The 62170-nt window shown below is 52.0% G+C and overlaps 2 protein-coding genes, 1 long non-coding RNA gene and 1 other non-coding gene across 30 annotated transcripts; 2 read left to right on the top strand and 2 right to left on the bottom strand.

The window, feature by feature from the left end:
• Nucleotides 1–2191: 2191 nt before the first annotated feature.
• Nucleotides 2192–28736, bottom strand: CAPG (capping actin protein, gelsolin like). Of its 9 annotated transcripts, none has more exons than XM_077958278.1 (12): nt 22050–22140; nt 10862–10940; nt 10679–10750; nt 9535–9570; nt 9197–9369; nt 8941–9095; nt 8577–8741; nt 6558–6707; nt 6121–6213; nt 5451–5583; nt 2976–3064; nt 2192–2397 (listed from the first exon to the last, which is right to left on the bottom strand). In XM_077958278.1, exons 4-12 carry the CDS (start codon nt 9555–9557, stop codon nt 2332–2334), a joined length of 1047 nt encoding a protein of 348 aa, XP_077814404.1. In that variant the 5' UTR covers nt 9558–9570; nt 10679–10750; nt 10862–10940; nt 22050–22140; the 3' UTR covers nt 2192–2331.
• LOC106993036 (uncharacterized) lies at nt 21915–25072 on the top strand. Its single transcript, XR_013402672.1, has 4 exons — nt 21915–22133; nt 22317–22442; nt 22882–23053; nt 24205–25072. It is a non-coding gene; the product is annotated as an uncharacterized LOC106993036 (long non-coding RNA).
• On the top strand, nt 27955–45106 carry SH2D6 (SH2 domain containing 6). Of its 19 annotated transcripts, none has more exons than XM_077959143.1 (18): nt 27955–28131; nt 28842–28944; nt 37523–37713; nt 38238–38351; nt 39026–39122; nt 39253–39278; nt 39647–39681; nt 40091–40107; nt 40212–40326; nt 40883–40941; nt 41587–41656; nt 42432–42478; nt 42908–42968; nt 43180–43238; nt 43530–43613; nt 43782–43940; nt 44585–44713; nt 44949–45106. In XM_077959143.1, exons 5-17 carry the CDS (start codon nt 39120–39122, stop codon nt 44699–44701), a joined length of 852 nt encoding a protein of 283 aa, XP_077815269.1. In that variant the 5' UTR covers nt 27955–28131; nt 28842–28944; nt 37523–37713; nt 38238–38351; nt 39026–39119; the 3' UTR covers nt 44702–44713; nt 44949–45106. The 19 variants fall into 19 exon arrangements, 17 of the variants coding, with proteins under 17 accessions (XP_077815269.1, XP_077815266.1, XP_077815265.1 ...); XM_077959140.1 differs by having other exon boundaries at nt 40037–40107; nt 42456–42478; nt 43183–43238; XM_077959139.1 differs by having other exon boundaries at nt 40037–40107; nt 42456–42478; nt 43183–43238; nt 44930–45106.
• A 5204-nt stretch (nt 45107–50310) lies between these two features.
• LOC114672001 (U7 small nuclear RNA) lies at nt 50311–50372 on the bottom strand. The gene has a single exon (XR_003722204.1). It is a non-coding gene; the product is annotated as a U7 small nuclear RNA (small nuclear RNA).
• Between the last annotated feature and the right edge of the window lie 11798 nt (nt 50373–62170).

The raw sequence follows: 62170 nt of genomic DNA, 5'->3' as shown, positions 1-62170 counted from the left end.
GGGGGGAACCATCACAGAGGTGGGGAAGAGAGGTGGCCACCCAGGCCTGGAGGGGAACTCCTGACTGCTGTCAGCAGAATGCCTCAAGGGTGGGGCTGGTAACAAACCAACCCCATAGTTTGCCTTGTGTTGTCTGCCGGACCTGAACTAACCCTTTCATTCACAATACTTCCAGTCTGGTCCTCAGCTAACCAGCAAAGATGGCAGGGAGATTGCTGGGCATGACATGGCAGGAGCTGGAATGCAGGGGAGAAAAGCTGCAGCTCGGCTTCCACTTTGGAGCATCAGGTTGGGTGATTCTTCCCTCTGCAGGGTCCTTTCTTCCCACCTCCCACCTGTTTAGTGCCCCCCAGATGACAGAGTACTCACAGCTTCAGACTCTGGAACATTAGCAATGATGTAGTCTGATAATATTAAATTTACAGTTCTGTTAATGAACTGGTGGTGAGAGGTACCTGAACCCTCTGAAAGTAGATGCAAAAATCTTTTTTTTTTTTTTTTAAACAGGATCTCACTCTGTCACCCAGGCTGGAGTGCAGTGGCATGATCTCGGCTCACTGCAACCTCCACCTCCCAGGCTCAAACCATCCTCCCACTTCAGCCTCCTGAGTAGCTGGGACTACAGGTGTGTGCCACCATGCCCAGCTAATTTTTGTATTTTTGGTAGAGATGGGGTTTCACCATGTTCCCCACGCTGGTCTCAAACCCCAGAGCTCAGGCATTGTGCCTGCCTCTGCCTCCCAAAATGCTGAGATTACAGGTATGAGCCACCGTGTCCAGCCACAAAAATCCTAATCTGTGTATATTTATAGGGAAAGGGCCTAGCCTTTCATAGGAGGATTAAAATACTCCCTACCGCTACAAAGGTTGTCGGAACCACTAATGTAGTGCAACCTTTATTCTCTCCCCTTTAAAAAACCATCCCTGGCACCTGCTCTTTATGTAGACTGTCAAGTAGGGCTGAGAAGTCTGCGGAGAAGATAGGGAGGCAGATGCACAGAGGAGCTCATTTCTTTTTTACTTTTATTTTTTGAGTCAGAGTCTCTGTCACCCAGGCTGGAGTGCACTTGTACAATCTCGGCTCACTGCAACCTCCACCTCCCGGGTTCAAGCGATTCTCCTGCCTCAGCCTCCCAAGTAGCTGAGATTACAGGCATGCACAACCATGCCCGGCTAATTTTTTTGTATTTTTAGTAGAGACGGGGTTTCCATGTTGGCCAGACTGGTCTCAAACTCCTGATCACAAATGATCCGCCCGTCTCGCCCTCCCAAACTGCTGGTGTTATAGGCATGAGCCACCGCACCCGGCCGGGGTATCTATGGTTCTTGGCACAAAATCAGCAAGTTCAACTTGCCGATGGATCAGAATTTTTGTTTCGGGATGAAAGAATCCAATTTCTAGAGCTTGGAAGCCACATTGCCCAGAGGACCTGGGGGTGAGGGTGAGTCAGGGTGGTTGCAGCCTTGCCAAGCCTCATGGCCTCTGGTCCGAGCTGACACAGGCTCACTCACACCCTGCTCTTGGACCCCGCACATGCTTTCTCAAATGGGACCTCTTTTTGGCTACTGCATTCTCCCTGCTATTCAGCTCTCTAGCCTCTGACATCCAACCACCACTTCATTACACAAGAGAATGAACCAAGGTCTAGCAAAGGAAAGTAACTTGCCTAGGATCACAGAGGCAGGATAAGAACCAGACTGAAGACTGTCCATGCTAGCCTGGTGCTTTTCGCACAGCCCTGCAGTGGCCCTGGGCTCACCAGCCAAACATGCAGTGCAATGTGCCTACGAAGTAATAAGCCAGGCTTGGTACAGTTGTGAAAAGCTGTCCTCTCTTGCTCAGCGAGCATATGTCACTTGAAGCTGCCTGGCAGTGCTTTATTAGGGCATCTGAGGAAATACTGGCTTAAATGGAGCTGCATCCCAAGCCCATCACCACAACCTTCTCCCTGTTGGGAATGTGAGACTGAACTGAAACCCCGGATGAAAGTGATCCTGAGGCCTGGCACTGTACCACCTCCTTATTGGGTTCACAGCAGTCCCTGCAGGCCTGGCTGGGACTCCTCAGTCATGCAAAGCAGCTCTGGTGCCTCCAAGGCTGTGCAATTGTCATCTGTGTGCTACTCCACCCCCAGCATGGGGATGAACCCAGGTGAACAGGTGGGTGACAGAATGAGCCCAGGTCAGGCGGTGCAGGAAAAGAGCTGGGAAAGCACTTGTCTCCTTTATTGAACACCTGCAGGGGGCACCTCTGCACTGACCAGGCAGCCAGAGAAGCAAGTAGGCAGGCGGTGGGGGGCAGAGAAGCATGGGGCAGGAAGACGCCCACCCTCATTTCCAGTCCTTGAAAAATTGCTTGAAGATGGGACTCTCACGGCCCTGGGGCAGAATCTCCACCTGCAGGGACAGCGGGGGAGAAGTCTGGTTCACAAAGTTGCACGTCTGCCTCAGCCCGGGAGGACAGGAAGGGGCCAGAGCCAGGGAGGAGGGTGTGGGCGCCCAGCCTGAGTCCATGTGCAGTCCAGGCCAGGAAAGCTCCCCTGGATGAGCCACGAGATGAGAACCAAGGTTTCAGGGACGCAGACTGAAGCAACAGACTGCTTCAAGGACGTGGATGCACAGTTCAATAAACGCCACCAACTGTAGGTGAACCCTGTCAGCTCCCCGCGGGATGACTGGTGGACACTGTGCTGCGGCTGGAGGGGTGGCACCAGCCAGGGGCAATCGCCCAGAGGAGGAGCACCCAGTTCTCTGTGTGCCCAGGGGAGTGCTGCCCAACATCCTCTTTGAAAATAATAAGTATTTTGACCTTTTGAAGGATTGAGATGGGCTTTCCCACTGGATGGGTCTAAGAGGGAGGCCTGGTTGTTCCTGACAGTGCCCGAGGCACTCTTGCCCTTCCTGGCCAATTTGAGGGGTCAGGGGCCACAGGAAGAGCCCTAGGAGGAGGGCTGGGGGCATGGGCATCTCCTCACCTGGGTGTTCAGGGCGTACTGCATGCGCGAGATGAAGCCCTCGGCCACTTGCAGGGCGGCCTGCCGCTCCTTCTCATTCGCTTTTCGCCCTGGATCATGGGAAGGAGATTTTAAAAAAGAGCAGGGACCCTCTTTAGCCCCCATCCCATTTTTCTTGAGGAAATTTAAGGGAGTCCACAGAAGAGCCAGCAATTTTTACAATAAATAGACCAGGGGTCTCAAGAATGCTGAGGGGCTCTTTGGAGATGTGGAGTCAGTCCCTTAAGAATTTTCCTACACTGGTAGCACCAAGGTAGATGAAAAGCCCTCTTCTGCCCGGGTCTGATCATGCAAACCTGTTCTGACCTGGGCCCCTTGAATATTTCAGGGAGAGGAACAGCTGTTCACCCTAGCATCAGACTGTGAGGTTACAGGTCTCCTTTTCCCCCAGGACCCCTCACCTCTTGAGTTCATCAAGCCTTTTCTGAAAAACTAAATAAGACAAAGGGTACAATTTATTATAGAGGTGAACTTACTCCCATAATGCCGGCAGGGCTACACTGGCCTAACGGTTATGCTAACTAAGTGCTTACAAAAATGAAGACCCCACATAATCCAGTCATTTCTGCTGGCAGTCCTGAGAACTCAAACTGCTCATTCCAGGCTTTTTTATTTTTATTTTTTCTGAGACACAGTCTCGTTCTGTCGCCCAGGCTGGAGTGCAGCGGCACCATCACAGCTCACTACAGTCTCAACCTCCCAGGCTCAAGCAATCCGCCCACCACAGCCTCCCGTGTAGCTGGGACCACAGGTGCACGCCACCACACTCAGCTAATTTTTGTTTTTTTGTAGAGAAGTGATATTTTGCCACGTTGCCCAGGCTGCCACACATTTTTCCAAGGAAATGATGCCGAAACGATGCCATGATGTGGTTGTCTCTCTAGGCAGGCTATAAAATGCCATGAACTACAATGTATCTGAAATTAATGTGCTGGATTCCTTCCTCTGTCAACTGACCAGCTGCCCCCCTACCCATGAGATCCTTCTCTTCCTGGCCTCCCAAGTCTCCTGTTTCTCCTCTGGTTTCTCTTTCCATAGTGGTTGGGTTCCTTGCTCCGGTTTATACATGCTTCTGTGGGCCTCTGGGAACCCCCCTCTGCTTATTGGTTCTATGGGATATGTGCCCTCTGGCAGTAGAGAAAAGGCAGCCCTGCAGCGCACGCACGCCTCTCTCTTCCCACTTTTGCTGCTCCCAGCTCCTTCCTTTCACCTCTATCTCTGCTGAGTTTCAGAAGCAATACTATGAAATGCCTGGTAGCAGCTATCTGTAGATACCCACCTACTTGTCTGCCTTCCTGACCAGGCTAGGGTCTCGCATTTTCTCTGCCTTGGTTGACCCCACAACTGGGTGTTGAGCAAATGCTATTGCTGAAAATTCTCAGACCCTAGACAGAGACTCAGAACAAGTTTGTTTCATTTTCAGTCAAACCAAGTAGAACAGGCTCTGCCCAACAGTGTTTCTATTTCCAGAAGATAGAATCTCTTGGGAAAACAAGTTCTACAGGTTCACCACTCACTGCATAAAATGATGTTTAATTTGTCTAAAATTCATTTCTGTCAAACCTTGAGGCAGAATCCCAGGATCAGGGATCCCAGAAGCCCCGAAAGTCTAGAGCTTGGCTAGGGCAGTGGTTCTCAAAGTGTGGTCCCTGGCGCCAGCGGCACAGACATAACCCGGAAACTTGTTAGAGATGCCCGTTCTGCCCCACTCCAGACCTAATGAGTCAGAATCCCTGGGGATGGAGCCCAGCCATCTAAACAGGCCCTGAGGTGATTCTGAGGCTTGCTGAAGTTTCAGAGTCATCGTCTAGAATTTAGGAGGTGGGAACAGCAAAGAGAAAATGGCGAGGCAGTGGCTCATGTCTGTAATCCCAGCACTTTGGGAGGCCGAGGCAGGCGGATTACTTGAGGTCAGAAGTTTGAGACCAGCCTGGTGGTGAAACCCCACCTCTACTAAAAATACAAAAATTAGCCGGGCGTGATGGCGGGCACCTGTAGTCCCAGCTACTCGGGAGGCTAAGGCAGGAGAATCGCTTGAACCCAGGAGGCGAAGATTGCAGTGAGCTGAGATCGCGCCACTGCACTCCAGCCTGGGTGACAGAGCGAGACTCCATCTCAAAAAAAAAAAAAAAAAAAAAGAAAGAAAACAGTGATGCCTGTGCCATGGCTCACGCCTGTAATCCCAGCACTTTGGGAGGCCAAGGTGAAGATCACTGGAGCCCGAGAGTTTGATACCATCCTGGGCAACACAGAGAGACCCCATCTCTATCTTTAAAAAACATTTTTTAAAGAGAGAGAAAATGGCCAGCCAGAAGCAGGCAGGCTCCCTGAGGCTGTCTTTTACAAGCAGCTGGACAGGCTGAGCCCCGCAAAGGGAAGCCTGCCCAGGTCAGAGAAGCTACAGGCATCTCAGGCTGTTACAGAGGAGCCACGTACCCTTCCAGATATAGATCTTGCCACAAAGCCCGTTGTCCAGCACAAAGCAGTCATCAGATATCAGCAGTTCAAGGGCAAAGGGGCTGGAGTCGGCCACCTTGGTCAGGTTCATCTGTCCAGTGGCATCAGAGACCTGGGGAAGACGGACAGTGCCTGATCTCACCCCCCACACACCAGCCCTCACCTCAGCCTGAGGAGGGAGAGGCTGGCCCTCCCTTGCTCCCTCCCACTCTGCCCCGCTGCCCACCGCCCAGGTCCCAGGAGCAGACAGGAGAGTGAAGACCTGAAAAGCAAATTCCAGGCAGCCACACTCCCTTCCATCACCCCAATCCCTGCAGCACAGGGGCCCCGAACCCATTTGGAAATTAGGTGGATTCCAAATTACAAAGAAATGCACAGAATTCAAGAAAGAAAAGCTCAGCATTGGCTTCAAGCCTTCACCAAGCATGGGCTGGAAGTGAGGTGCACTCATCTCCTCAGCAGGGCCTGCCTTCCGCCCACTCCCCATCCTCCTCTCACTCCCAGTCCTGTATAACTCCCCACCTCCCACCCCGGTTCCAGCCCCACCTTCCCCCTGCCTTCTCCCCTCCACCCTGCTTGCATGCAGCTGTGCTGTGCAGGCTCCCACCCTCCCTGCTGCCAGGTCCCAGGGCAGGCTTGTGGGGCCCACCTTATACAGAGCTGCGGCCTGGGCGTTTGCCTTGTCAGCTGTGAGGTCTTCCTCGGGGTTGCCCTCCTTCAGAGCAGGTTTGGGGCCCAGGACCTGCAGGGGCCGGAGCAGGCCAGGTTTATAGGGACCCCTGCCCTGGAACTTCCCAGCCCATCATGCCCAGGGCCACAGCTTCTGGTGGGGCAAACTGCGCCCTGCACTAGGGCACCCAGCAGAGGTGAGGTGAGTGTCCAGCCCACCCCACCAGCGAGGCTGCTCAGCCTCGAGGATGAGCATCTACTCAGAGGGGCACCCTGTGAGCTGGCCACAGCCCAAGGCAGTACCCCAGATGCCCCCTGCCACCCTCCACCGGCCACCCTCAGGCCTCAGCTCATCACCACCTCTCTTGGCCACTTTCAAGCAGAGGCTCCTGGCTGCCCACTCCAGTGTCCCCCAACCTGGATCATCTCAGCAGGCTCCTCCCCATCAGTGACAATCTCCACCTGGGCCTTGCCCTGTCGCTCACTGTCCCGGATGGCCAGGGCCAGGTCCCTCGCCTTGTTGCGTTCCAGGATGTTGGACTTTCCACCACACCAGGCGAAGATGTTCTGCAGGGAAGCAGGAAAGCCCGGGTCAGAGCCAGGTGCCTGTATCCTGCTCCCCGGTTCAGAGAAGGACCCACAGCTCTCCCTCTCTCCTCTCTGAACTGTCCCTGAGGCAGGACAATCAGGAAGGCAGAGCAAAGCACAGAGGGCTCTCTGAGAAGGCCCACGACCACCCTCTGCAACTGTTTCTCTGCCCACCTGCCATCTGTCTTCCTTTCTTTTTTTTTCAAGACAGGGTCTCACTCTGTCATCTAGGCTGGAGTGCAAAGACATGATCATGGCTCACTGCAGCCTGGACATCACAGGCTCAAGCAATCCTTGCATGTTAGCTTCTAAGCAGCTGGGACTATAGGCACGTGCCACCATGCCTGGCTAATTTCTTAATTTTTTGTAGAAATGGGGTCCCACTATATTGCCCAGGCTGGTTACAAACTGCTGGGCTCAAGCCTCTTTCTTTTTCTTTTTTTTTTTTGAGATGGAGTTTCACTCTTGTTGCCCAGGCTGGAGTGCAATGGTACAATAGCTCACCGCAACCTCCGCCTCCTGGGTTCAAGAGATTCTCCTGTCTCAGCCTGCCGAGTAGCTGGGATTACAAGCATGTGCCACCATGCCCGGCTAATTTTGTATTTTTGGTAGAGATGCGGTTTCTCCATGTTGGTCAGGCTGGTCTCGAACTCCCGACCTCAGGTGATCTGCCCACCTCAGCCTCCCAAAGTGCTGGGATTACAGGCGTGAGCCATTGCGCCCGGCGCCTCTTTTTCTTCCCATCACATATCTCCTATGTTTAAACGTCTCTTACCACCTATCTCCACCTACTAGAAAGTGAGCTTCATTAGGACATGAAGGTTTTGTTTGGCTTTGCTCACTGCTGTGGGTCCACTGCTAAAACAGAGCCTGGCATGGATTTAGGTGCAAAATAAATATTGACTGACTGAGTGAAGGACTGGATGGGTGAGTGGCTGAATGTCTCCTTGAGCGCAGCATCTCACACTCCTACCCGCTGCCCTGCCTGGCAGAGCCCCTGCCACCTCTCCTCTTCTGGTAATGGCAAAGTCTGTTCACCCATCCCCTTCCTTGTCTCAGCACATGTAGGCCTCCTCACCAAGAGCTCCTGGATTGATTTCTCTGCCCCAAATCTTCACCGCCACAAGATGCAGCCCATACTCCTCAGCCAGTCAATCTCCTCATGACCTGGGGCTCACCTTCCACCTTCCTTAGCAATTTCCCTCTCGCTGCTCCTGTCCCCCAGCCCGGGTCCCAGTCTCATTAGACCCCTGGTGTGTGCATGTCTGCACCTTTCCCCACCTTGGTGGCTCAGCTCACCTTCTCCCTTTGCCTGGAGTGGCATCTCCCCTCCTATAGGTCTAGTCCAATGTCACCTTCCTGGGACAACTGGCTTCGGCTCAGGCTAGAGGGCCCCTCCCTGCCTCAAGCCCCCCCAGCACATGGCAGCTGTCCCCCTTAAAGTCCTCATCACATCCTGCCTCAGGTTATGGCAAGTGACCGGACCATCTTGGCTGCCTCCCCAGAGAGAGCTTTTATGGTCCCTGTGCTGGCTCAGAGAGGGCATCATAGATTCACTGAATGAAGAGATCAGTGACTGAATTAATGAATGGTCTGGCAGGCAGTGAACTCAGAGGCTTCCAAGAGGAGGGAGAAAGCTCCAGAGCATCAGAGGCAATGTCTAGATGGCAGAAGGAGGCTGGCATCAGTCCTTACAAATATAGGGATGTTCTCCAATGGTCAGAGGGCTCTGACTTGGAATGGGCGTACAGCTTCTCAGCTTCTCTCCCTCTTTCCTGGCCTCCTGCCCCTCTGTCCTTGTAAAGGATGGTGCCAATACGGAGTGCTCAGTCTGGCCAGCCTACCCACCTGGCCCAGGTCCAGGATGAAGCAGTCCCCAGTGTTGAAGCTGTCCCAGTTCAGTGCCCGCTCGGTGGCACGGATGTTCTTCTTCCCCTTCACCTGGTAGAGTTTCTTGATGGCAGCTGGGGCTCCTGTGGAGGTCTTGTGAAATGCTGACTCCACACCACCTTCCTGCAGCCCAGACAGCCCATCTGAGTGGACTGACAGGAGACCCAGAGCCCTTTGCACCCCATCCCACTGGGAGACGGGCAGAAAGGTGGGGATCCAGCCCCAAAGGCACCCGGGTCTTCTGCAGGTTAAGAACCAGCCAGAAGCGGGGCTGGCTCTGAGAGAAGCTGCAGGGTGGGGGTGCCTGGAGGTGGGCTCTGACCTGGTACTTGAGGCCTTGTGGGAAGTAGCTCATGAAGAGGTCGGACTCATTGCCCTGCACCTCACGGTGCTGCACAGGCCGCTCTCCCAGCAGCGTGTTGAGGTGCACAGCCAGCACGGCACAGGCCCCCTGCTCATCCCGGGATGACTGCTGACCTGGGACAAGTGGGAGAGGGCAGGGCAAGGCCCTTGTGATCCATGCCAGACCCCTCCCTCCCCTGCCTGGGCCCAACCTTCCCCCATCCAGATCCCCTTACCTATCCACAGGTGCAGATGGGAAACCTCTTCTGGGCCATTGTGCAGCACTAGGTAGGAGTCCCCCGAGAAGAAGACGCCCTGGTTCTCTCGTGCCACGGGCACTGGCTTCAGCTTCTCCACCCGCCACACATGCAGGCCTGGATCCTGCACTGAGCCTGGGAATGGAGAGCCACTGCGAGAAGAGAGAGGGTTGACAGCAGCCAGGACCCACTGGCCCAAGCACAGCCCTGGGCAGGCCTGGTGACTGCAGTCTGGGGATGAGGAGAGCGGTGGGGAGGGGCAGCCCTTGGAGGTGAAGAATGGGAAGTTGTGAAAGGAGATGGGGCATGCAGCTTACCTCTGGGGAATGGCTGTGTACATGCTGTCTTCAGATCTGGAAAGAAAGAAGCAGCCATTATTATTACAAATGCCGCAAAAAGGACCTCTCACGTGGGGCTGGAGAGGTCCTTCCCAGTGGCCAAGTACTTTCATATTCATCAACTACTTCATCTCTAAGAGCCCTAGTTCCATTATGCAGACAAAGAAAATGAGTCTCAGAAATTCTAAGTCTAAGGCCACACACACACAGTTAGTGAGTGGTTCATGGAAATAAGGTCTCTGACCCCTGGGCCAGGGTCTTCCCTCTTCTGAGATCTCACAGAAATTAAAATAAGAGCAGAAATTAACAGAAAACAGAAACAAGAGAGAAGAGTAATGAATCTTTTTTTGTTTGTTTGTTTTGAGACTGAGTTTCACTCTGTTGCCCAGGCTGGAGTGCAGTGGTGCAATCTCACCTCACTGCAACCTCCGCCTCCCGGGTTCAAGTAATCCGCCGGTCTCAGCCTCCCAAGTAGCTGGGGTTACAGGCACCACTATCACACCTGGCTAATTTTCGTATTTTTAGTAGAGACAGGGTTTTGCCATGTTGCCCAGGCTGGTGTTGAACTCCTGACCTCAAGTGATTTGCCCACCTCAGCCTCCCAAAGTGCTGAGATTATAGGCATGAGGCACCATGCCTGGCCTCAAGTTGGCTTTTTTTTTTGAAGACAGAGTCTCACTCTGTCACTCAGGCTGGAGTGCAGTGGTGTGATCTCGGCTCACTGCAACCTCTGCCTCCTGAGTTTGACTGATTCTTGTGCCTCAGCTTCCCAAGTAGCTGGGATTACACGCCCACACCACCACGCCTGGCTAATTTTTGTATTTTTAGTAGAGTCAGTGTTTCACCATGTTGGCCAGGCTGGTCTTAAACTACTGACCTCAGATGATTCACCCGCCTCGGCCTCCCAAAGTGCTGGGATTACAGGCGTGAGCCACTGCGCCTGGCAAGTTTTTTTTTTAAACCAATAAAATTGATAAATCTTTAGACAAACTGATTAGCAGAAAGAGAAAACACAAGTCTCAATACAGAAATGAGAGATATGAGATCACCACAGATTTTACAGATATTAAAAGGATAAAGAGAATGTTATAAAAACTTTATACCAATATATTCAACCACTTACATAAAATGGGCAAATTCCTTCAAAGATACAAATTATGAAAGTTCACTCAAGAAGACACAGATTATCTGAACAGTGCCCATATCTATTAAGGAAAATAAATCTGTAGTAAAAAACTCATTTCCCCCAAAACCCAAGCCCAGATGGCTTCATTGGTAATTTCTACCAAAAATTTAAAAAGGATATAATATCAATTATACACAAAATCTTCAAAAAAATAGATGACAGAACACTTCTCAATTCATCCTATGCTGCCACCATTCTCCTGATAACAAAACCAGATAAATAAATTACACAAAAAGAAAATTACAGATCAATATTGCTCATGAACATACACATAAAAAAATTTACAAAATTTGGCTGGGCACGGTGGCTCACGCCTGTAATCCCAGCACTTTGGGAGGCCAAGGTGGGTAGATCACGAGGTCAGGAGTTTGAGACCAGCCTGGCCAACATGGTGAAACCCTATCTCTACTAAAAATGCAAAAATTTGCTGGGTGTGGTGACACGTGCCTATAGTCCTAGCTACTCAGGAGACTGAGGCGTGAGAATCGCTTGAACCTGGGAGGCAGAGGCTGCAGTGAACTTAGACCATGCCATTGCACTCCAGCCTGGGTGACAGAGTGAGACTCCATCTCAAAAAAAAAAAAAAAAAAAAGAAAATTAACAAAATTTTAGCAAATGAAATCAAATAATATATAAAAAATAAACCATGATGACCAAATGAGGTTTACCCCTGGAATGCAAGGTTGGTTTAATATCTGAAAATCAGGGTGACAATAGCTAATAATAATGCAGTGTATATTTCAAGATAGCCAAAAGAGAGGATTTGAATGTTATCATCACAAAGAAATGATACATGTTTAAAGTGATGGATACGCTAATTACCTTGATTTGATCATTATACAATGAAACATCACACTGCACCTGCTAAGTATGTACAACTATTATCTGTCAATTATAAATTTAAAATAAATAAATAAAGCAGCTCACAATGCAAAAAGAAAAAAAAAACCACCAAAATTTGAGAATCAATGCTATCTACCCTATTAACAAACATCTATGTGTAATCATCTCAATAGATGCAGAAACAGCATTTAGCAAAATTTCTACATTCATTCCTAGTTTTAAATTTTTTCAAGCCTGGGCAATATAGGGAGACCCCAACCCTACAAAAATTTTAAAAATCAGCCAAGGCCAGGTGCAGTGGCTCACACCTGTAATCCCAGCACTTTGGGAGGCTGAGGTGGGCGGATCATGAGGTCAGGAGTTCGAGATCAGCCTGGCCAACATGGTGAAACCCCATCTCTACTAAAATACAAAAATTAGCTGGGCGTGGTGGCATGCATCTGTAATCCCAGCTACTCGGGAGGCTGAGGCAGGAGAATTGCTTGAACCCAGGAGGCAGAGGTTGCAGTGAGCCAAGATCATGCCACTACACTCCAGCCTGGGTGACAGAGTGAGACTCTGTCTCAATAAATAAATAAATAAATAAATAAATAAATAAATCAGACAAATGTGGTAGTGCAAGCCTGTAATCCCAGATCCCAGCTACTCAGGAGGCTGAGGAGGGAGTATTGCTTGAGCCCAGGAGGTAGAGGCTGCAGTAAGCCAAGATCATGCCACTGAACTGCAACCTGGATGACAGTGAGACCCTGTCTCAAAAAAAAAAAGAAAAAAAAATTTTTTTTTACCCACAAACTAGGAATAGAAGGAAACCTCCTTAACTTGATAAAAAGGCATCTATTAAAATACAACAAACAAACAAACCAACCCTTCGCCTAACATTATACTTAATGGCTGCTCTAATTCTAAACTCCCTCCCTGAGAAATTTCACCCACTCCCAGGGATCAGCTATCATTTCTGTACACCCAGCTTCCCTCAAATGCCAGAATGATGAACATCATCCTTATTCTGTGGGCCAATGGGAGCAACTTCTTCTGGACAAAAGTCATTCAAAGGAAAAAATGCTAAACACAAGCATTTTAAAAAAATATATTATCTTTTGAAAAAATTCAGAAAATGCAACAGCTACAGCTCCACTCACTGTCGTTTTCATAGGTTCCCATCACTAGAGGATTTCTTTTTTTGGCTCAAAATGCAGAGATCACAGAGCCAGCATGCACTTCGTACATAATACAATTCATGCTGTGCATCCATTTGGACAGAGTTTGTGTAAGGTGAGCCCCAGTGGCACGGGGTAAGGGCTTGGGGAATTGGAGGGTAAAAATGCAAGTTGGCACCATCGGGAGATTCTTGGGGGCTGGGGCAGCAGGATCAGGAAGTGCAACATTTGGTGGGGGCCAGGGAAGTCGGGGGTCAGGGGAAGGTAGATAACAGAGCAGAAGGTATTAAGTCTGAGTAGGAAACAAAGAGGGACAGGTCAAGGGCAGTGATAATGGATGTGAAATGCTGTGTGAATTATGACTTTCCTTTTCCTTTCCCAACCTACAAAATAGTGGAAGGCATATTTTGGCACCACGATTCCGGAGGAGGAGCCACAGACAGCAGAGGTTTGCAGAGGGAAACTTTAAGGTTTCTCCATCCCACAGAAGATCACATGCTGTGCCCACATCCCCTGCAACAGGCAGCCCGGCCTGTGACCCAGGCCTGAGATGGTGAAGTGGCTGCCCCAAGCTGAAGCCATCAGGGAGAGCTCAGGAATGAGACATGGAGTGCGCCAATTGTCAGCTTTACTATTTTTCATTCTGTGTTTAACTCAAAATCAGGCAGCCAACATGCCAGAGAGCCACATCAGGGTTTGGATGAAAGGGGTTTGGCAGGCAGGGTGCAGTGGCTCAGGCCTGTAATCCTAGCACTTTGGGAGGCCGAGGTGGGTGGATTATTTGAGGTCAGGAGTTTGAGACCAGCCTGGCCAACATGGTGAAACCCCGTCTCTACTAAAATCACAAAAATTATCCGGAAATCACTTGAACCCGGGAGGCGGAGATTGCAGTGAGCCAAGATCTGTGCCACTGCACTCTAGCCTCGGCAATCGAGCAAGACTTGGTCTCAAAAAAACAGAAAAGAAAAAAGAAAAGAAAGGAGTTTGGCTGCCCGTTAGAATGACCATGGGACCTGATTAAAATGTTGGTACTGAAAAATATTCTTTGCTTGGCCAAACTTTAATCAGGCTTCTGAACCTCCCTGTAGGCCCATCTGTATGCTTGTAAAATCCAGTTTTTGCAAAAGAACCCTGCTAAGGCCATTTAGCCAGAACCCCCTACCCTTGATATCTGGTCAATCTGATAATCGTCAGTATCTGAATGGGTTCCTCATCCCCCTGCCCCCGCCGCCCCTGTGATGTCTGATCACTCTGGCCTGTATTAAGCAAGAATCCTGTTAGGGGCCGGGCGCGGTGGCTCACACCTGTAATCCCAGTACTTTGGGAGGCCAAGGCGGGCAGATCACCTGAGGTCGGGAGTTCCAGACCAGCCTGACCAACATGGAGAAACCCCGTCTCTACTAAAAATACAAAATTAGCTGGGCATTGTGGCGCATGCCTGTAATCCCAGCTACTCAGGAGGCTGAGGTAGGAGAATCACTTGAACCTGGAAGGCAGAGGTTGTGATGAGCCGAGATCACGCCATTGCACTCCAGCCTGGGCAACAAGAGCGAAAGTCCGTCTCAAAAAAAAAAAAAAAAAAAAAAAAAATCCTATTAGGTCAGTCTAGCCAGCATCTCTTTATCCTTGACATTTCCTCTTAGTAATTTTCTTTCTTTTTTTTTTTATTTTTGAGACAGAGTCTCACTCTGCTGCCCAGGCTGCAGTGCAGTGGCACTGTCTCAGCTCACTGCAACCTTTGCTTCCTCAGTTCAAGCAATTCTCCTGCCTCAGCCTCCTGTGCAGTGGGATTAGAGGCACACACCACCACGCCTGGCTAATTTTTTGTACTGTTGGTAGAGATGAGGTTTCACCATGTCGGCCAGGCTGGTCTTGAAGTGCCTGACCTCAGTTGATCACCCACCTTGGCCTCCCAAAGTGCTAGGATTACAGGCATGAGCCACTGAGCCCGGTCCATATTTTTTTTCTTTAACAGTGCCCAAGCCCCTGGTCTGAGAATCTGATTCCACAGGTCTGGAGTGAGGCTTGATCACCCATACTTTGAACATATGCTCAAATTGATGGTGGTACTTCCAGTGAATTCTGTCCAGAACAGTGTCAAATGCTCGCCTGCACATTAGAATCATTTGGGGGCTTTTGAAAAACCCCAGTGCCAGCCAGGGTGGGCTCACACCTATAATTCCAGCACTTTGGGAGGCCGAGGTGGGTGGAATGCTTGAGCTCAGGAGTTCAAGACCAGCCTGGGCAACATGGTGAAACCCTGTCTCTACAAAATATACAAAAATTAGCTGGGCGTGGTGGCACATGCCTGTAATCCTAGCTACTTGGGAGGTTGCAGCACAAGAATTGCTTGAACTTGGGAGGTGGAGGTTGTAGTAAGCCGAAATCACACCACTGCACTCCAGCCTGGGCGACAGAGTGAGACTCTGTCTCAAAAAAAAAAAAAAAAAAAAAAAAAGTAATTTACAGAAAAATAAGAAAGAAAAACCCCAGTGTCTAGCTTCCGTATTGGACTCATTAAAACCAGACTCTCTGGGTGGAGCCTGGATGTCGGTGTTTGAGAAGCTCCAGATGACTCTAATGCTTGGTCAGGGCTGAAACTCCTGCTGCCTCATCAGATCTCTGTCCCAAGACCTTTTGTTACAGTCTCTCCTGGGGAAGAGTCCACCCTGACCTCTGGCCTTTCATTCTTTCCCCTTTCCCAGCCCTCTGTCCAAGCCCACAGCTCCTCGAGCTTCCTCAGTGTCCACGTTCACCCTTATATCCATTAAAGCCCCGTCATCCTAGGCTGGGCGCAGTGGCTCACGCCTGTAATCCCAGCACTTTGGAAGGCTGAGGCGGGTGGATCACCTGAGGTCAGGAGTTCAAGACCAGCCTGGCCAACATGATGAAACCCCATCTCTGCTAAAAATACAAAATTAGCCAGGCATGGTGGTGCGTGCCTGTAGTTCCAGCTACTCAGGAGGCCGAGGCAGGAGAATCGCTGGAACCCGGGAGGCTGAGGTTGCAGTGTGCTGAGATGACGGCACCACTGCACTCTAGCCTGGGCAACAGACCAAGACTCCGTCTCAGAAAAAAAAAAAAAAAAAAAAAAAAAAAGGTTCCTCATCCTTCCAGGCCTGTATGAAGCCCCAGCTGTCCAAGGAAACTTCCAGGACATTCAGTGGCCTCCACCTTCTCTGGGAGTCCTCCCAGCCCTCTCCCCTGGGAGCACATACTTTAGCCTGTTTTATAGCATAACCTGGCTGCTTCATGTCTCAACTGAAGCATGGTGGCACATGATGGCCCAGAGGACACACCTGATGCCTCTGTTCCTCAAGCAGCCCAGGAATGAGTCTATTCAACTCCACTCAAGGTCTGTGCTGGGGGCTTGGCACTGGGGGAGAGGTGCACAGAGACAAAGAATAGCCCATGTTTCATGGTTTAGCTGCAGGGTGCAGTGAACAAGGGAGCCATCGTACCCAGTGAAACCGCAGACAAACTTCCTCTGGGTGGAGAATGTCACAGAATCACAGATGTCAGCATTAGAAAGTGCTAAAGTTCTTATCTAGTCCTGCTCTGCCTGCACCGCCCTACACACACCCCACACACGCATAGTGCAGAAATCTCTTCTATAGCATCCCTTACCATCCTCTTCTTGAAGGCTTCCAGTGATGGGGAACTCACCACCTTACCAAACAGCCTCTTCTACACCTCTTAAAGACTTTACTTTTCCCCACTCTGCCATAGTGTGGTGAGTTACGGACCTGCCCATCTCCACTACCACACTGTAGGGTCCTGTAGGGCAGGAAGTGTATTTTGCCTCTGGATCTAGCTGGAACCTCATGCAGGTGCTCAAAGAATGCATTCGATTAACTGGACCTGCTGGGCTCCGATTATTAGACTGGGGTGGCACCTAAGGGATAGCCCAGGATTTCAAAAGGCTGGGACAGGCTGGAGCAGCCCCAGGAGGCAGACAGCAGGGGCTAGAGGTCCCATCAGACTGCCATGGGGCTGGGGGGGTGGGGAGAAGGCAAGCCCTGCTGGCTGTCCCATGGTCCTGACTCAGGCTGTCTTTGAGGACACACTGGGGGACCTGGGAGAGGGGGTTGCCGTTACACACACCTTTAAGGAAAGACTTGACAGCCGTCAGAGGGACAAAAATCCTGCCGGGGTCCAGTGGTACCTTTGCCTTCCTCAGATCCTGATTCCACTGACCCCCAATAGGTCTCTTCCCTTCACAGTCCCTGCTTGCCCCTAGGTGTGAAATGAAACAGCACCTCCCCTTCTCCTGGAGCAGGGGTGGAGAGGTAGGTGTCCACACTAGAAACCACACCGAATCTCCCAGCCTGGGACATGGCATTCTCAGAATCTGGGTCCAGAGGCCTCATTTGGGGATTCCAAATGGTTTTTCCCCTGATACCAAATAGGTCTCCTACCCTTCCCCAGGTTCCACCACTTCCTCCCTCCCCACATCCTACCTCAGACAGTCCACCTAGACCCTCAGCCAAGGTCTTCCAGAGTTTGCAAAATAATCAAATGTGCCACTTGCATTTGAATTCAAACGGCTAGGACTGCCCTGCCCCCTCCCCAAGCCACTCCCAACCAAATAGCCAGTCACACCACAGTCCTGTCTTGGGGACAGGCAGCTTCTAATCTGATTTCACCTCCAGTCTGGCTGAGGGCCTTCAGGAGCAGTGTGGTGGCCTCTTTCAAGAGGTCTGGCACAGCTGGGACAAGCCCTGACCCAAGAGTCCCTCCACGTGCAGCGTGGGCACAGCCCATCTATCCTCCCAGGCAGCTTCGCGGCTGCCATCAGATCAGGTGCCTGGAGCCTGGCATTAGGCTGGCAGGACAGTGGGCTGAGGGAACACCACCCCGGCACAAAGTGATATCCAGAAATGTGGGTCTCTGTCCCCAGACCACCACCGCCGGCCCTCGCCTGCCCACCCAGGAGGGTACCAGCTAGCCTCGCTGGCAGCCACCCTGCCACCTTCACCTTTCAACACTCCTACCTTCCTTTCTTGCTCCTACTTCTGCTTGGTAGGTTCGTCTTCCTTCCAGCCTGCCCCACCCAGCTTCTCACTTCCCTCTTACTTCTCTGCCTCCCCCACCCACCAGCCCCACCCCGGGCTCTTTCCCCAGCCGGTGTGGAGGCCATGTCCCCCGACAGGGAGGGGCAGGCAGTGCTGGGAGGCCAGTAGGCCTGAAGCAGAAGAGCAAGCACTGGGGTGGGCAGTGGGTATGCCAGGCCGTCTCCTCAGAGGGGCCCACAGGGAGGCTGGAGATCCACATAGCCCCATCACAGTGGCCTCAGCCCACTGCAGGTCACAGCCAAGGCAGATCAGGGAGGGCATCTCTGAGTCTGAGACCAGCAAGGAAAGCCATGCTCTCCATTCAGGGCCTGGAGCAGGCGCTGCACAGCCCTCACCACTGCTGGGTTAGTCACATTTCCTGGGCAGGGTCACTGGCCCCACATCCCTTTTTCCTCCTCCCTCAACTTGTCTTTCTCCTTGCCCCGAAAGCAAGTGTTTGATGTTTTTTAAGATCAGCTTTTTGGTTTTTATTTTTATTTTTTCTGAGACAGGGCTCACTCTGTCACACAAGCTGGAGTGCAGTGGCATGATCACAGCTAACTGCAGCCTTGATCTCCTGGGCTCAAGCGATCCTCCTGCCTCAGCCTCCTGAGCAGCTGAGACCACAAGCCTGCACCAACACGCCCGACTAATTTTTTTATTTTTTCTGGAGACAGTCTTGCTACCCAGGCTGGTCTAGAACTCCTGAGCTGAAGCAATCCTCCCACTTCGGCCTCCCAAAGTGCTGAGATTACAGGCACGGGCTACTGCGCCTGGTTAAGCTCAGTTCTCAGGGAGTGGCTGAGGCCATAAAACATTCTTTGCCATCTTCCGCATGCCACGCTGATGCCTCTCGGGTCTCTACCCATTGGTCTGCTTCTCATTCACCAGATGTTTATCATCATGCCTTCTGGGCCTTGGGCCCTCTGAGAGACAGCCCATCCTGAGTTGACCCGGGGCAACTATCCTTCCTACATCACAGTCACCGGACCCGAGACCATACCCTCCAACTCAGGCTTTCCAGAGGACACTGAGGTCCTGAGAGCCCAAGAGACTGCCCACAAACACACAGGGAGCGGAAGCCCCTGCAAGGGAGGCTCCCATTCCCTTCTGAATCCCTGGAGGAAGGATGAGCGGACTCGGTATGAGGCTCCAGGAGAAAGCGAGCACCCAGTTATGCAGCCACACAAGCGTGGCTCCTCTGCCATGCTTGGAGCCAAGCTGGCCTGTCCTGGAAAGGTATTGGTCAGTAGGCTGGCTTGAGACAAGGCTCCAGGTTCAGGGTCAAGGCCTGGGGCACTGGAGCAACATCTGGAACACGTCTTCCTAATTAGCAGACCTTCAAACCAAACCTCATTATTTGACTTCATGGGAAAAGTCTGGAGAAAATACAGTACTGGATGGGCTGGGCATGGTGGCTCACTCTGGTAATCCCAGCACTTTGGGAGACTGAGGCAGGCTGATTACCTGAGGTCAGGAGTTCAAGACCAGCCTGGCCAACACAGTGAAACCCGGTCTCTACTAAAAATACAAAAATTAGCCAGGCAGGGTCATGGGTGCCTGTAATCCCAGCTACTGCAGATGCTGAAGCAAAAGAATCGCTTGAACCCAGGAGGCGGAGGCTGCAGAGAGCGGAGATGGTGACACTGCACTCCAGCGTGGGAGACAAAGCAAGACTCCATTTCAAAAAAAAAAAAAAAAAAAAACAACTGGACGAATGTTTCTTATTGAAATGAAGTTGATAAAATTTCACTAGAGCAAGACAGGAAGTTAAATGTTCTCCCCAAAGAACATGGCCTGTAGCTAGCATCCAAGTGTCTCCATGACCAAACTGCCAGCCTTAAAAATAGGGTAGTGTGGGCCAGGCACGGTGGCTCACACCTGCAATCCCAGCACTTTGGGAGGCCGAGGCAGGTGGGTCACGAGGTCAGGAGTTCGAGACCAGCCTGGCCAGCAAGATGAAACCCCCATCTCTACTAAAGATACAATAAATTAGCCGGGGGTGGCAGCGCACGCCTGTAATTCCAGCTATTCAGGAGGCCGAGGCAGGAGAATCACTTGAACCCAGGAGGCAGAGGTTGCAGTGAGCTGAGATCGTGCCATTGCACTCCAGCCTGGGTGACTGGGCAAGACTCTGTCTCAAAAAATAATAATAATAACAATAATAATAGGGTAGTTTGGTGGAGGGTGGGAGGAGGGAGAGATTCAGGAAAATAACCTAATGGGTACTAGGCTTAATACCGGGGAGACAAAATAATCTGTACAACAAAGCCTCAAGACACGAGTTTACCTACATAACAAACCTGCACATGTACCCCTGAACTTTAAAGTTTAAAAAAGAGAAAAAAGGGTAGTTTGCATTGGAATCCCAGTAGGGCCTAGTTCCCACAAAACCAGAGGCTGGGCGGTTAACCTGGTAGAGTGATAAGAGCTAGACAATTTGGCTCCTTATTCGCTGTGCAAGTGACTTCACCTCCTGGAGCCTCTCTGTGCCCCAACCTGTAACACGTGCACACAGTTAAATGTGAAGAGGAAATGAGATCCTATCATTAATGAGCAAATAATACATGCTCAATAAACCCAAACTTCTTTCTCTTCCCTTTAGTTTGCACTGTGCCAGCAGCACCAGGGGGTAGCAATGTGCCTGGCCCCTCCCCTAGCTCCGAGTTTCTCCACAGGAGGAAAGAAAGTTAAACCACAGAGCACTCTCCTGTTTCCATTCCCAGCCCCAGCGCTGGAAAGGTTCATTGATTTTGGTCACACCAGCGCATACCTTGGGTAGCTCTTAAATTCTTTTTTTTTTTTTTTTTTTTTGAGACGGAGTCTCGCTCTGTCACCCAGGCTGGATTGCAGTGGCCGGATCTCAGCTCACTGCAAGCTCTGCCTCCCGGGTTCACGCCACTCTCCTGCCTCAGCCTCCCGAGTAGCTGGGACTACAGGCGCCTGCCACCTCGCCCGGCTAAGTTTTTGTATTTTTAGTAGAGACGGGGTTTCACTGTGTTACCCAGGATGGTCTCGATCTCCTGACCTCGTGATCCGCCCGTCTCGGCCTCCCAAAGTGCTGGGATTACAGGCTTGAGCCACCGCGCCCGGCCTCTTAAATTCTTGATTGTGTGACCCACGGAGGGGACAAGGATCAATGGGAATCACTGTTCCTCACACTCAGCCTCTCTAGACTAAAGCCTCTCCCATCACCACAGAAAAAAAAAAAAAACGGGGGAGAGTTTTCCACATTAACAGCTAAACAATTGACTGGGCGCAGTGGCTCACACCTGTAATCTCAACACTCTGGGAGGCCATGGCGGGCGGATCACCTGAGGTCAGAAGTTCGAGACCAGCCTGACCAACGTGGCGAAACCCCGTCTCTATTAATAATACAAAAATTAGGCCGGGCGCGGTGGCTCAAGCCCGTAATCCCAGCACTTTGGGAGGCCGGGACAGGCGGATCACGAGGTCAGGAGATCGAGACTATCCTGGCTAACACGGTGAAACCCCGTCTCTACTAAAAAAAATACAAAAAACTAGCCGGGCGTGGTTGCGGGCGCCTGTAGTCCCAGCTACTCGGGAGGCTGAGGCAGGAGAACGGCGTGGACCCGGGAGGCGGAGCTTGCAGTGAGCTGAGATCTGGCCTCTGCACTCCAGCCTGGGCGACAGAGTGAGACTACGTCTCAAAAAAAAAAAAAAAAAAAAAAAATTAGCTAGCTGGGCGTGGTGGCGGGCGCCTATAATCTCAGCTCTCAGCTATTCGGGAGGCTAAGGCAGGAGAATCGCTTGAACCCGGGAGGCGGAAGGTGCAGTGAGCCGAGATCTCGCCATTGCACTCCAGCCTGGGCAACAAAAGCAAAACTCCGTCTCAAAAAACAAACAACAACAGAGAAACAAAAGGGCCGGTCGCTCAGCCTAGGACTCTTGGGAGAGGCTAGGAACTCAATGCACATGCTAATGAGTTATCTGGTAACGACGCTCTAGAACTAGTTTTTTACCAGACGCACAGTGTTCCTACCCTTGTGGTATCCCCTGAGCACTACTGCTTAGTTTGTCCCAAATGAAGTAAAATAAAGCATTTCTTTAGCACGGACCCAACCTCTCCCGCCTCTTCTTACAGGAAGCCAGGAAACGGCGCGCCCCTAAGAGCGGCCTCCGGCTGTGGGAGAAGAGGAGGGAGCGGGGCGCCTCCGAACCGGTTAAGCCCGTTCGACCCCTACAGAGGGAGCCCGGGTCCCCGGCGACCGGACCCCGAAGCGCGCTACTTGCCTGCCAACACCTTGCTCCGGGGCTCTGGGCGCTGTCTCAACCGCCCCCTGCCCCCTGGAGCTGCGCGGCCAGGAGCCGCCCGCAGTGAGTCAGAGGGAGGGGCCCGGCCGGTCTGAGCTGGCGGGGCGCCCCTATGGGAGACTGGGGCACCCGAAAGGGTCCTAGAATTGGGGGTGAGAAGGAAGATACAGGGGAAGCTAAGGACAAGCTTATTATGCTGTAAACTTTGCGAAAGAATTGCAGTGTTCACTTCCATTCAATCGTTAGGCCCCCCGCCTCAATCGCCCTGTGAATAGCTACTGTTCTGAGAGCCTACTATGTGCTTGGTGCGCCCTCACATCTACCATCATTATTCCTGCTGGAAACATGAAGTCTTGAGGAGGCTCAGAGAGGGTAAGTAACTTGTCCACAGTGTCACACTGCTAGTTCAGTAGCAGAACCAGATTTTTTTTTTTTTTTTTTTTTTTTTTTTTTGAGACAGGGTCTCACCTGTCGCGGGACCTGGAATGCGGTGGTGTGATCATGGCTCACTACAGCCTCAACCTCCCAGGCTCAAGCAATCCTCCAGCCTCAGCCTCCTGAGTAGCTGGGACTGCAGGCATGTGTAACCAACGCCCAGCTAACTTCTTCTTCTTTTTTTTTTTTTGGAGAGACTGGGTCTCACTCTCTTGCCCAGGCTGGTCTCAAACTCCTGGGCTCAAGCGATCCTCCCGCTTTGGCCTCCCAAAGTGCTGGCATTACAGGCACGAGCCACTGCACCCAACTGCTGAACCAGGATTCTAACCCAGGCTGATCTGACCTGCAACACCCGATCCTTCTCTTCTTTATTCAGAGGAAAACAGGCCAACCAGTGTCTGCACCAGGAGGCCTGGCCTTCTGGAAATGTGTTGGACAGCGAAGGGTCTACACTTCTGCTTTGGCTCCTGAATGTGACATAGCCAACCCATGAGAGATGTCAGTTGACAAAGAGCATGAGGGTCAGGCCATGGCCTCGTGACACAGTGGTAAGATCATTTTCTGGGAGGCAGCTTCAAAAATCCCAACCAGAATGAGTTTTTCTGAAGCCCACGGGTGGGGCCTGGGGTAAGGAAACAATCTTGCTCTCTGGGTGTCCTCAGACAAGCACACTCCAGCAAGGAGTGCACAGAAACCATCTCCCTCTGCCTACTATCTGCCTTTCTTTGACCAATTCTGCTCACTCTGCAGACTCAGCTTAAATATCCCTCCTCTGAAACTCCCACCTCAGGCTCCCCAGGTATTCTGGACATCAAGCCACTGGGCCACCTGCATCTACACCCCCATGGAACACTTCTCAGGCATACCCGATAGCAAAAGTGGACTTGGATCCATGGGCAGCCCGGCCTGCTTTCAGACAACTGGGTCTCTCCAAGGTCGTTCAATAGTCCTCCCAGAGCATGCAGTTTTGTTTTGTTTAGGTCAAATTTATAGTGAAATGCACAAATCATGTGTAGATTTAAATGAGTTTTGACAGATGCAACACCTATGTAACCCACATCCCTACCAAGATATAAAACACTTCTATCACACTGGCAAGTTCCCTCCCCACCATGTTTTATGGTGTACCACAGGTGCCTCCTCCACCACAATGTTAGCACCTCTAGCCGGGTACCATGTCAAGTCATCCCTGCAACCTCAGCACCCTGCATAGCACCCAGCAGGTAATAGGCACTCAAAAAAAATTTTTACTGAATGTATTAACAGATCAGACAGCAAAACCCCCACATTCTAATACTGCCCAGATTCTGTTGCCTTGGGATAATCCCTTAAGACTTCCTAGCCACAGATTCCTTATCTGTGAAACAACAATAGAAGCCCCCATCCTCTTACCTTGGAAGGTTGTGAGGATTCAATGAGAGGCTGCTTTTTTTTTTCTTTCTTTCTTTCTTTCTTTCTTTTTTTTTTTTTTTTTGGACAGGGTCTCACTCTGTCACCTAGGCTCTGGAGTGCAGTGGCATGATCATAGCTCTCTGCAGCCTTGAACTCCTGAGCTCAAGTGATCCTTCTGCCTCGGCCTCCCAAAGTGCTGGCATTACAGGAGTGAGCCATTGTGCCCAGCCGGGAGGATCTGCAAAAAGAATGAAGGCCTGGACAATGCAAGGTACCATTACCATTATTAATAAACTCCTACTTCTAGGATGAACATCTGGCTGAAGAAAACCAGGAGAGAGAAGCATTGGACACTGGCTTCCAGGCTTGGCTGCTTGGGCTCTGGCCAAGGTCTGGGGATGTCCAGGACAATCAGCTTTCTGCTTCTGTGTCCGTAATCTCGGGGTATGGACTCATTTCCAGTGCTGAGAAGTTCTGAAATTGCAAGATTCTTCCTAGCAAGTTCCTGACCTGTCTTCTAACTACCATGCCATGTGCCCCTCTCTGGGCCTCAGTTTCCCATCTGTGAATGAAAGCACTAGACTCGAAGGGTCCCTTCTGGCTCCTCTAATTCCAACCCAGAGGCACAGCTCAGGCTGAGCAGTTGCATTTCCTCATCACGGGGGACTGACAGGGATCTTTTGCAATGCTTAATTCCAGCATCAAAATTCCCCCAAATATTCGTGTTTTTTTTTCTTTTTTTGAGATGGAGTCTCACTCTCGTCGCCCAAGCTAGAGTGCAATGGCACAATCTCAGCTCACTGCAATGTTCCCCTCCCCAGTTCAAGTGATTCTCCTGCCTCAGCCTCCTGATTAGCTGGGACTACAGGCACACGCCACTATGCCCAGCTAATTTTTTTGTATTTTTAGTAGAGATGGGGTTTCATCATTTTGGCCAGGCTAGTCTTGAACTCCTGATCTCAGGTGATCCTCCTTCCTCGGCCTCCCAAAGTGTTGGGATTATAGGTGTGAGGCACCTCACCTGCCCCAAATATTCCTTTGAAGACATTGATTCGGGATGCTTCTAGCCATTAAATTTGATTTGCAAATGAATTTTTCTGGATCACCTCACAGGCCCTGGGGAATGGCCAGGGGTCTGGGTGGCCATATTTTCCGAATAAAGCTCAAAACCAAAACTTTGGTTTTGCCTTTTCTTAAATCACTGGTAGGTGCTCAGGGGCAACCAGAACAGTGACATGCTTGAATTCCTTGTGACTTCTTGGGAAAGTGGGACTGTCCAGTACAGCATGAGTGGTCTGGGGAGGGCACCAGGTGCCTGGGCTGGGAGGACTAGTCCCCCCAGAAGACAGGTTTACCCCCGTACAGCCAGCGTCACACTGGGTACTCAACACCATAACAGCTAACACTACTGAGTGCTGCCACTATATGCCAGGAGCTATCCTCAATATGATTTTCTCATTTAATCCTCGCATTTACTCTCTAACATGGATCCTCTTATTATCCTCCTTTGACAGACGAGGAAACAGAGATAAAGTAGGTCAAAATCACTTGTTCTAGGTCCCACTTAGTAAGCGGTAGAGGATGGGTAGGAAGCCACGTTGTGGGAGTCCATGCCCTCCCCACTATCACTGCATGCTGGCGCCAGCTGTGAGTCCTTTCACATGCAAAGAGCAAAGAGCTAGCTCAGCTCTTTATTTATTTATTTATTTATTTGAGACACACTCTGGCTCTGTCGCCCAGGCTGGAGTGCAGTGGCACCATCTCGGCTCACTGCAAACTCAGTCTCCTGAGTTCAAGTAATTCTCCTGCCGCAGCCTTCCGAGGCAGCTGGGATCACAGGCATGTGCCACCACGCCTGGGTAATTTTTTGTATTTTTAGTAGAGACGGGATTTCACGATGTTGGCCAGGCTGGTCTTAAACTCCTGACCTCAAGTGATCCAGGAGACCTCAGGAGACCTCAGTCTCCCAAAGTGCTGCGATTATAGGCCTGAGCCACCTCGTCTGGTCTCAGCTCTTGCTCTAGATACCTTGCTTAAAAAAAATATATTTCAAAATAATTATAGACTTACAAAAAGTTGCAGAAACAGTACTGAGTACTGGTAGATGCTGCAACCTAGATGAATTTTGAAAACATATTGCTAAGTGAAAGAAGCCAGTTACAAAAGACCACATATCATATGGTTCCATTTATATGAAATGTTCACAAAAGCCAAATCTATAGAAAGTAGATTAGTGGTTGCCTAGGGCTGAAGAGGATGGAGGGGGCTGGGGAAGGGACTGCTAATGGGTACAGGTTTATTTTGGGGATGATGAAGTGTTCCAAAATTAGATTTATGATAATGGTTACACAACTCTGAACATACTAAAACACTGAATTGTACACTTTAAATGGGTGAATTATATGGTATATTATATCTCAATAAAATTGTCAACAAGCAAACAAAAAGTGAAAGGGCTCTGTAACCTTTGAGTTTCCTGACCCATCTGCACCCCACTTAAAAAAATTAAAAAGGTCTAGGGAAATCCGATCACCCAGCTTCTCCCAAAGGGGATTTCTTACATAACTATAGTAAGTGTACCTTCCCTTTTCCTTTTTTTTTTTTTTTTTTTTTGAGACAGAGTCTCACTGTGTAACCCAGGCTGGAGGGTAGTGACAAAATCACACAATCTCAGCTCACTGCAACCTCTGCCTCCTGGGTTCAAGCGATTCTCCTGCCTCAGCCTCCCAAGTAGCTGGGATTATAGGCATGTGCCACCACTCCCGGATAGTTTTTGTATTTTTAGTAGAGATGGGGTTTCGACATGGCTGGTCTTGAACCCCTGATGTCAGGTGGTCTGCCCGTCTCGGCCTCCCAAAATGCTACTGCGCCCGGCCATACCCTCCCTTTTAAGGCGAGGCTCTTGAAGGCCCAGACCTTTTCTCCAGTGCTTTGAGGTCTGATCCTGATGATAGTAACACCTCACTCATACTATGGACTTTACAGTTCACAAAACACCCTCCTCACCCCCTCCCAAACTCGGTTTATTTTTATCATTAAAGGAGAGTTGAAGGCCAGGGTAGACCATAGGTTTTCCTGGTCACAAGAGACTTCCTCCCTCCCTGGGCTCCCCTCTGTAGCGGTGCCAAATAAAAATTTGATCCGTCAAGCCTGTGGTAACCAGTGCTAATATGCACAGCCAGTCCTGGGCAAGCCTGTTCATTATTGTGAAACACTACTGATTGCACACTCTTACATCGAAAGGGCCCAGGACCTCGCCTGGCCCAGCCTTGCCTGCCAGGCCTGGGCTGGGTCTCTCAGTCCAAATTCTCACAAGAGGGCCGACTCAGGCCAGAGCGCGCCCCTCTTTGTGCCTCAGTTTGCCCACCTAGAGGTTAGTCCCGCAGGCGTGGCGGGTACATCTCAGGATCGGCAGAAAGTGCCACTGGGAGCCCAGCCGGAGTCGCGGGCCTTGCGCCGGGCCCACTGTCCAGATCCAGGGCTCACGAGAAAAACGAGGACTCAGGAGAGGGGCACGCCCGGCCAGGGCCCTAGAACCCTACGAACTACAAAATCCCAGCAGACAGTGGGCCGCGGGGCGGGGTCTCGGAAGTTGCGGCCTGCGGTGCCTTTGCTGAGTCCCCGGAAGGCCTTCGGGGACTGGAGAACCACAACAGACCGGACACACACACACACACAGTCTCTCACACACACGGTCACACACACACGCTCGCGCGCGACGGGGAGCACAACAAACCCCCCCCGGACACACACAGTCACACACACACACGCTCGCGCGCGACGGGAACACAACAGACCCCCCCCCACCCGGACACACACAGACACACACACACACACACACACACACAGACACACACACACGTACGCGCGCACACACACACACACACACACAGACACACACACACGTACGCGCGCACATACACACACACACACACACACACACACACACACACGCGCGCGCGCCCGCGCGTTCTGGCCGTACCCCTACAAACTACAAATCCCGGCAGGCAGCGGGACGTGGGGCGGGGCCTTGGGTGCTGATCCGGACGCAAAGATTGTACCAGGCAGGGTGGGGTTCCGGTGGCTGGGTGGAGGCTCTCCTGCTGGGGAGGAGATGGCCTTCTCTTCTCACAAACCCAGCTCCCCACCCCTGCACGCGCCGCTCTGCTCTGGAGTCGCTGGTCCGAGCCCTCCTTCTCTGCGAACCTGAGCCCCGCCATGTCCTCCCTACGAGGTTGGGGCCGTGGGAGAAGAAGATGGTGGGTAGGGGGTTGGGCCCACAAGCTAGTAGGGACGCAGAGTGGCCTCCTGAACCCTTCCTCCATCGCCTAGAGCAAACTCCCATTCCTGGAGGTAGGAGCAGCCCAGACCCTGAGACTGAACTAGGTCCGTTAGGGTCCCTGTGTGGCCTGCAGGACTCATGGAGAAGCCCCCGGAAGGCCTGGGTCCTCCAAGTCAGGGATGTAGGTTCCAGGGTGTTCAGGCCGCGGTATCTGACCATCGTCGGCGCCCTGCGCCCAGGCATCAATTTTGCATGGCAGAGTCAAGGTGAGGTTAGGAGGCTGCCCGGAGGTAATAACCAGGTCACTCGCATTCACCATGCTCTCTCTCAAAGCACTCTCCTCACACCTCAGGGTCAAAAGTCAGAACTCTTGTCCTAACTTCCCAGGTTGCCCAAGGAGCTTCTGAGGCGCTACAGAAGGGACTTACCCAGACCCTTCAGTGCAAGCCAGGAACTCAGGGTCCGGCCTGCTCGGTGGGATGAGCTGTGCTGAGGCCCTACTTCATCCACCCTCCTGGGCCAGGGCGGCCTCTTTCCAGAGGCCTCTTCTCAGCTGATTTCTGGCTCCCAAGTGGGAGACTCAGGTTACACCTGTATCGGGAGCAGTGACACCACAGTGGCCAGCAACTCATTGGACTTTCTGTCTCCAACTCCATTTTCAGCTTTTACACTTCCTGATCTCGGCATATACTGCTACATCCTGGATCATCAAGGAAGGAGGAAAATACTTAGTCAATGAAGGTTTAGCCATGACCTTGTGTGTCGGTGAGATGTCATTCTTGTGTGATTAGGTCTAGGCGACCTACTTCCTAGAAATACTTCATTTAATCTCTAAACAACCTAGAAACAGCTCCAGAAGGGATATTCAAAGTAGATTGCCCAGACTCTCTTGATAGCAGATGTGGGGTTCATATTAACTGGTCGAGTGGTCTCTAAGCATGCCCATTTCTGCTTGGGAAGTTCTCAAAGGTTCGGTTTTCTGAGTGTTTCTGTTACAACAATCAGCCTTTTGTTGAGTAGCTCTTCTGCCCCTAGAGACGAGAGATAGGTACCATAGAAACTTGGAGACAGCTATTGACTAAGCCCCTGGACTCTTTAATAAGAGTGCATTCTCTCTTTTTTTTTGAGACGGAGTCTCGCTCTGTTGCCCAGGCTGAAGTGCAGTGGTGCAATCTCGGTCCACTGCAACCTCTGCTGCCTAGCTTAAGTGGTTTTCCTGCCTCAGCCTCCCAAATAGCTGAGATTATGGAATTACAGATGCACACCACCATGCCTGGCTAAATTTTGTATTTTTAGTAGAGATGGGGTTTCACCATGTTGGCCAGGCTGGTCTCGAACTCCTGACCTTAGGTGACCAGCCCACTTCAGCCTCCCAAAGTGCTGGGATTACAGGCATGAGCCACTGCACCTGGCCTGAGCCCATTCTCTTATTATTAGAAATCTTATTATCAGAATGTGAGCTTCTGCATTCCAAGGCTTAGCACCAGACCCCCAAGTCAGTAATGACCCTTGGGACACGCAGTGTGCCAAAAGCCGTTTAATGCCCATTCCTGCCCCCTAAAGATCCAATCAGCAAATCAGCAGGGTACAGTTAAAGTCACAGAGCAGTATTGTTAGGTCATTACAGGGAATGTGGCTAAGGAAGGGCAAAGCCCAGCAAAAGTTGGGTTCTTTCACTCCACGGGCCTTGCCTTTATTTACCTTCCTGATGACTAAAGCCTGGTCCTCCAGGCCTTGCCTCTTCCACCGTCAGCCTCTGGGCCCAGGAAATGAGCGCCAGGCTGCCATGCCCCTCCTCGCCACCAGGGGTCGCCCTCTCCCATGGCATGACTGCTCAGGTCCCCACAGTGGCCCGGGAGGGGGTGAGGGGACTGTGGCTTTGGCTCTGTGTACATCGTATGGCCTTGGCCAACATCCATTCTTCTTTGGCCTCGGCTTTTCTGTTGGTAAAAGGGAGGGGGGGTGATCTCAGGACCCTCCAGGACCATCAAGGAAGGAGGTGGGGTTGGAGATGTCGGGGAGACACCATGTCCAGTCTCTCCTAAAGGGGAGGGTAGAAGAGTGGCTGGGAACAGGAGAAGCTTGGCTCCCGGGCTCTGTGCTGAAGAAGGAAGCCTAAGCAGGGCCATGTTACATTTGGTGGAGGAGGGAGAGGGTAGGGGAGGAACAGACGATGGCTGCTCCCGCTAAGGAAGGCAAATAGAGGAAAGGACCCAGTGGGGTGGGGAAGGTCGGCCAGAGGTATCCAGAGAACCAGAGAAGGTGAGTGTGAGGGAGTCCTTGGTGATCCGTCTGCACTGGGGAAAAGGGTTTTCAGGAGATAAACACAGCCGGGACCTCGGGGGATTGGGCCTTAGCCTAGGCCTGGTAGTCGATGACATATGGACAGGAAATGGGCAAGACACAGGCCTTTCAGAGAGGAGAGACCAAAGATGTTTGCAGAGAGGCAGGCTTTGCGCAACCTGTAAAGAATGAGTAAGATTTGAATAGCAGCTACAACAAATATTGATTGAGAGCCTGCTGTGTGCCAGGCTGTGGGCCCGGCACTTGGAATTTGGCCGTGAACTTGGCAGACACAGTGGCTGCCCATTTACATAGCGCGTAGTCAAGTGTGGGAGTTTATAGTCTAGCTGCGAAATAAACCTGTAGGTTTAATTATGGTGGGAGCTCAGAGAGTGGGGTAGGGGACTGCCCTGGTCTGGGACCCCTGCTGCTGAGGAAGGGTCACCTGAGCTAGGGCCTGCAGGAGGAGGGAGGAAAGGGGCCAGGATGTTTCAGAGGAGGAATAGCAAGTGTACACACCAGATAAGAAGGGCCTGGTGGAGATTAGAAAGGGTGGAAAGAAACCATGTCACACTGTGTTTGCAACCACTCTCCCCCACAACCAGCCTCACCCGGGTTTCCTGTGCACTTGGTCACCTCCTGGGCTCTCTTGGGGGCAGAAACTGGACAGCTAAAGAGACTGTGACTGAGTGCAGGATAAAGAGCCGAGGTGGAGGGGAGAGGGCTGGGCTCTGGGAGATGGGGACATCTGTGAAGAAGATATTGCCATTTTGGGGGCAACAGTTTTTGAAGTATGATATACGTATAGAAGAGTCCTTTCTTTTCTTTCCTTTCCTTTCCTTTTCTTTTCTTTTCTTTTCTTTTCTTTTTTTTTTTTTTTTTTTTTTTTTTTTTGAGACGGAGTCTCGCTCTGTCGCCCAGGCTGGAGTGCAGTGGCCGGGTCTCAGCTCACTGCAAGCTCCGCCTCCCGGGTTCACGCCATTCTCCTGCCTCAGCCTCCGGAGTAGCTGGGACTACAGGCGCCCGCCACCTCGCCCGGCTAGTTTTTTGTATTTTTAGTAGAGACGGGGTTTCACCATGTTAGCCAGGATGGTCTCGATCTGCTGACCTTGTGATCCGCCCGTCTCGGCCTCCCAAAGTGCTGGGATTACAGGCTTGAGCCACCGCGCCCGGCCTTTTCTTTTCTTTTCTTCTTTTTTTGCTGCATATTAAGAATGCCCTCTTGGCCGAGTGCAGTGGTTTAAGCCTGTGATTCCAAGACTTTGGGAGGCTGAGGCGGGTGGATTGCTTGAGCCCAAAAGTTCAAGACGAGCCTGAAAAACATAGTGAGACCCCATATCTGTTTTTAAATTTAAAAAATAAAAAAGAATGCTCTCTCTCTTTGTCATATTCCGTAAGAATTGAGTAAATATCTAGAAATTTAACTAAAAGTTCCTTAAGTCAACAGGAAGCAGAATGGTCTGCCTGGGCCTCAGTCATGTTGGAAGAGCAGAGAGAGAAGGTGAATGTGAGGAAGTCCCTGGGAAACAATGGAGGGACTGGGACTGGGGAGGTATGAGGGGCCTGATCTTTCCAGGCATCAAGAAGCATTTGGTCTCTGTTCAAGGAGCCATGAGGAGTCACTCAAGGGTTTTAGGCAGAGCTGTGACACGACCAGAGCTACTATGAGCAAAAGTTCCGGAACAGGGCAGGGCAGGACAGGTGAGTGGGACAGAGGGAAAAGGGTGCTTCTGGCTCAGACACTGTACCCTAGAGGCTGGGGAAAGCCGACCTCAACTTTCAGCCCTGAGCCTAACCCTTGGAAAACCTGAGCAGAACTAGTGGAATGCCCTCCGGAAAAACAGACAAACTACACACCAGACTTTTGTTTGTTTGCTTGCTTGTTTGTTTTGTTTTGAGACGGTGTTTCGCTCTTGTCACCCAGGCTGGAGTGCAATAGTTCGATCTCAGCTCACTGCAACCTCTGCCTCCCAGGTTCAAGCAGTTCTCCTGCCTTAGCCTCCCTAGTAGCTAAGATTACAGGCACGTGCCACCACAACTGGCTAATTTTTGTATTTTTAGTAGAGACAGGGTTTCACCATGTTGGCCAGGCGGGTCTCGAACTCCTGACCTCAGATGATCCGCTGGCCTTGGCCTCTCAAAGTGCTGGGATTACAGGCATGAGCCACTGCACCCGGCGGTTTTTTTTTTTTTTTTTTTTTTTTTTTTTGAGACGAGTCTCACTCTGTTGCCCAGGCTGGAGTGCAATGGCACAATGTTGGTTCACTGCAACCCCCACCTCCCAGGTTCAAGCGATTCTCCTGTCTAAGCCTCCTGTGTAACTGGGATTATAGGTGTGTGCTACCACGCCCGGTTAATTTTTTATATTTTTAGTAGAGACGGGGTTTTACCACGTTGGCCGGGCTGGTCTCGAACTCTTGACCTCAGTGGATCCACCTGCCTTGACCTCCCAAAGTGCTGGGGTTACAGGCGTGAGCCACTGTGCCTGGCCAACAAACTACACACCAGACTTTCTACCCACTGCCAGGGGAGACAGAGGGATAGTCTCTCACAAAGCTCTGAAACTGCGGCAAGAAATGATTGTGCACCAGGGAGGGATGGGGCAGAGGTCTCTTCTAGGGAGCCATCTGTCCCTCGCTCTGTCAGCCCTTCATTGCCCATCACAGCTGTCCCCAGAGTCAGCTGAGTCAGCAGGCCTGTGACAGCAGCAGGCGAGGGAGGAAGAGGGGCCTCTGCCAGCTTGTGCGAAGCCAGCCCCATCATCCATTGGCCCAGGACAGCCCCTTCCCTCCATACTGCAAACTGCTGTCCACCAGGATTGCCCCTGGCTTTAATGTGAACCCAACCACAGAGTTCAGTTGGCTGTAGGCCCTTCCACCAGGAACGTCTTGGGCCTCTAACCTGAGCACCTGCTCTGGCAAAAATGTCCTGAGGACTCAAGGCCCCTTGCCCTCATGGGGGCTCCTCCACATGCAGCTCCCTGCCCCACCACGTCCTCCTATTTCCTCAGGGACAGACCTCTCCCCACACACTTGGCCCTAACCTCATGTTCAGAAAGTTCTTTCCTTTCTACCCCACCTAAACTCCACTTGCCTTTGTGGGTTCCCACTCTGCTTGGAGAGGAATCCTTGTGTCATCAGTACCTCTCTTCCACTCCCCTCAAGAATGGAAACCTGGCTTTCCCGTACTGGCCCCCACATAACCTCCCATTGGCCTGGCCTCCTGCTCCCTGGCCCTACCTTCCCCTGGTGTCTCTGTCTTCCTGTGCTTCCTCATATTTGAAGTCCAGATCACATCTCCCTCCGTCTTTCCCTTCCTCCCTTCTTTTCCTTTCTCTCTATATTGATTTTTTTAAATTATAAAAATAATTAATGGTGTGGCACAGTAGGTCACACCTATAATCCCAACACTTTGGGAGGCTGAGGCAGGAGGATCACTTGAGGCCAGGAGTTTGAGACCATCCTGGGCCACATAGCAAGACTTCATGTCTACAAAAAATGTTTAAAAATTAGCTGGGCCTGGTGGTGTGAGCATGTAGTCCTAGCTGCTTGGGAGGCTGAGGCTGGAGGATCACTTGAGTCCTAACCTAAACTTGAGGCATGAGTTTGAGGCTGCAGTGGTCTATGGTGGTGCCACTGCACTCCAGCCTGGGTGACAGGGTGAGACCCTATCTCTAAAAATAAATAGTCCTGTCTGGGCACGGTGGCTTACACCTGTAATCCCAGCACTTTGGGAGGCCGAGGCAGGTGGATCACAAGGTCAGAAGTTTGAGACCAGCCTGGCCAACATAGTGAAACCCCGTCTCTACTAAACATACAAAAATTAGCCAGGCATGGTGACGCGTGCCTGTAGTCCCAGCTACTTGGGAGGCTGAAAAAGGAGAATCGCTTGAACCTGGGAGGTGGAGGTTGCAGTGAGCCGAGATCATGCCACTGCACTCCAGCCTGGGCAACAGAGCGAGACTCCATCTCAAAATAAATAAATAAATAGTCTCAAGACTATACAGGTATAACGCTATCACACTTAGTTTTTTCTGGTTCCACCTTCCCAGGAGACACCCATACCTGGGTTCACTGTTTGGATTTCTTGGCATCCATTTGGTGGTCCCACTGACTCTGAGGTTTCATCCCCAGATTAAAGTTCTTTTTTTTTTTTTTTTTTTTTTTTTTTTTTTTTTTGAGACGGAGTCTCGCTCTGTCACCCAGGCTGGAGTGCAGTGGCCGGATCTCAGCTCACTGCAAGCTCCGCCTCCCGGGTTCACGCCATTCTCCTGCCTCAGCCTCCCGAGTAGCTGGGACTACAGGCGCCTGCCACCTCGCCCGGCTAAGTTTTTTTGTATTTTTAGTAGAGACGGGGTTTCACTGTGTTAGCCAGGATGGTCTCGATCTCCTGACCTCGTGATCCGCCCGTCTCGGCCTCCCAAAGTGCTGGGATTACAGGCTTGAGCCACCGCGCCCGGCCCTTTTTTTTTTTTTTGAGATGGAGTTTCACTCTTACTGCCCAGGCTCGAGTGCAGTGGCACAATCTTGGCTTACTGCAACCTCTGCCTCCCAGGTTCAAGCTATTCTCCTGCCTCAACCTCCTGAGAGCTGGGATTACATGTGTCCGCCACAATGCCTGGCTAATTTTTTTGTATTTCTTTAGTAGAGACAGGGTTTCACCATGTTGGCCAGACTGGTTTCAAACTCCTGACCTCAGGTGATCCACCCGCTTCAGCCTCCCAAAGTGTTGGGATTACAAGCATGAGCCACCACGCCTGGCTGGATTAAAGTTCTTAACTGAAAGTAAGAGAAACAGACTCTAGCTAGTTTAGGCTGGAAAATAATTTATTAAAACTATTCTGTAGCTCATAGTATCTCCAGCAGGGCCAGAGAGTTAGCCAGGAATAATGTCCCAAAGGTCACAGCCAAGCCAGCCTGACAGAGCCATCCTGGGCACTGACACCACTGTTTGCCAATGCCACTGATTTGGGCCCTGGGTGGTGGCGCTAAGGGCTCACCCCCCTAAGCCTCTGGAAACAGGATTTGGCTGTCACCACCCTCCCAGGGTGCCTTCGTCTTGGTGCCTGCTACAGATTCAGAGTCTGGCATGGGGCCTCTGGCTGGCACAGCCTGCACCTCAGTGGCAAGGGGAGGTTGGGAAGGCCTCACCTGGCTTCTGCAATTGGAAACGAGGATTCATGAGGTGGAGAACTCCCCAAATGTAGGGTATGTTTAGCAGCCAAAAAGGATGGCAGCTGTCCCCTTCTGTTCTTGGTGAGCCCAGCCACCCAATCTCCGCGGCTCTTCCTCCACATGCTGTGTTCTCCCACCTCTGAGACCTCTGACCACAGCCTGCTTACCTGTCCCCCTGCAGGTCCTCAGAGCCACCTCCATCCTCCTCCTTGCAATGGATCCCACTCCACTCACACCAGGGGTCCCGGCTACACTTCGCCATCTGCTCTGTCTGCTGGCAAAAATGACCTTGAGTATTTCTTCCATATGTAGGTTTTTGTCCACAGTTCCAGGCTCATAACTCCCACAGCTCTGTTTAGAGCCTTTGGTTATGATGTTGGCTGTGTTAGGCTTCAGGAGCAGGCCTCAGGAAACAGAATCTCTCTGGCCTTGTCCTGTCCTCCTTTCACCTGCCCAAGGCTGGGCTCTAATCTTCCTCCACCTTTGTGATTGTGTGACCCTAATTCCAGAGAGGGTCCTGCCTCATACGCTGGGGGAAGGAATGCTGTAGGCATGAATCTTCCATAAAAACCCAAGAGGCCTGGTTCAGAGAGCTTCTGCATAGCCGACCATGTGGAGGCTCCTGGAGTGTGGTGTGCCCAGAGAGGGCACGGAGCCTCCACACCACACCCGTTCCCACTATTTCTGCCCTACGCATCTCTTCATCTGCATCCTCTGCAATATCCTTCGTAATAAACCAGTAAACATAAGTAAGTGTTTCTCTGAATTCTGTGAGCTGCTGCTCCAGCAAATTAATCAAACCCAAAGAAGAGGTTGTGGGAACCCCAGCTTGAAGCCAGTTGGTCAGAAGTTCTGGAGGCCTGCACTTGTGCCTGGTGTCTGAGGTGGCAGGATGGACCTGTTGGGGACTGAGCCCTCAACCTGTGGGCTCTGACTCTGTCTCCAGGTAGGTAGTATTGGAAGTGGATTGGAGGACACCCCGCTGTGTCTGCTGCAGAGCTGATTGCTCACTGGGTGGTGGGGAGAACTGCCCACCCTGCCACCACGTTTGGTCACAGAAGTCTGCTCTGTGTTGATTGCTGTTGTGTGAGAGCAGGGGAGAAATCCATTTGAGTTTTTTCTAAACTAGGCTGTGTGTTTTCTGAGGGTGGATTTAGACTGCCTTGGGCCCATGGCCTGTTCTCAGTAGCTGAGACGTGAAAAATTTGGAGAATCACTTTGTGCTGTGGAAGGACCATAAAACAGGCACTCAGGTGCTGCCGGACAATGGGGCATTATACCTTCAAAATGTGAATTTCTAGCAAGTGTGCTTCCAGGAATTCATCCCAGGGAATATCTATGGTGTGTACAGAGCAATTCCATGCCAAAGATGGATAAAGAGGATATCCCAATCTGCCTGTGTGACGACATGAGGCCACAGAGGCAGGCCTCTTTCCTTTCCCTTCTCCCAGATGTGCCCAGGCCAGTGCCCCACCCAGATGGCATGGACTCTGCCCTCTGCCTGGGGCCCTTTCACTCACCCAAGCCCTGGCATTTGCCTATGCAAAGCCCTGAGCAGAGAAGGGAGGTGGCTAGAGGGAGGGCAGCATGCACTGGGAAACTCGCTCAGGCTGAGGTTTACAGTGGGGTGGTGTCCAGAACCTCCTACTGACCCTGATTCCAAATGAGGCCCCCTTGGGTGAGGGAAATTGCCCCCTGCCTTATGGTTTAAATGTGGAAGAAAGGTCAGCTGGGAGTGGAGGACAAAGAATAGACCCAGTAGAACCAATTCTGGGTGAGGATTTGTTCTTCTTGTTTTTTCCGTTTTTCCCTTTGTACCAAATGGGCCCCCCGTGAAGCCACCCCAATGACTCTTCTTGGTTTCTTGGATGCCCTTTTGCCTGCAGGTCCCAGGAATTGTCTGGTCTTCCCCTCCATCCCTGGGTGTCTCTCCAGTGCCCCCAGCCTGGCGGCCTCCAAAGATGCAAGTACATGGGCTTATTTCTCCTTTGCACCAACAACCAGGATGCCACCGAAATAATAAGCACCAGAAAGCTCCAGGGCCTTAGAAGTCCTCGTGTCATCATTCCTGATCGGGGTCTGTGTTTCCTCATTCCCTTACTTAAACAGTCAGACACCAGGCCCCGGCCCTCATTTTTATCGCGACCCTTCTCGGAAAGTCAGAGTTCCAAAGTTCACTCAGGTAACAGAGCCCCTGGAAGTCATAAGCTCCTTAAGGAAGGTCACAATTAGCACTGCTAATTCCATCGTAGGAAAGGAGCGTCCAGACCCAATCCTGGTGAGGTACAGGACGCTTAGCTTTTAGGGCACAGGCTCTGAGGCAGGCAGAGCTCAGGTTGAATCCCATTTCCAACACTTGCTAACTGCATGACCTCAGGAAAGCTATTCAACTTCTCAGAGCCTCAGTGTTATGACTGAATTGTGTTCCCTTAAAATTCATATGCTAAAATCCTAACCCCCCATGTGACTATTTAGAGATAGGGTCTTTAGGGAGGTCATTAAAAATAAATAAGGTCATGGGGGTGGGGCCCTAAACTGAGAGTGTGGGTGTCTTCATAAGAAGAAGAGTTACCAGAACCGCCTCTCTCTGCGCGTGCACAGACAAGAGGTCATGTGAGGACAGAGAGAAAGCAGCTGTTTACAAGCCAAGAAGAGAGGCCGCATCACAAACCAACCCTTATGGCACCTTGATCTTGGACTTCTAGCTCCAGAACAGTGAGAAAATGATATTTCTGTTGCTTAAGCCACATAGTTTGTGGGTTTTGGTTATGGCAGCCCGAGCTGACTAATACACTCAGTTTCCTCATTTGAAAAGCAGGGATAAAACCAGTACTTGCAGCATGACGTTACTGTGAGAATCCAATGAGGAAACACACGTAATGCCTGCCTGCTTCGTTTTCCTATGGCATCTTCAATGCCTGGAACAGTCTCTGGCAGACAGTGGATGTTCAATAAATACCCACTGAATGGATAAATACATCCATCAAAAAATGAAGCTGCCACACTAAATATGAGAGCCTCTTTCTAAGCGCCTCCCTCACCTTCATTTCCTTAATCATTGGTTACCACTCACCAGCAAATGACAACAGCAGTAAAGCGTTTAAGAAAAGTGTCTGCAAGGCCAGCCTGCTGTTTTTAATTGGATCTGCCAAATAACATAATGTTGTCTATGAGTTGAGAAAGGTGACACTGATCAGAAAGCTGAAGGAAGCCTGAGAACCCTGGTCCAGCTTAACTCTTCCTCTTGTTGGGCAGAGGGGCTGGAGACCACAGACGGGGGAGGCCCGCCTTGGGGAGGCTCAGAGACCTGGGGTTGGGCTTTGGGAGTGTCCTGGATGAAGCTGGTCTGGGGTTGGAGGCCACAGCAGATCTACCTTCCTGGTGTTTAGGAGATGCAAATGATGGGAACAATGGAGCCCTTGTCCCCAGGCCATTTGTGGCAGATCCTGGGCTCCAGGGAGGCAAAGCTTCTCTGCCTCTGCCATGGTAAGATGTGGTCCCAGGACGGGACAGCCCCAGGTACACAAACCTGCCCACCCAGGAGGCCCAGGACCCCACCACGGAGAGGCATCCCGGCTGCACTGACCCCTCTACTCTCCACCCTGGCTCTTTCCAGGACAAGCGCAGTGGGAGCAGGCCCCGGTGAGTACTGGGGCTCCTCTCTCCCCTGCCTTCCCGTCTTGTCTCTCTCTACCCCTCCTCTCCTGGGCACAGCCATCCCAGGAGCTGTGCTGACTCTGCCTGGCTCCTCTCTGCCCAGGGAGACCATTCACACGCCTCCACTTCCTGTCAGCACTAGGGCTCCCTGACTCCCGGCTTTCCCAGGGCACCAACTCATGCAGTTATGCGCCCACTGGCACCAGCTCTGCCCCCAGCCTCCTCCTCTGCTGCCCTGCTCCCAGGGCCTCTGTCAGTCACATTGTCATGGATGTGAATGTTCCACAACACAGCGTCTGTCTCATACAAACTCAAGGGCCCCTTGGGCAGAGTTGACTAGAATGTGCTTGCAGGCTGTGGCCACCGCTCCCACCCCCCAGATGTGTAGGTAAGTGACACAATGGGTCGGGGGGCCCAACAGACTGGGATCCCTTGCAAGTCAGGTCCCCCCAGAGTGACTCTGCACACCTCCAGCCTCCCAGAGCCCAGCACTGCTGAGTCACAGGGGCCTAGCTCTCCCATCTGTCTTGGCCAGAATCAAGGGTGCGGGGGACAGGGAATGGGCATTGGTGGAAGGGCCCCTTGTTTCCAAACTGCCTACCTCAGTGGCCCTGCGACAGCATTGGAAATACCTGTGATGAGTGGTTTCTTTGAGTTGAAGCACTGAAGCTGTCAAGGGTGGGTGGTTTACTATACTGGGGAAAGGTGGGCAGGGAGGAGGTGAGGCCAGCCTGTCTGTCCAGACTCCCCAGGTTGGAGAGAAGATGCTCCCAGCCCTTCCTTTCTGCCTGCCCCAGGGACTTGGAGACACAAGGTGAGTCTGGCTACTGAGGTTGGGGTGGGGGAGGCAGCTGCTAGAGCCTGCCCTGAACATCCTCTCCCCTCCATTCCTGCTGTGCTGAGCATCCCTTCCTCCAGGCCCAGGAGGAGGACGAGGAGGAGAATAAGTACGAGCTGCCGCCCTGTGAGGCTCTGCCCCTCAGTCTAGCCCCTGCCCACCTTCCTGGCACTGAGGAGGACTCCTTGTACCTGGGTGAGGGCTGGGAGGTGGGAGGCAGGGAGACCAGGTGCTTGGGCAGGGCAGGAGGGTCCCCACAAGACAAGAGGGCATAAGCCTTGCCTCTCCTCCCCTCCCCGCACTGAGGCAGCAAGGGAGGCCTCAGCTGGCAGTCACCAGGGCCTCTTGGTTAGGCAGGGAGCGAGAGAGATGAAGGAACTGAGGGAGGGAGGAGGGGAGGGAGGAAGAAGAGTGGGAAGGGAAGAGGAGGAGTGGTGTAACCAGGGCAACAGCGGGGGCCTGGCATTCCCCTTCTGAGATCCCAACACTTCTTCAGGCCAAGGGCGGGGGTGCTGGGAGAGCCCCGGCTGCCGCTGGCATCCCACTCCCACTGCTCAGCTCCTCGGCCAGGTGGGGGCAGGGAAATTGCCCGCCTCCAGTTGCCATGGAGACTGGGCTGTCAGGAAGCCAATGAACAAGGGGAGTGAGGGAAGGAGGAGGAAATGGAGGCTGGTGTTGGGGGGGGCGGGAGGAAAATGGGAACCTACCTGGGAGGAACCCACCAACTCACAACACATGCGGTCTTTTCCAGATCACTCTGGCCCCCTGGGTCCGTCAAAGACATCGCCACCCCTGCCTCAGCCCAGCATGGTGAGAGGCCTCCCCAGAAGTCCCTCCTTCCCCACTCGCCCCACCCCAGGCTGCCATTTCCCAGTGAGTGAATCTTAGAGGCATCTCATTTGCAAGATTCCCCCACATTTGCATTCAAGAGGCCCCTGAAAAATCAGATGCCAGATGCATGAGAAGCCAGAGCCTTGCCACTGTCAGTCACTCCTCCAGCTGGCCTGACCTGGTCCTTCCACCCTCCCCTTCAGCTTCCCCACAGTGCCCTTCTCATCTGTCTGAGGGGGAGGGGAGGGGCTCAGCTGCCCTTCCCTTGGATTCTGGTACCTGAGGACCCCTCCCCATCTCTAGAGTGAAGAAATCCCTTCCTCAGCTGCCAGTCACTGCCAGCTCCCAGTCTCACCTTTATCCCAGTGGGACTTTATGGATTTTGAAAGCTACCACCTTTATCATACATTTCACTGGAATTTTTGTAAAAAGCGGGGAGCAATTCACAACAAAGAAAGAGCCACAGGGTAGAAGCAAAGAGAAGAGTCATCCCTTTTGTACATTTTTTAAAGCTACACAGATACAAGTGGTCCCATCCCATCCTATCCTGCCCCATCCTTGCCCTCCTGGAAGGAAACTGGTGCCTCAGTTTCCTTCCCTCATCCGCCCTCACGGGCCCCACAGTGCCCACAGCTGACGGCAGCAGTGAGCCTGCCGGTGGCCAGGAAGCAGAGACCTGTCTTCGGGAGGCGAGGTAATGGTGATGTCCTCTCTTCCTGTGGCTCCACCCTGGGACAGGGAGTCCTCCCACCACGGAGTAGAGCTGTGCTTGCTTGACATGGGTCTCATACCCTGCCCTTTCATGGCACTCCCTTGGCTGTGCCCCTTTATACCTACCAATCCTCTAAGGTAGGCAGGCAGGCGGCGGTGTCTTTAATGAAATGAATGAGGAGACTGCGGCCCAGAGATACGAAATGCTGTGCCTAAGATCCCACAGAAGCAGTCTGCTCTTTTTTTTTTGGCTCAGCTGCTCTGATTTTTTTTTTTTTTTTTTTTTTTTGAGTCGGAGTCTCGCTCTGTTACCCAGACTGCAGTGCAGTGGCATGATCTTGGCTCACTGCAATCTCTGCCTCCCGGGTTCAAGTGATTTCTGGCTAATTTTTGTATTTTTAGTAGAGATGGGATTTCACCATGTTGGCCAGGCTGGCGTCGAACTCCTGACCTCAAGTGATCTGCCTGCCTTGGCCTCCCAAAGTGCTGGGAATTACAGGCATGAACCACTGTGCCCGGCTGCTATGATTTTTTGAACAGTCCAAAGTCTTTGGAGCCAGGCCTGGCAAGTTTGCTGGGAGGTCAGGACAGGCGATACCATAGGGCTGTGCAGAGAACTACTAGGGGATGAGAAAAGCTTTCTCATGGGGTTTCAAAGCTGGCTCTGAGATGCCCTCCTCAGAGGCGCCCTAAGGAGTCTCTGTTCTTTCAGCCTCAGTCCCACTGAATTCCTTTCTGCTCCCTGCCCTGTGTGACAGGTGGTTCTCTCCTTTTCCTTCCAGAGCAGGGTGCATCGTCCAGAGTGGTGAGCAGCCCCTCCATCTCCGCCTCACTTTCCAGGGTTCTGGTTAGGAAACCGCAGGGGTGGGGTGGGGGGCTAGAGAGGAGAAATATCCCTGAAACCAAGGGAAAAGGCCTAGAGCAGGGCCCCTGCCCCTGGCAGGCAATGAGCCATCTGTCCTGAGGGTGCTGCCCAGGGCTCCTCCTCACAGTCTCCGAGAGCTGGGGCCCATGGGCACCTCTGAAGGGGAAGGTGCTAGTGGGATGCCCCCTCTTGGACAGAGGAGAAATCGTAATCATTCAAGCTGGCTCCCAGAAAGGATCACCATGTGAGGAGGGAGTGAGGTGCCTGCCACCCCTCCAAATCGATGGCTCCTCCCCCAAAACCCCTACTCCTTAATGGAACCCCAGGACTGGTTAAACCCATGGTCCCACACACCCCTCCCTACCTTAGGTGCTAGGCCCTCCAAAGAAACCTGATGAGGACCTCTACTTGGAATGTGAGCCCGATGCAGGTGAGCCCCTCCCTCAGCTCCAGATCCCTCCTGCCGGAGTCCCTCAGCTGCCCACAGCACAACACTCTCTCCTGGCTCCATCTGCTTCCCTTGCCATGCACACCTCATGCCCATGCACGCCTCCTTCTACCCCCTGCCCCCGCAGCTGTCCCCTAGAAGCCACCTTTGCCCACCCCCACCCCACCCCAGCTCAATAATCTCCTTCTTCTAGCAGGAAGGAAATCGTCTTTTCCCTCTGTAGCCCCAGTTGGGAGCGCCTCCACTGCTGAGGTGAGGAGGGGCTGGGAGCAGGCTGTAGGGAGGGGTTCCGGGAGCAGAGCCTGAGAGTCCTCCCCCAGGAACCCTCTTGGGCTGAAGGATGCACCACCGTGAGAACACATATTGAACACACATGTGCGGCACCCCGCCGTGCCCCAGACAGGGACACCTCTTTTTTCTGCCTGCGGGGGACTCAGTTGAACAAAGGCGATGGGAATGCAAATAACTGCACCCTGCGTCCTCGGCTCCCCATGCCGGATCGAGTGCCCTGGCACGTCTCTGAGTGGCTGTGTGTATGCACAGGACAGTGACCTGCTGGCTCAGCCTTGGTACTCAGGGAATTGTGACCGCCATGCTGTTGAGAGTGCCCTGCTTCGCTTACAAAAGGTGGGCAGCCATGGACCCTGGGTCTTCTCCGAAACCCCTTCCGCTCACAAGCTGTAGCTGGCAGAGCAGTGGGGAGCAGGAGAGCCAGAGGGTTCTGGCCTCATGATGGCTCAGGGCAGTGGGAGGCCCATTGGAAGATGAGGTTGATGGCTGGGGTCTCCTCCACAGGATGGGGCCTACACCGTGCGCCCCAGCTCAGGGCCTCATGGCTCCCAGCCCTTCACCCTGGCAGTACTGCTCTGCGGCCGGGTCTTCAACATTCCCATCCGGCGGCTGGATGGTGGACGCCACTATGCCCTGGGCCGGGAGGGCAGGAACCATGAGGAGGTGGGAGCTGGAGGAGGCAGGGGCCTAAGGAGGGACAGCAGAGCAGTATCCCGGGCCCAGCCAAGAGCATTTGTCTCGGGAAAAACCCTCATTTTGTATCTTTCTGGGGTAGGCAGAAATGACAGAGCCCAGAGCCCTGAACTCCTTCCCAGACGCCTGGCCCTCTGGTGGGGGAGGTGCCCCTCCTGCCATGACTCAGTCTGCATAGGGTCGAGGTAGGGGCCTTTGTGCCTTTAATGAACCCAGCTGGGAGGAGGGTGGAGTCCAGGATCTTCAGACTCTCGTCTACTTCCCCTGAGGACTCAACATTGCACCCAGCATTTGCCAGGATGCAAACTAGACACACCCATCACACCACTCCCCACGCTGGAGTACCAGGGCAGAGGCGTGCCCTAGGGTCAGTTTGATCTAGCCTTGGACATAGGAGTCTGGCCAGCGGCGTGCCCATGGGTGCAGCAGCAGGAAAGTTGTCTGAGGCCTGGAACAGGGCAGCAAAATGGCAGTGGGGCGGCATGGGGCAAACAGGAAGGAAGATATCTAGAAAAATGTCAAAAGTCCCTTTGCCAGAGTCCCATAGTTGCCTCAGGAAGTTGCTCCCAGCATGAGGCTCATGGGACTCACAGATGCTCTGCCTCCCTGGCCAGCTCTTTTCCTCCGTGGCCACCATGGTCCAGCACTTCATGCGGCACCCTCTGCCCCTTGTGGACAGACACAGCGGCAGCCGGGAACTCACCTGCCTGCTCTTCCCCACCAAGCCTTGAGGCCACAGTGAGGTACACACGGCCTTTGGCCCCAGTTTGCTTCTTGCCCCGCCCAATCTTGGGCTATCTTCCTCTCTCCTTTCCCACCCCTCCTCACCCTAGCCTTTCCCAGTGCCTGCAAGCAGCTTTAATGGGGAAAGGCTGCCTGGAAACCCAGGGACGGGTCCTGGAGTCCCCACCCCGTGCTCACCTAGAGCTTCACACTGCCTTCTCTGTTGCCTCTCCAAGACTGACACCCTCTTCCCAGCCTCCAGGAATGCAGGTGTCTGCCCAGTTCACTAAGTCCTGGATGAAGGAACCGTGGTGACCTCTCACATCTACTTGGGGGCCTAGGGCACCCTGAGAGGGACTGGCCTGCCTTGTACAAGTTTGCTTTCAATAAATAAGAAAAAATTGTTGAATAAATTATTGAATCTGCTAAAGGAAGCAGAGGTGGCCTGCACGAGGGAGGCCCCACGGTTCTCAAGTGTCATAGGGCAGACTAGCCTGGAGTTATGGAGATGCAGGAGCCAGGACCGGGCGGAAAAGGCCAGTCGTTTCTACCCCAGATTGAGGCTTTTACTTTCAGATGCTCTGTGTCGGTGGAGGCCAGGCCGAGTGGCTGATTTTTGTTTTGATTTGTGGGAGTTGGAGTGGGGAAGGGAGGGAGGCTCAGTGCTGTCTCACACCCTATTAAATGAGGAGAATGGAGTCCATTGCCTACTCCTCCAACACCTACTTAGGTACAGTGCTCCCAGGGGAGTGATGAGCCTGATTTTGAGAGCTTGGTGTTGTCTAGAGGAGGGGAGACAGTGGGCCCCGATCTGATGCTCCAGTCTAGGGTCAAAGCTAGGGAAAGCTGAACAGTGACGCTCAGAGAAGACAGGACGGCAGGGCAGGCGAGAGCTTGGGGGATGGTGGGAGGTGGAGGGGCGCTCCAGGTCCCCAGGCGGTCAGGCGGAGCTTGGGACAGGGCGCGGACCCCGAGGCCCAGGGAGCTCCGGGTGGCCGGCGGCCTGCAGGCGGGCGAGGGCGTCGGGCGGCGCAGGGCAGGCCACGGGGCGGGGGCGTCTCGGGCCCTGGCGTGGCGCCCGGAACACCCCGTGCCGGAAGCTCCATGTGACCGTGACTCCGCAGAAGCCGCAAGCGCCGCGAAACAAAGGGCGGCTCTGCGGCTGCCTCGCGCTCAGGCTGGCACCGAGGGCCCGGACCCTCATCCCACTCCGCACCCCCGGGCCTGCTGGCCCTGCTTGCCCTGCGACCCTGGGCTCTGGCAGGGCCGGGAGGCGCGGGAATCCCGCTGCGGATGGGGCCGGCGGGCGGGCACTGAGGACACTGAGAGGCAAGCGCGAGGCTGGGGGCGGGGTGCGGGGCGGCAGGGCGTGGACGGTCTCCGTCACTGCCGGCTCCTGCGGATTACTGCCTTGGAACCTTCATTTCTTGCTTGTAATAAGGGGAAGATAATCGTCCCTACGTAATCGTCCTCCGGTTAGGAAGCTTAAGTGAGACATGCCACATAAAGGGATGCCTGCGTAAAGGGGTGCCCGATGGGGGGAAGGAAACACCGAATTCGGGGCAATTAGCTGCCACTGTCAAAATCGCTGGGAAGGCACAGTTATCGGCCAGGGCACCAGGAAAGGGTACGGGCTGGGGCAGCCGGCATAGGGGTGGGGAGCGGGGGGCGGGGGGCGAGTGGACACCGCTGTGTGTATGTGAGGAAGAGACCAGCAGCGGGGGCCTCTAGCAGAAACAGGAGAATAGGAGACCCCAAGACACGCCCTCAGCCTCACTGGCCCCTCCCTGGCCCTCTCCAGACCCCGGCCTCCGTCCTCCACACCTTCCCCAGCCTCATCCCGCAGGCCCGCAGGGGCTGTGGAAGCTGGGGAGCTTGGCACCTTGGGCTGGGACTCAGAGTACAGTCAGCCCCCTAGTATCTCCACAACAGCTTTACAGGTTCCACTTTCCTAGGGGAGCTCTCCACTCTGTGGCCACAAAGGCCTGGGGGCTCAGGGGCCTGTTATTACTGAGCCCCACAGCCATGAGGCCTTAAGTCAGGGGAGTAGAAGTTACAGCCCAGAGCTCCTGAAGTTAATGGCCCAACAGGGACTCTGATTTTTCCCAGCTTAGGGACTAACTTCAAGGAACTAGCCTCCATTCCTCCCCTCCCTGGGGAGAAAGAGAGGAGGAACAGCCAGGCAGTGGGACAGTGTGTAACTGGGGCCCTTGAGGGCAAAAAGGAACATGTTGCCTGCCCAGTGCCTCCTAGGCTTGCAGGCCTGAGCAGATGGCTCCTTGTCCGGGGAGCCTTCACCACTCCCCCAGCCTGGGCCCAAGTACTTAGGCCATCATCTCTTCACTCCCAGGACAGACCGGCTACTACTACCCACTACTGTGTATTCAGGGCCTGGAATACAGTAGGTGGCGCATATTTATTGAAAGAGTCATCAAATAGGTCAAGTCTATTCTGGATTCCTCTAAAGCTGATAACATTCTTTTATCAGGGCCTCCTTTGTTAAGAGAAAAGTCCAATCCAGTGCTGTCCAATAGAACTTTCTGTGACGATAGAAATGTTCTGTATCTGCATTGTGGAGTACAGTAGCCACCAGCCACTGGGGGTCATCGAGCACTTGGAATGTGGCTAGTGTAACTGAGGAACTGAATTGTTCATTGACGATTTAATTACTTTTAAATAGCCACATATAGCCAGGGATTCCAAGTCTCGTGCCTTCCCAAGTGTGAGGGGCAGTGGGAAAGCTGGAGAGGTCGGCAGGGGCTAGGTCTGGAGGAGCCTGGGAGGCCTCCATAAGGCACTGGGGAGTCATGGAGGCTCTGAGCAGGGGTGGATGCAGGAGGGATGATGGTATCCTAGGAGCATCTCTCTGGTTGTGTAGTGCTGAATGGGCCAGAGGGGCCGCATAGAGGCCGGGGGAATATTTAAGGGCTGATATTTAAGAATGATATTCTTATCATTCAGGTGAGACATCACTCTCCTTGATTTTTCACCATGCCAGCATCCCTCCAAGTACCCCATCCCCATTTCCTCCCACCCAGCAGGCCAGATTCTAGAAAATTCTAGGCAGGGTCACCAACCAGGGGATTAAGTCTTTGAGAAGTGCCGTTTGGGCCGGGCGCGGTGGCTCAAGCCTGTAATCCCAGCACTTTGGGAGGCCGAGACGGGCGAATCACGAGGTCAGGAGATCGAGACCATCCTGGTTAATACGGTGAAACCCCGTCTCTACTGAAAAGTACAAAAAACTAGCCGGGCGAGGTGGCGGGCGCCTGTAGTCCCAGCTACTTGGGAGGCTGAGGCAGGAGAATGGCGTGAACCCGGGAGGCGGAGCTTGCAGTGAGCTGAGATCTGGCCATTGCACTCCGGCCTGGGCGACAGAGCGAGACTCCGTCTCAAAAAATAAAAACAAAAAACAAAAAACAAAACAAAAAAAAAAGAAGTGCCGTTTGGAGGCTGGGTGAGGTGGCTCACACCTGTAATCCCAGCCCGCTGAGGCGGGCAGATCACTTGAGGTCAGGAGTTTGAGACCAGCCTGGCCAACGTGATGAAACCCTGTCTCTACTAAAAATACAAAAATTACCTGGGCCTAGTGGCACATGCCTGTAATCCCAGCTACTTGGGAGGCTGAGGCAGGAGAATTGCTTGAACCCGGGGAGGTGGAGGTTGCAGTGAGCTGACATCGCGTCACTGCACTCCAGCCTGAGCAACAGAGCAGGACTCCGTCTCAAAAAAAAAAAAAAAAAAAAAAAAAATGCCTTTTGGTGAAGAAGCCCATGTATTATATACAGACAGTGGGTTACCTGTCTCCAGTGGCCGGGGAGGGTCTGTAGGACAGAGGAGCTGAGGGACTCTGCAGCTGAGAAGGGCATGAAAGCCTCAGCAAAACCACACCTGCCAGGGCTCAGAACATGGTCTAAGCAAACTTCTGCTAGGCTTTCAGCTTTTGGTTTCTGAAGAGGCAGCCTGATCTTTGGTGAAAACATGGACAGAAGGACCCAAGTTTCATTCTGGCTCAGCTACTCACTTCCTGCTTAACTTTAGCTTCAGTCTCGCCACTCTTATTTTATGTTTTTGAAACCTAGTATCACTCTGTCACCCAGGCTGGAGTGCAGTGGCACAATCTCTGCTCACTGCAACCTCCACCTCCTGGGTTCAAGCAGTACTCCTGCCTCAGCCTCCTGAGTAGCTGGGATTACAGGTGCCCGCCATCACACCCAGCTAATTTTTGTATTTTTTTTTAGTAGAGATGGGTTTCACCATGTTGGCCAGGCTGGTCTTGAATCTCAAGTGATCCACCCACCTTGGCCTCCCAAAGTGCTAGGATTACAGGTGTGACCCACCATGCCCGGCCAGTCTCTCCACTTTTAAAATGGGGTTAATAATACATATGTCTCAGGATTGTTGTGAGGATGAGAAATGATGTAAATAACATGTATAGGCTGGGCGCAGTGGCTCACACCTGTAATCCCAGCACTTCATGGGACCAGGGTGGAAGGATCACTTGAGCTCAGGAATTCGAGAATAATCTGGCCAATAAAAAAAAAATCCATCACTATGAAAAAATTAAAAAATTAGCTGGGTGTGGTGGTGTGTGCTTTTAGTCTCAGCTACTTGAGTCTTCAAGGTTGAGGCTGCAGTGAGCCGTGATCACATCACTGCACCCTAGCCTGAGCAACAAAGCAAGACCCTGTCTCAAGAAACAAAACATGGATTTAATATATACTTTGCGGCCATAGAAAAATAACGAGATCTTGCCCTTTGCAGAGACATGGATGGAGCTGGGGGCCATCATCCTTAGCAAACTAACACAGGACCAGAAGACCAAATACTGCATGTTCTCACCTGTAAGTGGGTGCTAAGTGATGAGAACACATGGATGTGTAGCAAGAAACAACACGCATTGGGGCCTATCAAAGAGGGGAGGGTGGGAGGAGGGAGAAGATCAGGAAAAATAACTAATGGGTACAAGGCTTAGTATCTGGGTGATGAAATAATCTGTACAACAAACCCCTATGACACAAGTTTACCTATGTAGCAAACATGCATATGTACCCCTGAACTTAAAAGTTAAAAAGATCCATATACTGACTGAGTGAGGTGGCTCACGCCTGTAATCCCAACACTTTGGGAAGCCAAGGCGGGACGAGCTCAGGAGATTGAGACCATTCTGGCCAACGTGGTGAAACCCCATCTCTACTAAAAAAAAAAAAAAAAAAAATTAGCTGGGCGTGGTGGTGGGCACCTGTAGTCCCAGCTACTTAGGAGGCTGAGGCAGGAGGATCGCTTGAACCCAGGAGGCAGAGGCTGCAGTGAGCCAAGATCATGCCACTGCACTCCAGCCTTGGAGACAGAGCGAGACTCCGTCTCAAAATAAACAAAAACAAAACAAAACAAAAAACCCTGTATACTTAGCCTAATACAGAGCTTGACATGTAATAGGAGCCATATGATTGGTACCTAATAATAATAATAACTGTGATTTGGCAAAGCTTGGTTCAGGTCACTTTTGTGCCGCATTTTTAAGGACTCAGTCTTTCCCAATATACACACATACTTACGATGCCTTTAGGCGCTGTAGGTACTGTAATAATTGTTGTTGTTTTTTAAATTTTTTTTTTCAGGGAGCTTTCTGGTAAAAACTGGAAAGCCTGCTAGACGAATTCTGAAAGAGCTGTAACATTAATAATGATTGTTTTGTCTGCCCACCGGGCTTTCCTGTTCCCCTTCTGGTAACACAATCCACTTCCGCCACTATAGATCAGGCATGTGACCTAGGTCTGACTGGGACCAAACACGGCCGTGAAAACCTCTTCACGTTGAGAGAGAGAAGCCAGCCCTCTTTCCAAATCTGAGCTGCAAATGGCCACCTTTCCTGCCATGTGAAAAGAGCAGAAGTGAAGCAAAGACAAAGGAAAAGAGTCTTGGAGACTTTGGGTCCTGCCCCAAAGCCACAGTATTTGCCGTAGTGCCCCTCCCAGTTATGTGAGCTAGAAATGTCCTTTTTGGTTTAAGCTGGTGGGAATATGGCTTCTGATCTTTGTAAAGAAGACTCCAGGCCGGGTGCAGTGGCTCACACCTGTAATCCTAGTGCTTTGGGAGGCCAAGGAGGAAGGATCGCTTGAGCTCAGGAGTTTGAGACCATCTTGGGCAACATGGTGAGACCCCTGTCTCTACAAAAAAATAAAAAGAAAAATATTAGCAGGGGTAGTGATGTGTGCCTGTAGTCCTAATTACTTGGGAGGCTGAGACAAGAGGATTGTTTCAATAGTAATTGAGCCTGGGAGTTCTGGGCTGTAGTGTGCTATGCCATTCTGGTGTCTGAACTTAGTGGCATCAATATGGTGACCTCCCAAGAGTGGGTGATCACCAGATTGCCTAAGCAGGGGTGAACCTGCCCAGGTAGGAAACAGAGCAGGTTAAAACTCTTGTGCTGATCAATAGTGGGATCCTACCTGTGAACAGCCACTTGCAGTACAGCCTGGGCAACACAGTAAGACCCCATCTCTTAAAAAGAGAAGAAGAGGAAGACTCCTGCCCAGTACAGGCACTCATGTCAGGGAGGTCAGGAGATTCATCTGAAGCACAGAGCAGTTAGCAGTAGAACTGTTAATAGAACTTAGACTTGTCTGGTCATCTCTGAATTTACCATAAACTATACCATACATTCCAGTGTTCACTCACAAATAGTAATTGAGTGCTTACTATGTGCCAGGCACCAAACCAGCATCTCACTTTTTCTCTACACCTGCTGAGGGATTCTCCCTCCCCAGCTTCACTCCCAGTCTCTAGGAACCCTTGAGTCAGGGGACATGAGAAACAGCCTTTCTCTACCAGGATAGGGCCCAGCACACTCACTGTCTTCCCAGAATCAATACTCCCAGAACTCTTAAGTGCTAAGGATGCAAGAGGAATCAGTCAGATACCCACCCACCTACCCTCGTACTTACCTGCCTACCTACATTCTGTGGTTCTGCCCAGCATGGAGTAAGCCCTAGCCCTGGCCCAGGGACCCCAGCTAGGCCCCTGCCTGCACACCTCTCTGAGCAACTGTGCACCTGTTGCCCTCATGTCTGCAGTGATCATTTTGGGGGATACTGAAGTTGTTTTCAAAGTGCTTTTGGGCTGGGCACAGTGGCTCATGCCTGTAATCCCAGCACTTTGGGAGGCTGAGGTGGGCAGATCACTCAAGCTTAGGAGTTCGGGATCTGCCTGGGCAACATAGTGAGACCCTGTCTCTGTAAGTAAATGAAAGTACTTTTGATCTAAATTCTCCTGAGTGTTCCCTTTCTTTACTTTGCAAAGCTGGTTGAAGAGAAAGAGAGGTGGCAGGAGCAGAAGGATGTCAGGACAGTAGTTTCCAAATCTGGTCCTCAGAACACCCATGGACCATGATGAAGATCGCCATGTCATCATTGGTGACCAAAAAAAAGAGAGAGAGAGAGAGAAAAACACAACCTGTGGCATGAGCATTTTTTTTTTTTTAAACAGAGTCTTATTCTGTCACCCAGGCTGGAATGCAGTGGCGCAATCTCAGCTCACTGCAACCAGCATGAGCTTTTTCTGTGCAAAACTATTCCATTTAAGGGCCTTCTTTTAAATGGAAGTCAAGTTATTCCTCCTTTCTTGGTGTTAAATTACATTTTCTTGGCTGGGCGTGGTGGCTTACGACTGTGTTCCCAACACTTTGGAAGGCCAAGGCGGGTGGGTCACCTGAGGTCAGGAGTCCAAGACCAGCCTGGCCAACATGATGAAACCCCGTCTCTACTAAAAATACAAAAAATTAGCTGGGCGTGGTGGTGGACACCTGTAATCCCAGCCACTCGGGAGGCTGAGGCATGAGAATCGCTTGAACCTGGGAGGCGGAGGTTGCAATGAGCTGAGATTGCGCCACTGCACTCCAGCCTGGGCAACAAGAGCGAAACTCCATCTCAAAATATATATATGTATGTGTGTGTGTGTGTGTGTGTGTGTGTGTGTGTGTGTGTGTGTGTGTATTCTTTCAAGTCACTTGATTTTGCTGGGCCTCAGTTTCCTCATCTTTAAAATAGGGTGAGATGGGCAGGGTGGTTGGCCTCAAGGATCCCTAAGGGTCTTTCCAACTCCAGTATTCCTATTAGAGGCTGCCTGGGACTATGCCTCTCCCACAGCCTGGGCCGCCTCCCAACTCCCACCCCACTCACCCCAGCACCTGCTCCCCTGTGTCCCCCACCAGCCCTTCTACTTAGCTTCACAAGGTGTGCCCTCCTAAGTGTCCTCTGGGGAGAAGTGCCCCCTCCACCACTCACTCCGGATTCCCAGGAGATACAGTGGATAAAAGGCAAACGTGGGTTTCAGACGTTCTAATGTGGATTGACCCAGCTTCCATGCAGCTGGGAAGTTGGAGGGACAGAAGATGGGAGATGAGGAGCAAAAGCACAACAGGCACCAGGGTAGGGGCTGGGTGGGGAAAGAGCATTGAAAGGGAGGTTCTGGCCGAGTCATAATAGCATAGATTCCTTGGACATCTGAGCTGCTGGGCTCCAAGGCTTCCTTGTCCTGGCTCCTCACATTATAGATGAAGAAATTAAGGCCCACGGAGGGGAGAGGAGTTCGTGAATGGAGGGAAACGGGTAACTACATTTTTCCTCTAGCAGCTCCTCAGCTGAGGGAAAGTCCTGCCTGTGGGAAGGAATCAAGGAAGAGATATTGGGAAACTGAGGCCAGAGCACTGTTAGGACTCACCAGGACAAGGGCCCTGGGTTCCCGTGAGCCTGTGTTCCTGCTCCCCCGCCTACTTTCTGTTCCAGCTCTTTCTCCAATCTCCTTTCCTTTGCCTGTAGACCTCAGCTCTGCTCTCAGGACATCCCAGATAGCAGCCCTGATGCTCAGAACAGACTTTTCTCCCCAGCGCACATCCGCTTTTGCACCTCAAGAAGATCCAGGGATAAAGAAGGTACCAGGCAATCCCAAACACTGCGGCTGGGTCCCAGGGAGAACAACTGAGCCAGCCGTCTCACCTGCGAACCTCCCGTCACCTTCAGCCCTGAGATGCAATGGCAATAATCCATGGCCACTTTGGAAGCCTCCCTGATAACACTGTTGCCTTGCACCTGCGGCACCTGCAGCTGTTGGTGGGGGCTCATTTTTATATTTAATTTTTTGGAGACGAGGTTTCTCTCGCCCAGACTGGAGTGCAATAGTGCAATCATGACTCACTGCAGCCTTAAACTCCTGGGCTCAAGCAATCCTCCCCCCTCAGCTTCTTGAGTAGAGCTGAGACTACAGGGCACACTACCATTCTGGTCATTTTTAAAATTTTTTGTAGAGACAGAATCTCACTATGTTGTTCAGGTGGGTCTCGAACTTCTTGACCTCAAGTAATCCTCCTGCCTTGGCCTCCCAAGGTGTTGGGATTACAGGCATGAGCCACTGCTCCCAGCTGGAGGGTCATTTTTAAAGCGGTGATGTCATGACCAGAGAGAAACCAGCCCCCACAGTTCCCAGATTAGCCTGGGAGATGCCCACCAACTTAGGAAGGCTTCCAGCAAACAGGCCTTGGGCAGGCTGGGTGATCTCCCAGGCCCTAGGCTGTGTCTGCCCTTGATTGCACAGAATGTTCACTGCCTGGGAAGCTGGGAGCTGGGACAGCTGGGTGACCTGGAAATGGAGGGGCTGAGGAGCTCTAGGCTGGCCTGCTCCTCCTTGCCACCCTCTTCCTGATAACAACAGACAAGGCTGGGAGGCTCCTGGGAGCCTGCTGCCTAATTCCCAGGGCCTGGCAGCCAGCCCTGCAGCTGATGCAAGGCCAGGGGTGGGTGAGCTCAGCCTGTCCCCAGCACCCAGAGCCTCTCGCACCTGGCACGGCCTTGAAAATGCATCTATTCATGCCCCCTCTGCCTCAGCCTCTTAGAGTCCAGCTCCATTCCTTCTGAAAGTATAGGGGGGCCACCTAAGGATCTGGAAGGAGGCCTTGCTTGTGGAATGGGGTGGGAATTAGGCAGCAGGTTCCCAGGAGCCTCCTGGCCTTGTCTGTTGCTATCAGGGAGAGGGTGACAAGGAGGAGCAGGGCAGCCTGAAGCTACTTAGCCCCTCCATTTCCAGGTCATTTCTGAGCATCTCTGAGTCAACCCCACACCTCTGCATGGGCAGCCTAAGAGCAGTGTGGGGACTAGAGCCCCACCTCTAGGGACCTCTGTGGTGGAATAGAGGGGCTGGGCTCCCTGCGGGCTCTGCCCCTCAGGGTCTGTCCACACCAGCCCACTTCCTCTTCTGGGAGAGGTCAGACAGCCCCTGGGAAGTCTCCAGACCTTCTCACGCTGTGAGAAGATGGACTTTCCTCCTCTGGTTCTCCCCTTTTACTGGACATCCAGGCCCAATGTAGGAAGGCTGGGGCCTATCACTCTTCAACAGCCCTCAGGTGTCATCAGCTCAGGACTAGGATTCATTCAGCGTCTATTTACTGAGAGCTCTGTAATAAGAATGTGACAAATAATAACTGGACACATATCAAATGCATGCCTCATCTTACAAAGTACTCTTGCAATTAGTGTTTTGAGGGATCCTAGTGACCATGCTGTAAAGTAGGGAGGCCTTAGGTGGAGAAGCTGAGGCCCAGGGATCTGAAGTGGCAGAACCAGGAATCACACCACAGGGTCTTCCCATATCCTCCTGCTACTTTAGTCCTGCCCCATGCACATGCACTGAGCAGGAGGCGGGCTTCCAGCCACATGCTCGACTGTCACAGGACACCAGCAGGGAGGTATTTCCCATGGGACAGGGAGCAGAGAACAGTATTTCCCATGGGCAGTGGTGGATGTAGGAGGCTGGGAGACCAGGACTTGTGGATTTAGGGTAGTGGCATGCCAGAGCCACACCTGTCTGCAAGGGACTGGAGACAGGCTGAGGAGCAGGGAGGGTACGTGGAGCACTGGTGCTGTGCCTCCTTTTACCATAGCTGTTTGCTTAGACAATACTCAGCTGTCCTGCTGAGCTCAGGCTGGCACCAGCGGGATTGGGTCTGTTGCCTGGGGATTGAGGCTGGCTACAGGACCTGCTCCTCCAGTTCTGGCCAAGGACCAGTGGCCTTGGCCATTACTGGCCTCCTCGCTGATGCCAGGGTTGAACAAGGCCTTTCCAGTCTGCCCATTGTATCTGGGGCCTGCCCTTTCTCCTCAACCCCGTCTGACCGTCTCTGGGGGCCCCTGCACCCACCTTCATGACTCCTGGCCAACCGTCCCAGCAGCTCTTGCAGCATATGCAACTTCTGCTGCTGGTGAGCTCAGGCAGCTGGACTCATGGGCAGGCAAGAACACGGTGCCCTGCACTGGAGGGCAGGCACAGGCTGTGCCAACTGCACCCACCTCTCCCAGACGTAGGCCTGGCAGGGAGGCCTGTGATGTAGGCAAGGACTCTCTGGAAAGAGTGATGAGGAGGCCCAGCCTGCTGAGCACTCCAAACCCTTCTACTCTCCTGTCCTTTCACTGAGAGGAGATCTAAAGAATAAAGTTTGGTTGGGTGCCATGGCTCATGCTTGTAATCCCAGCACTTTAGGAGGCCAAGGCGGGCGGATCACCTGAGGTTGGGAGTTCAAGGCCAGCCTCATCAACATGGAGAAACCCCGTCTCTACTAAAAATACAAAATTAACCAGGCATGGTGGCACTTGCCTGTAATCCCAGCTACTCAAGAGGCTGAGGCAGGAGAATCACTTGAACCCAGGAGGCGGAGGTTGCAGTGAGCCGAGATCACGCCATTGCCCGCCAGCCTAGGCAACAAGAGCGAAACTCCACCTCAAAAAAAAAAAAAAGGAATAAAGTTTAACTCCTGACTCTGCCCCAACCCGGAACCAATTCCTAGAACCACCTGAATCACTTTTTTCTTTTTCTTTTTTTTTTTTTTTGAGACAGAGTTTCACTCTGTGCCCAAGCTGGAGTGCAGTGGCATGATCTCAGCTCACTACAGCCTCTGCCTCCCGAGTTCAAGCGATTCTCATGCCTCAGCCTCCCAAGTAGCTGGGATTATAGGCACCCACCACCACGCTAATTTTTGTATTTTTAGTAGAGACTGGGTTTCACCCTGTTGGCCAGGCTGGTCTAGAACTCCTGACCTCAGGTCATTGGCCCGCCTCGGCCACCCAAAATGCTGGGATTATAGGCATGAGCCACCACACCCGGCTCATTTGAATCACTTTTTTTTTTCTTTTTTTTTTTTTTGAGATGGAGTTTCGCTCTAATTGCCCACGCTGGAGTGCAATGGCGCGATCTTGGCTCACCACAACCTCTGCCTCCCGAGTTAAAGCAATTCTTCTGCCTCAGCCTCCTGAGTAGCTGGGATTACGGGCATGCACCACCATGCCCAGCAATTTTATATTTTTAGTAGAGACAAGGTTTCTCCATGTTGGTTAGGCTGGTCTCAAACTCCCAGCCTCAGGTGATCTGCCAGCCTCGGCCTCCCAAAGTGCTGGGATTACAGGCATGAGCCACCGTGTCTGACTGAATCACTTTTAAGTTTGAATTCTCTTTATTTGTTACTAGACATTACATTTACATGGTATTACATTTAAAAAGTGCAAAAGAGTATAATACACAAAAAATCAATTCTCCCCCCATGCACCTGTGGCTCAGCTGCCCCGTTCTCCACCCTCCAGGGGCAAGCAGTGCTACCAGTCTTTTGTATATCTTTCCAAAGATAAGGCTCCATTAACCACTGAATTTTTTTATTATCTGAACTCACACGGCAAGGTCACAACTCACTTAACTCTTATGCTTGGGATGAGGAAGGACAAACTCCTCTGCTTTGAACATTCCTTGAGAACCAAAAGGAAATGACCAGAGACAGGCTCTTCCCATCACAGGCCCCCGCTCCAGTGCTCTCTCCTCTCATATCCCTCCACCTGTTACCCCACTGGACTCCCAAGGCAGAAGTGAAGAACAGATGGTATTGGCCTCCTTTTTTCTTAGGAAAACTGAGGATCCAAGAATTAGGGAGACCCAAGGTCACAGCTAACAGGGGCACCCTCAGTTTTTCATATCATCACCCCACTTCCCTATTATCTTCTCTTCCCTTTGTACATGAGCTTGAGTTCTTAAATATCTCACCAAAACTTGTCTATGGAGATCTCAAGGACACGGTCAAGGACTTTTCTTCTTGGATCATCTCTTGTGAGCTGGACTCTGAGCTGGGCCCCAGAGCAGCCTCTTAGCAGTGGCTGAGGACGCTGGCTGAATGCAGTGAGAGAGGGAGGGGGTCTGCTGTTCTTCCAGGGGCACCCCGAGGCCCTGCGGTTTCTCCCAGGACACACACACATCCCTGGCCACCAAACCCACTGGCCCACGGACCCTGTGCCTCATGAGTTCCTTTTTGCGCAGCTGGCTCTGTTAATGCCCCTGCTCAGAAGACCAAGGCTGTGGGTTGGCTCCCTGGGGGTGGGGCCTCCCATGGTGAGACATTCTGTTCCTTGGCCATGAACTGAACAGAGGGTTGCACATTATAACAGGATGACAAAAAGAGACTGTCCCTGCATGAAATGGAAAATGCACAGTTCTCTAGCAGAAAGGGTGACTCCTCCTGTGATCCCCTCCTCCTCCCAGTTCCTTCTCACCCCACCTCTACGATCTGTGGGGTTTTTCTGAGATGAGCCCTCATCTGTTATATCTTCACATTCTGTCTTTGACATAAAAGCTAACTTCAATAAAGCAGGGCTTGGCTGGGCGTAGTGGCTCACGCCTGTAATCCCAGCAATTTGGGTGACCAGGGAAGGTGGATCACCTGAGGTCAGGAGTTCAAGACCAGTCTGGCCAACAAGGTGAAACCCCATCTCTACTAAAAATACGATAACAAAAAAGATTAGCCGGGCATGGTGGTACATGCCTGTAATCCCAGCTACTTGGGAGGCTGAAGCAGGAGAAATGCTTGAACCTGGGAAGCAGAGGTTGCAATGAGCTGAGATCGCACCACTGCACTCCAGCCTGGGCAACAGCCAGACTCCGTCACAAAAAATAAATAAATAAAAATAAAGTAAAGCAGGTCTCTCTCTAAACATCACAGAGTGCCTAGAAGAATCAGGTTCTCAGGAAACAGGATAATAAGCAGGCTTCAGAGGGTATGAGCTGTGGCTGATTAGTAGTGCAACAGGGACAAGAGGAGAGTTTTATCTATTTCAGAGAACAGAAAGTAGCTGCCATGGCTGTTTTGTGAAACCAGGCTCAGTTCTAGGGTGGGTTTGAGGACATCACTGCAGTGAGAGACCCTGAGACGGGACCCATGAGCCAGAGGGGCTCTGACTTGAGAGGATCAGAAGGCCAGGCTGCTGGAGGGAGAAGAACAGGTCAAGTCACAGGGCTGGAATCAGAGAGGGGATTCCTGAGGATGGAGAAGGGTGAGGGGATGGCGAATCTATGGTGTGACAGGCCATGGGTCACAGAGAAGGGATCTGGAGGCTCCATTTGGGTGTTTCTACCACCTGAAAATTTGTGTGCTCACCAAAGAACTCGTCTGTTCTAACACCTGGGACCCCTTCCTGCTTCCTCATTCTGCCCAAGGTGTCACTGTACTGAAGGGCCAGGGTCTCACCTGACACTCATCAGGCTCCTGAGAGACCAAAGCTCTATTGTGGCTGTCAGGCCCCACCTGCCTACCTGGAATTTCATCCATGGTCTCCTGACAAGTGCTGCTCCCCACGGCACCCTCATCGCCTCTTCCCTCCTGATTTCCGCTGCGGTGTCTGTGTGAGGCGGAAGAGGATGACTGCTGCATTACATTGGATGGATTGGCTGTTCAACCATTGGCCACTAAAAATGGCAGCCTCTGTCAAGTGCGGTGGCTCACGCCTGTAATCCCAGCACTTTGGTACACTGAGGCAGGAAGATCGCTTGAGCCCAAGAGTTTGAAACCAGCCTGAGCAACATAGATACCCCATCTCAACAACAAAATTTTTTAAAAATATTAATGGCTGGAAGTGGTGGCTGACTCCTATAATCCCAGTGCTTTGGAAGGCCAAGGAAGGCAGATCACTTGATCTCAGGAGTTCAAGACAAGCCTGGGAAACATAGCAAGACCCTACTTCATTTAAAAAAAAAGTAAAAGTAAATTTTAAAAAACATAATCAGCTGTGCTGGTGTGTGCCTGTAATCCCAGCTACTCAGGAGGCTGAGGCAGAAGAATCACTTGAACCTGGGAAGTGGAGGCTGCAGTGAGTCATGATCATGCCACTGCACTCCAGCCTGGGCAACAGAGTGAGATCGTCTCTCAAAAAAAAAAAAAAAAAAAAAAGGCAGCCTTTCTTTAATATAGCCGTAATGACACCAGGCCTCCAGGGTAACTATTGACAAAGAGCTAGCAGAATCACCCACCTATAGCATGAATTCAGTCTATGAACAACACTAATAACAGAAACACAAGGGTTCACATTCTACTTTTTTAGAGACAGATTCTTGCTTTGTAGCCCAGGTTGGCCTTGAGCTCCCAGGCTCCAGTGACCCTCCAGCCTAAGCCTCCCGAGTAGCTGGGATTACAGGTGTGCTCCACCACACCCGGCTGGGATCATGTTTATTAAACACATCCTTACTTGGCCTCTAAGACACCACCCTTTCTGGGATCTTCTTTAACATCACTGGCCCCTCCTTCCCCATTTATATTTCTGGTTTCTCTTCATTTTCCTGATGTCAAAATACTGCAGGGCCCCAGGAGTCAGTCCTTCTCTTCTCTGTCCTTGTTCACACTCCGGGTGACCTCATCCAGGCTCATAGCTTTTTTTTTTTTTTTTTTTGAGACGGAGTCTCGCTGTGTCTCCCAGGCTGGAGTGCAGTGGCGTGATCTCGGCTCACTGCAAGCTCCGCCTCCCGGGTTCACGCCATTCTCCCGCCTCAGCCTCCCAAGTAGCTGAGACTACAGGCGCCCGCCACCACGCCCGGCTAGTTTTTTGTATTTTTAGTAGAGACGGGGTTTCACCATGTTAGCCAGGATAGTCTCGATCTCCTGACCTCGTGATCCACCCGCCTCGGCCTCCCAAAGTGCTGGGATTACAGGCTTGAGCCACCGCGCCCGGCCCAGGCTCATAGCTTTAAGATCAATCTCTCTATGCTGACTTCTCCCAAATTTGTATCTCCAGCCCTGACCTGTTGGCTGAACTCCGGGTTTGAATATCCAACTGCCTAATCAACACCGTGACCTGGGTGTCTAATAGACACAGCTGGCAAAATATCCAAAATTAAAGTTTTATTTGTACCCCAGACCTGCTCCTTCTGCAGCCTTACCTAGCTCAGTAAACAATACCTTCATCTTCTCCATGCTCATACCAAAACCAGACAAAGGACTCTTCCTTGACCTGTTTCATCTACTCAAAATCGACATTAATATACCAGCAAGGCTAGACGTGGTGGCTCATGCCTATAATCCCAGCACTTTGGAAGGCCAAGGTGGGAGGATCACTTGAGTACAGGAGTTCAAGGCCAGCTTGGCCAACATGGCAAAACCCCATTTCTACAACAAATACAAAAATTAGCTGGGCATGGTGGTGCTTGTGTGTACACCCAGCTACTCAGGGGGCTGAGGTGGGATGATCACCTGAGCCCGGGAGGGCAAGGCTGTAGTGAGCTGAGATTACAATCACTGCACTCCAACCTGAGCGAGAGAGCAAGACTCTGTCTCACAAAATAAATAAATAAATAAATAAAATAAAATAAAATAAAAATAAATAAAAATAAATAAATCAGCAAACCCTGTTGACTCTACCTTCAAAATATACCCACCACTGGCCCTGCTGCCACTAATCCTAGCCACTGAAGTCTTGACCACAGCCTACCAGGCCTTGGCCCACTGCCACCTCCCTGGCTCCATCTCCTGCCACTGACTTTTCCCTTGACCCCTGCCGCACTGGCCTCAGACACGCAAGCCCACTCTTGCCTTGAGTGCATTGCTGTCTTCTCAGCCTGAAATTCTCTCCCCCAAACACTCACAAAGCTGGCTGTTTTGTTTCCTTTTAGTCTCTGCTCAGATGTCACCCCTCAGTGAGGCCTCCCCACACTACTCTAAGACAAGCAAATCTTCCCATACTCCACATTCTAGATTCCTCCTCTTTGCATTTTTTTCATATCATATGTGTGTGTGTGTGCACGTGAGTGTACATTTATAGAAATAAAATATCACAGCTGGGCACAGTGGCTCACACCTGTAATCCCAGCATTTTGGGAGGCTGAGGTAGGCAGATCACAAGGTCAGGAGATCAAGACCATCCTGGCTAACATGGTGAAACCTCATCTCTACTAAACAGAAAAATTAGCCGGGCGTGGTGGCAGGTGCCTGTAATCCCAGCTACTCAGGAGGCAGAGGCAGGAGAATGGTGTGAACCCAGGAGATGGAGCTTGCAGTGAGCAAGATCGCATCACTGCACTCCAGCCTGGGTGACAGAACCAGATTCTGTCTCAAAAAAAAAAAAAAAATCACTAATTTCCAAATTTCCTGAATTGGGCGATGACTGCTCTAGCTACTCCCTGTTCGACAGGGG

This window comes from Macaca mulatta, chromosome 13 (genome assembly GCF_049350105.2).
Source record: "Macaca mulatta isolate MMU2019108-1 chromosome 13, T2T-MMU8v2.0, whole genome shotgun sequence".
In the NCBI taxonomy this organism is placed as follows: domain Eukaryota; kingdom Metazoa; phylum Chordata; class Mammalia; order Primates; family Cercopithecidae; genus Macaca; species Macaca mulatta.
This window is presented reverse-complemented; position numbering and strand designations above follow the sequence as displayed.

Coding starts and splice junctions, on each gene's coding strand:
- SH2D6 (XM_077959128.1), top strand. CDS start 39,120: ATGGTAAGATGTGGTCCCAGGACGGGACAGCCCCAG. Junction 39,279..39,646: donor CGCAGTGGGAGCAGGCCCCG/GTGAGTACTGGG, acceptor ATGTGCTTGCAG/GCTGTGGCCACCGCTCCCAC. Junction 40,108..40,211: donor CAGGGACTTGGAGACACAAG/GTGAGTCTGGCT, acceptor CCCTTCCTCCAG/GCCCAGGAGGAGGACGAGGA.
- CAPG (XM_015112736.3), bottom strand. CDS start 17,881: ATGGCCTCCACACCGGCTGGGGAAAGAGCCCGGGGTGGGGCTGGTGGG. Junction 6,214..6,557: donor AGCCTGCTGAGATGATCCAG/GTTGGGGGACAC, acceptor CGGCCCCTGCAG/GTCCTGGGCCCCAAACCTGC. Junction 3,065..5,450: donor CAAGATCTATATCTGGAAGG/GTACGTGGCTCC, acceptor CCCATGATCCAG/GGCGAAAAGCGAATGAGAAG.